The sequence below is a fragment of the Ornithodoros turicata genome, unplaced genomic scaffold (genome assembly GCF_037126465.1).
Source record: "Ornithodoros turicata isolate Travis unplaced genomic scaffold, ASM3712646v1 Chromosome12, whole genome shotgun sequence".
Classification (NCBI taxonomy): domain Eukaryota; kingdom Metazoa; phylum Arthropoda; class Arachnida; order Ixodida; family Argasidae; genus Ornithodoros; species Ornithodoros turicata.
The window spans coordinates 1261134-1333222 of NW_026999301.1; the positions used below are offsets into that span (position 1 = coordinate 1261134).

Here is a 72089-nt window from a genome sequence, read left to right on the forward strand (position 1 = left end):
TACTTCTAAGTGAACTAAGTGAAGCGGTTCCCCGTTACATAGTGTCGGTAACAGGCACAAACCTCGATATAAGACGTATGCGTCTGGCGAAATTGACTAAATTAAGCCTGACTTGGGGAGAGGAGAATTACTTTATTTTACCGTTATTGGGACGGAATGAGACATCACGGTTAAGGAGTGAGAGTTCCAAATCGGAAAGTGAGTAGGACACTAACTCGGCACTTTCTGTGACATGGCTCTTGTGGTGCTGTCATAAACGGGACAAGTTGTATTAGGGCGAATACCTGTTTGGACTGGGACAAGCTCTGGGTGTGGAGAAGACGTGGTTTGGTTAAATAATGGCAGTCGATGAAAAAGTACAGGTAGGGAGATTCATACCCGCACCACCCTTTTCCGTTCAGACAACCTACCAGTTCTACCATACTAGCTACCCCCACATCAACACACAAAGTCACGCAGAGACACGCACTCAACCTCAACGCCTTCTCCCTTACATTGTTGCCAGTGACACTCACACACAAAGGAACAAACTCGTGCATCTCTCTCGTGTAGTTCGACGGACATTAAAATTAAATATTGGCAGTTAATGGCAAGGCATTAGCTGTAGGATTTGTATCCTATTTCTGGTCGTTGAGGCTCAAGTGCTGTGAAAGAATGCTTAAAAGGCAGGCGAACTGGTGGCATAAATCAATAACGAGGATCACAAAATTAAAAGAACAATGCATAGGAATAATCGCCCGTGTGCTGTTTTGTTTTTTCTTTTGTAGTCGTCTCTAGTTTCGGGCGTTTTCGTAAAATATTGCGTTCGTCCTTCGATATTTCATTGTCTCAGCTACTATTACTACGTTGATTGACGAAAGTGCCTGCGGTTCCGGAAGTATCTTTGCAGCACATTTCAGAAATATCGCGCTATTTCGCGCGACACATTCAGGAACGTTGTCACTGGCCCGCATTCCGCACTTCGCGTTACTCCTGACTTGTTATCTGACTTTGGTGAAATGCGCCACGACCAGTGATGTGGATCAGACGACGCACATCGGATTCAAGTCTATTGTCCCCATTTTACCGATGACCGCGTCCAATCCGTAAATCCAATCCAAATCAAGTCTGGATTTTGATTTATGACGGTAAATCGAATTGTTTTGAATCGGGATTTATATTTTTTGTGACAAATAAAATCCAGTTTAAAATTTCTAAATTTCGTTCTAATTTAAATCATGGTTTAAATTCTCTCATTGGGTCGTGAAATCCGGTCCCAGAAATACCTAAACTGAAAAGCTTTCAAATGGCTTCGATGGGCAAAAATGACTGGGGATCGGCAACTATTAAAAATATCTCGGGTGATATGGGTAAAAGGCATCATGAACGATTAACATTTGCGTGACTGGTCGACACAGAATGAAGGAGAGCATATCTGGAATCTTATTAATACCGAAATGTTGTGTGTGCTATCTTATTTAGAAAGCGTAAATAACATAGAGGAAAGTGTCGGTTGGTAATTCAGTGTTCTCGTCCCGCTTCGGGGAACGTCTGCCCCATTATCACTTTAATACTGGTATTCATGGTCTTCCTTTCATCCAATACGGATTCTTGTAAAAATCAATTACAGTAGCCGCAGGATGCCGTTTTTGCAAGTGTGTTATGGGTTCAGGCGGACACTCTTTGCAAGGGTGTATGCAATTTTGATTTATATAAAGTGTGCCTTAAAAAGATGCATTCCTGGCTTTTCCCTAGGGTCACGAAATCCAAACGAAACAGGTTAATACTACCGGAAAAGTTTACAGTGTTCTCGCCCTTTCCGGAAACAGCAAATAACAGCCAAAGTTGGAAATACACTCGGTGTGTACACTCGTATATATATATATAAAGAGGGGGAAAAAGCCGTTAAAGAAACAAGTAAAGACACTAGACGTGTTTGAAATTGAAACTTACAGATTAAGATGGCTTCTATGGCTGTACGCAGAGAAACGGATACTCATGGAACGATGCGACAGCACCAGAGGACACGTGTTTCGCCCTGTTTGCGGCTCCTCAGCAATTAACTTATTAATTAGTGGAAATTAACTTTCCTTCTAATTACGAAGATTACAACTAAGATGTCAATTGTGAAGTTGTAGGCGCTGCCGTAAGAAAACGAATCCAGTTGGTGTTCATCTCTCTAGCTCTGCCGACTTGTTTCTCCCGGTCTCCAGAAATGCGCCCGGACTTCCGAAACTTGGACGGAGCATCTTTCCGTCGCGTCAAAAGAGCGCTCCATCGCAGAGCCCTCTCATGTCCACTTGACGAACAAGGAGATATGCGACCCATTCCATCTACACTGTTATCTATTGCCCTTGCTGGTGCCGTATCTGCTGGACGATCAGAGGACACAGTGACGATGACAACGCGGCACTTTGTATTTTCACTGTTTTTTTTCTATTTCCTACTCCTTTTTTCTTCTTTGGCCGTGAAGCAACTGAAAGCACGCGACAGGGAAGGGTTATCGTTCAACCGAAGCACCTTGATTATTTGTTCGCTTTCGTCTCGGTACACGCACTCCTTGTTGGGTGCTCTGCGGGTCAAATAATGCCCTATTTCAACGAAGAAAGAGCTGACATGGTGCTTGCCCTAGGTGCTGCACAGATTAATAAGAAAAAGGCAGTGAAGATTTTTTAGATGTGGCATCCCGGCAGGAGACCAAGCGCTGCGACAATTGTTCGTCAGTACGAGACGCTAAAAGAATTTGGCAAGTTTTCCCGAAAGCGTCGTAGATCATCCACACCTTCAGACGACGTTCGAACCAATATCCTGACGTTTTTTGAGGCACACCCTCTAGCCAGCATCCGCAAGGCCAGTAGTAAGAGTGGCGTTCCGTTATCGACGGTGTGGAGGGTAGCAAAAGAGGCCTGCCTCCATCCTTACCACGTTCAACTGCATGAACAGTTGCAGTGAGGAGACCTCGGAAACCGGTTGCATTATGCCAACTAGCTTTTGCGCTCGGAGAACAAGGAGCAGTCAAAAACAGGGACAACGACACAAGAAGACACACAAACAGAGGCTCCACTATCAACAAGTTTTTACTGAACTACACAAGCTCATTTATAACCAATGGTGTAGAGGGGAAAAAAAGGGGGCAAAAACGGAACACACGTGGGGGCCATAAAAAGACGAGGAACAACCGGATCTAACTACTCAACTCCAGCTTTTAGTCTGCATTCCAAGAACCCAAACTCTTCCCTTGTTAGCGATATCGACGGCTCACTAACACATTTATCAGTCCCATACTTCATTATCAAAAAGGCCTCGAAAATTTCCCTTTCATTCTTGGATTTGAATCGTCCTCTAATCTTTGTTCTCGGAAACTCTGGAACGCAACCGCAGACCCTAACGTGTTCATGCAAGGTACCCCCACCCGTTTTATTTACACAATTCTTATGTTCCATTAAACGTTCATTTAGGCACCGGCCAGATTGGCCGACATAAACCTTATCACACGAAAGTGGGATTTCATAAACAATAGACCTTTTACATTCCACAAGAGGACACCTATGCTTCTTCTCGCACTCTAGTGATACCTGTTCTTGATTCGTTAACCTAACGAGAGAAGATGGCCTAGAAAAAGACTTAAAAACTACAGGTACACCGAACCTTCCTGCCAATTTTTTTAAATGATGCCAATTTTTTTAGCTTTTGCGCACTGTCGGTCAGAACCCGCAATTTTTGAGTAACGTCATCTGGACGGACGAGGTAAACTTCTCTCGGGACGCGCAGGTGAACCTGAACAACGCTCATTATTGGAGTGCCACCAATCCTCATTGGCTTCGCAAGTCCCATCATCAATAAAAATGGTCCCTCAAAGTCTGGTGCGGCATTTGCGACGGGCCCTCATTGGACCCGTCTTCCTTGATGGGACATTGACCGCGGACAGATACCTAAACGAGGTTCTTCAGGGCCCTGTGGAAGAACTCTACGCAAACCTCCCACTCGCGCGATATGGCCAGCTGTGGTTTCAGCACGATCGCGCTCTCGCACAGAGCTCCAGCCCAGCTCGCGCCTATCGCGACCACGCATTTCCTAACCAGTGGGTGGGAAGGTTCGGACCAGTGTCATGACCTGCCACGTACACGGACCTTACGCCTCTGGATTTCTTCTTATGGGGATGTGTGAAGGACCGCGTGTACGTCGAGGACACGACACTCAAGTTTGCCGTGAAATCCCCGAGGACATGTTGCGGAGGGCGACCGAGAATACAATCAGGAGATGCCGATTTTGTGTGATGACGGACGGCGACCTCTTCGAGCACCTGCTCTGAATGTCCATACTACTGTTTCTGTTATGTTGGAATACATGTGCGAAATGCAGACTCACGTTGTTCTGTCTTAAAATAAGTTGTCATTAAAATAAGTGACACTAAAAAGAGGCAATTACTTTGATATTGCTCTTTTCTGTTTTCCCTGTGCAGCACTTAGGGGAAGCATCATACGGGCTGGCTCTTCGCTGGAATCAAGCATTGCTTGTGCCACAAACCATTCTACAAAGAGTGGCCGTAAATGAGTAAATACGTAAACGTTAAAAGATAATCTGAACAAATGCTGCCCGCGACAGCTCCTCCTTATGTTCTCTGGTTTGCTTGCTTTTTATTTTTATTTTGCAAACACATGGTCGAGGTTCAAGGTACTTCCATTGAAAGATAACCTTCGCTGCCGCGTGCTTTCAGTTGCTTCACGGCGAACGAAGAAAAAAGGAGGAGGAAATAAAAAAAAAACAATAAAAAGACAAAGTGCCGCGTTGCCATCGTCACTGTGCCCTCTGATCGTCTAGCAGATACGGCACCATGCAAGGGCGATAGATAACAGTGTAGATGGAATGGATCGCATATCTCCTTGTTCGTCAAGTGGACATGAGAGGGCTCTGCGATGGAGCGCTCTTTTGACGCGACGGAAAGATGCTCCGTCCAAGTTTCGGAAGTCCAGGCGCATTTCTGGAGACCCGGGAGAAACAAGTCGGTAGAGCTAGAGAGATGAAAACCAACTGGATTTGTTTTCTTACAGCAGCCCCTACAACTTCACAGTTGACATCTTCGTTGTAATCCTCGTAATTAGCAAGTTAGAAAAGTAATTTCCACTAATTAGTTAGTTAATTGCGGTACAAAAATACTCTGAAACACTTTGGGCTACTAGTAGTACTATGCAGTTGGTTTCGTTGTATTGCAATGAGCCGTTATTTTTTTAAGGTGGGGTTCGAATTAAATGAAACACCCTGTATATATATATAATTTGAACTAAGGTTGTTATTTTTACGCTAGAAGTTCAATAGAACTAGACGACGCACATGTGTCTGTGAACAACGAAACTCGCATCCTATAACCAGTATACCCAAACAAAACTGAGCAGTCTATGACTGCTCTGGAATTACCACTTATCTATCTCACTTTAGTTAATAACGTCACCGGATATTTTCGCTACCTCACTTTTTATTTTCGAACTCTCGTGCGACGATAACTCCCCTCCTTCTGTTTTTCACTCCGTTGCCCCTCCCTTTCTTTAGTCGTCCTTGTTTATAGCTTAATTTTGAGGGCTAAGCTTTAAGCGTCATGGAGTACACGAATCCACAGTTGTAGAACCGCAATCTTCAATTTATCCATGCCATTCAATTTCTTCTGTGCCTCACTAGTCATATGACACTAAAGCGATGCACCATCAATTAAACTGATGACACCAGAACGTAAGACTATATATACATAGTTAACCAGTGAGATGAATGCTCACATGAAAAGTACTAACCTTCCAAATGGAGAACTACGTGGAACGCAATAGAAAATGACCGGCTTTTCAAAAAAACAAAAACAACATCGCAGACTGAAATTTAGAATTAACTTGTTTGAGCCATAGGCCGAACGGAACAAAACTTCCCGTGGCGCTCCTGGGGATATCCTCTCCCGGATATTCGGATCTCCCTGGGAGGCAGACATTTTTCCGACGGACGTGCCCCACACCTCCCAGTGGCCACGGTTTGGACTTCCCACAAATATCCGCTGTTTGTCCTCCCAGGAAGTTACACGGAGATTACCGGGAGTTACCCGGATGTCGCACGGGCTTACTTGCGTACGTGCTCAGGGCCCTGCATTTTCTCATTATTATTGATACTGTTTTATTGAGTTGCTGCGTAAGTGGACAGATTGTTACTAGACCTGTAGGCGGTTTTTTTTCGCCATTTTGGTTCAGGTTCGGCCTCTGCATCTTTCTTTCTGTGTTGCTCGTTTTTGTTTGTTTCTCGTATTTCCGTTACGGACAATGAGCATGAAGTTCTAAAAAGCAAAAATAAAGACTTAGTTATACAAGCTCTTAGAACCATGAAGACCACTTTAAAAAGCAGTGCCATACCTTTCCAAAGCGAAAACAGGTACTATCCGCCGAATTCATGAACAAGCCTCGACTGGCCGCTCCGCCTCTTCTCCAACGAGTGCAGGAAAGTGCTGCTCCTCCACTCGAAGAGCCCATGCGTTTCATGAACCCGTTTCAGGGATTCCTCCGCCAAGGCACTCCTCGAGAAACCCTCCTCGAATAAAGCTGTAGTCTCGTCCCCAGCCGTCTTTCGGGACACATCGGAAATGTTGATTTTTGTGCTTAAAACACTCATATTGCATGAAAAATTTATATATTTCTCTACTTTATTTCGACCAACGTGCATTACAAATACAAACACAAAAGACTGCAAGTGTTTGAAGAAGGGTGCAGGTATTTCGAACAGGGAAACAGACAGATAGGTTTTCTTGTCTGGCAAGTACAACCACAACGGCAGCACCTCGCTTAATGGCATGGTCACCTCGTATCAAATAATATGAAAGATGGTGTCACTGCTTCTCACTATTCTATGTTACCATATGTAGTTCCCGTATGTACCATGAATACTCTTTTGTTAACAGATTGCTACGTTTACCCAACGCCTAGAGGGCAGGTATAAACAAGCAAACAAACAAAAATATTTTACAACAACGTCCCGAGAGTAACAGACAGCTCGAAAAAATCGGGGAGACCATTCTTGGGGAGGCAGCGCGAGCATGTCGTACGAACTTTTATGGCCCCATTCGCGTTCTTCCTAAACGGTGGAGCATGTCATCCCACCCAACAAAAGGAATTGGTACTATTGGGACATCTCCCAATTACACTAAAAGGGGGAATATATGCGACAGAATTCTCGGGACCGTTTGTGCACTCTTTTCCTTCGATTACAAAAAAAATAATAATAACAAAGAAAGAAAAAAAGAATAAAGGAAGGAAAGAAACATGAATGAAAGATTGATAGCTGGAGGGGGGTTGGTATACAGTGTAAAGTTCGCAGAGCAACACAAGCATTGAGCGGGCAGAGCAGATGTTTATTTTTTAGATGTCCCATAAATTCAAAGGTTTCTTTTTTCTTTTTTTTTTTTTTGCGCCACTTTTTTCGTGAAAACATCGTTCAAACATGAATAGCACGACAGAAGGAAAATTTACTGCACCTTGTTTTGAAAAGTGTGCTTACGAGAAAGTATGTGATTTTTTCCACAACGCGGCGCACCGTCTAGTCGCATTAAGTTTAATGCGATTGCGTACAGTGGACAGAAGAACTGCTTGGAGTATTAACTCACTATGACGTAACATCTCTGTTTCTGACTACTTTTATTGTGAGGCATTCAGTTGGTTCATTGAAAATTGAACTCACTCCACGACACACTCCTACGATAATGATCCATGTAACATCCCGTCAGGGACCCTATTCAGAAAATTCTACAAACGGCCGTTACGGCACATCCTGCGGATGTACGCTTATGGACGTCCATTCATGTAGCTTCCAGAGATGCCCACCTGACATTCATTTCAGGACATGGACGTTGGGATCTGTTTCGGACGTCCACAGGAGATATTGTTCTGTCTGGGAGCAGAACGTAAGTCTCCCGCGAGTGCAAGTTCGAAAACAAATGTAATTGCAGTCTCAGTTTTGGAAGTATTTTGGTCCAGTAATTTTTTTCTGTAGCAGTAATTAATTAGAGTAACTTATTTAGCTGTAGCTTTTACATCACAGGCTTTGTTCGTGATACAGCTGTATTCCATATCTGTCGGACGAGGATGAATACTAACCCGCCTGTCCTTCTTGGTGTCCTCTCTCCAACTGTCCGCATCTGCACGCCGCTCATTGCCACAGTTGCTTCACGGCGCTAACACGAAATAATAAATGCATCTCGTATATGATGATAAGGCCGAGTAGATTATGCAAACTTCGGACTTTCATTGTGACCATGTGGTTTAAATAGAACGATGGGAAGTGAATCACGTCAAATCGAATTCCGTTCCTCAGTATATGGATTCAATCGAACTCCAGAGCTCTCCGCAGAGAAGCGTTACATCCAAATGAGAATCCCTGTTCCGAAAACGGATTCCATCCGAACCGAAATCCTTCTTCAAAAACGTGATACCTTATAAATTCTAAACAATGAATACGCCTTCAACCAAATCAAGAAGAAATCCACGTACCTCTTATGTGAATTTAAATCTGGATTTAAATCAAATTGATTAAATCGAATTCCCTGCACTGATCCTGACTATCGATAACCAATTTAGACGACTGTATTGTGACAACTTTTTGCTTTTTGGCACATCGGACCAATTTCAGCGTTCAAACAGTGAGCGTTTCAGTCAAGGGCGTGCAATGCGGCCTCACTTGGGAACGTATTTGAGCTCGAGCCAATTTTTCGTTCGCCGACAAAGATTACGGACTCCTGCACACCGCCATAAAATGACGGCGTGAAAATTATTAACATTTTTATTCGCCACGAGAGATTCAGCGCGTGAATAAACAAATAGAGCAAGATAAAGGGGAACAGCAACGTCAACTAGGTCGCGGTGCTGCTTGAGGCAGGATAATGGGCATCGCTAGATGGGCAGTGAAAATTTCGCTGGCGATGCCTTTGAGTCCGGTCAGCGAAATCGAAAGCATATTATACTTCCGCTCGTGGAAAACGAGCGATCTCCCCTCAAATGAGAGCAGCCACACCCGCTTTCTTTCCAGCCCTTTCCATTGGACAACTTTCTGCCCCGTAAACTCGCAAGATTCATATAAAAGGGACCAGCAGTGCTTTGCAGTGCAAGTGAAGAGCTCCAGACAGCTTGGATACAACATGAACGCTCTCGTGAGTATCTCATGCTTCGCAATGCGGCAGACGTGCACAAGAAATGTGGGCGCCGGCCGTTCGCTTCATGGTTTAGTCGTTCGCCTTAGATTATGTAAAAAACAAAAACAAAGCAAAAAAACATTAGGCAATGGTGTTTCGTTTAAGACTCGTGCTATGTAATATGTCGCTGGTGAATGAAACACTTGCGCGGCGGCACCAGCAATGCGGGTTTCATGCCATATCGATACCAATAGACGATCGGATCCCGTACGTCATTGATTACGTCACACCGCCGCGCAAAGCATGCTTGTGAGAACTATCAGGTTTATCAGCCTATCAGCCGGCGCATTTTTTCCGCTTGCCCACCACAGCAAAATGTAACCTCGAACCAGTATTTATAAACAGGTGGTTACAACCTGTTTACAAACATATGACGTCACGAAAAGACCGGATCGAAATTATATTTTTCTGTGGTGGGCAGGAAGCAGGGAAACGCGTCTGCTGATAGGCTGATAAAGCCGATAGCGTCCACCAGTATGTCTTACGCGGCGGAAAACGCAATCGATGACGTATATGCGCAGGTCGTCTATAGACGATCTGAGTACCTACGTCATTGTTTACGTTTCGCCGCCGCGCAAAGCATGCTGGTGGGCATCTATCAGTCTTGTCAGACTTTTCCGTCTATCAGTCGACGCGTTCATCTAGCTTCTTGTCTACCACAGCAAAATATAACCTCGAACTGGTGTTTCCGTGACGTCACTGGTTTATAAACAGAGGGTCGTCTATAACGATAAAACAAGGCCGCACTGGTGATAACGGAAAATGACTGATGAACGCAGGGAGGCACGAATTTTTCACATAAAGCGTAAAATTTTACCGTGACGAAACTCAACAGCACACATCGGAATCCACAAGAACTTCCAAATTCCCGAAATTACTTTTTCCACGCTGCGAAGAGAAGACGAACAAATAAACCGCACTGGTTTCCAGTGTGGTATGTTAATGCTTTCTGCGCACCGTAACAGGAGTACAGTGTGTAGATCAGAATGTAACATGTACCACCTATACGATACCGATGAAGGCATGCATCAGGCCATTGAGTTATCTTTTCCATCACATGGTATTGTCAGAAATATCAATCACGTTCGAATAATTCCAAAGGGAGCCGCACCGGCCGACTAACGCTAAACATATCACTTTCTCTTCCTCCCTGCTTGGTTGAAGTGAAGTGAGGTGAGGTTGATTGGAGGTGACTGGCGCGAAATCATCTCGTTCAACCCTCCGCCCGATGGGGGGGAATCACGTTAGATGTTATAGACCTGAAAGTATCTCACGATCGGTCCATGTAAATGATGCTGTAAGGTGCCTTTTTCTTTTTTATTGTTGTTATTGTTCAGCTTCGAAACTTCACTCCTCCTTGTAAAATTATCACGTTTGTCACTGCCCGATGTCTTACCAGTGGTTCAAATAGAAAGTCAGTGCTGTCTTCAGACAGAAACTGTCGTGACAAAAATTTGTGTATTTCCGTTTCAGGTGGTCTTCGCCGGTCTTATTGCCTGTGCTTACGCCGGTGGCTTTGGAGGCGGCTACGGCGGGGGATATGGCGGAGGTTTTGGACATGGCGGTGGCTTTGGGGGATATGGTGGTGGACTCGGTGGTGGACTCGGTGGATTCGGCGGTGGCTACGGCCACGGTGGTGGCCATGCTGTAGCTGTTCCAGTTACCAAGGTGTCCTACGTCAAGAAGCCCATTGTCAGCGTTGGCTATGTCACCAAGCCAGTAGTCAGCTTCGTCAAGCAGCCGGTCACTACCGTATCTCACGTTGTTAAGCCCGTCGTTTCTGTCGGGACTGCACTTGTTTCTGGAGGCCACGGCGGAGGATTTGGAGGTGGATTCGGTGGAGGTTTCGGAGGTGGCTACGGAGGTGGCTACGGAGGCGGCTATGGTGGTGGATTTGGAGGCCACGGCGGCGGACTTGGCGGTTTCGGAGGTGGATACGGAAAAGGCTGGTAGAGAAGAAGAAGAATATCGCGAGGTAAACGTCCTGTTAGTCACGTGGCTGGAGATTGACATTTTAATTAATATGGCTTGAGGAGCAGCACGCTCATAGTGACGAGCAAGGTCTTAGCCTAACTACTCCGAACTAGGACTTCTCAAGACAATACAGGTCGATTTACTGCAGTTAATATGTAACGAAAACTGACATGATTGAAAGCCAACCACCCCATTTTTATATCTCTCAATATCATCATCATCGTTATCATATGATAGAAAAAGAAATCACGGGGCTACAGAAGCTCCTGCGTACATCGCTAACAGTGGTAGTGAGGATGACTGAACAATTGCTGAAAAGCGGTTAGCTCCCGCGTTCATCTGGCAACCCAAGTCTTGCGCTCCTGTTGGTGTTCCTCACTACGTGCGATTTACCTTCGTACCGCGCTGCTCGGTTATTCCTTGCCGTAATGCTTGCTGTGATTCCTTGCTGTAACTGTAATGTTACAAACGTCCACCAAGGCTCAGTGAGCGTTGGGACATTAGAGTATGTGGCTATAAATAACACTACCAGATCTGCTAGGATATTGATGTTGATGTTTTTCTGTTTCATGGAGCAAAAGTTACACTGGCTATGATGAGCCAAACACAGGTAATCAGTGCAATAAGGTAAAACTTGAACAGAAGTGAAAGAGCACAGAAAGCTGGTTCATACGGGAGGCTGGAACCGGAGACAATTTCTATTGTTCTTCCGTGTCTCCGGTACCTGCCCACAAGATAAAACTTCATGGTGAAGGTCATGGTGCTTCGACGGCTTAACGGCTTTCTATTCCAGTCACCGTTGATGTGCTACTGCACCTCATTACACATATCCGATAAATCATAATAATCTTATATCACGTAGAAGCGTTTTCATGGGACATCCCAGTGCGGACGAAATATTATGTCAAACTGACGCGGAACCATATGTTTGGAATAACAGCGACAACAACGAATTGATTGTGAGGATGATGATTGGGATGTTTCGGTGGAGTAGTCCGAAGAACCAGCCACGTTGTTTCCCTGCTGTTCGCTACTTACCATTCCCTATTTCAGGCGTGAAGCTGCCCCCTGGCTACGTGAATGTCAACTGAACAAGAGCGCTCTACAACACTGCGAGCATGTAAAAAGTGTACAGAGTATTTATATGGCTTTGTGGCCTGCGCACAATAAAGCTCAGGTGTTTCACAACCAGTCATCCGTCGGCTATGACAATGATTGCTTTGCATTATGCGTTGTGTGCATTTCAACGGTGTCTCATGACGGCTGAGTGTCTCTCTACGCATAGAACACCATATCTGGTCCCTGCATTGCCCCTGCGGATAATCTCGTTGCGGTGGGAAGTAGCATTACGGGTGTTGTAAGTTCGGAGAGGTCCTCACCGAACTCTTCGTTGCTCGTACACCCTCGCTTCTCTTCAAAAAGGGTCGGTTAAATTCCCCGAACTGCACTGTCTGCACGGGTGGGCAGTGCTGTGCGCCAGACATGCGGTTTAAAAGACGATAGTCTCGGCACCCACGCCAATGGTGCATTCCACATGGAGAGGCCCACATTCGGGGCGCCCATAACATCGGGTCAGAGTGCACCTCCGCTGTCGGGATGGACTCTCACCTCGCTTGGCAGTCGGTTTCCTCCGAGCATCGGAGCCACTCGCTCGTACTCGACATGTAGCCTTATTGATCAGTATTAAATGTGTTATGTTGCTATAACTCACTCGGATACACTTCAACTGGCGACGAGGATGGGATACTGGTGACGCAGCGGCAGTACGCGACCACACGTCAGTCACCGCACGTCTAAAAACATCTCATCCGACGAGATTGCGTTTCCTTTTGTTCTCCGGAGCGAGGAAGCAAGATGGCTACTTTCGGAACCGCCCCAGCCTTCGACGCAGACGTGGAACCATGGAGTCACTACGTTGAAAGGTTAGAACAGTACTTCGTCGGAAACAAGATTACAGACGGGAATCAGCGCACCGGTATTTTTCTCTCGGTTGTGGGACCGAAAACCTACGGGCTACTTCGGAGTCTCCTGGCCCCGGCCAAGCCGAGCACAAAGACCTTCGTGGAACTAGTAGCAACACTCAGCAGTCACTTCGCCCCGAAGCCGTCTGAAATTGTGGAACGTTTCCGTTTCAACTCTCGTGTCCAGCACGAGAACGAAACTGTATCTACATTTATCGCTGAATTGAGAAAACTATCTGAGTTCTGCGAATTCGGAACCACTCTGGATACGATGATACGGGACAGGCTGGTATGTGGTGTCAGGGACATTGGCATACAAAAGCGATTGCTTGCTGAGCGGGAGTTGACCCTGGAGAAAGCTACTACACTTGCGTGCACCGTAGAAATGGCAACCAAGAATGCCATGGAACTGAGTCAGCCTCCGGACAACTCAGTGAACCGGATCATCAACCGAAAGGGTCAACAACGTCCGGTTGGTCAAGAGCCTAAAGGAACCCCACCAAGACAGGCAAGTCGGAAATTTAAGTGCATACGTTGCGGAAGAAGCGATCACGGAGCACCAGCATGTCCATTTAAGACTACTGAGTGCCACCGCTGTAAAAAGAAGGGACACCTTGCAAAGATGTGCTTGTCAGACTCACAACAACCAAGACCACGAGCACATGGTCGGACGAATGCTATTTCAACAGAAGGGGCGACCTCAGAGGCAAGCCTTAACCTGCATGGAATCCATAGCGTCGACACCCAGGCAACCCCGCGTCCGTGGATAATCACCACTCGTTGGATGGGCATCCCGGTCGACATGGAAGTTGACACAGGTTCGTCTGTTACGTTGATACCTGCTAGCACGTACAGGAAACATCAAACCTCCTGGCCAACGTTATTGCCATGCCAACGCAAGTTATCATGCTACATGGGTCAGCTACCAGTGCTAGACGTTCTGAAAATGGAAGTCACTTACGGACACCGGACGGCAACAGCTTCGCTTTACGTCGTTGACCGTGAGGGCCCAAACCTATGTGGTCGTGATGTAATTGCAGCGCTGGATCTGCTTACCGTCAACGTGAATGCTGTTGACAGCGAAGGCAAGGTGACCAATCTGAAGCAGGAATTCAAATCCTTGTTTGAGCCAGGCATCGGTCTCATGGTAGGTCCACCTGCTCATCTACATTTGAAGCAAGGCATAACGCCCAAGTTCTGCAAAGCAAGATCTCTTCCGTATGTAATGCGCGACAAAGTGTCTGCGGAACTTGATCGGCTGTGCGAAGCGGGAGTGCTCACACCGGTGACCCATTCCGAATGGGCGACACCTATCGTGCCCGTCATGAAGAAAGATGGCACAGTGAGAATATGCGGCGATTTCAAGGTTACGCTGAACCAAGTCTGTGACGTTGAACAATATCCTCTTCCGAAGATTGAGGACATGTTTGCGTCGCTTAGTGGAGCGGAGGTGCACTCTGACCCGATGTTATGGGCGCCCCGAATGTGGGCCTCTCCATGTGGAATGCACCATTGGCGTGGGTGCCGAGACTATCGTCTTTTAAACCGCATGTCTGCCACACAGCACTCCTCCCTGACTCCGGTTCGTCCACCTAGAAGATCAGGACGATGCAGGAGGTCACCACTACGCTACGGACAACCGGTGACATACTAAAGGGGGAGGAGTGCTGTGTGCCAGACATGCGGTTTAAAAGACGATAGTCTCGGCACCCACGCCAATGGTGCATTCCACATGGAGAGGCCCACATTCGGGGCGCCCATAACATCGGGTCAGAGTGCACCTCCGCTGTCGGGATGGACTCTCACCTCGCTTGGCAGTCGGTTTCCTCCGAGCATCGGAGCCACTCGCTCGTACTCGACATGTAGCCTTATTGATCGGTATTAAATGTGTTATGTTGCTGTAACCCACCCGGATACACTTCAACTGGCGACGAGGATGGGATACTGGTGACGCAGCGGCAGTACACGACGACACGTCAGTCACCGCACGTCTGAAAATATCTCATCCGACGACACAGCAGGCAGTAATACTATTTTTTCGTATTATAATACTAATACATAATACTGCACAAGAACGCGTATTATAACACTAATACAAATACTTTTTGAAAATGTGTGTTATAATACATTATGGTAATAAGGGAATACATAACTTTTTGAAAAGCCCAGGGCGTACAGAAAATTTATTTCCCATTTTACAGTGTCTGTTGTATGGAACAAAAGATGCATTACTGATTATTTGGCTTTAATAAGATTTTCTCAACAATTCAATCTTTGAGTCAGTGGTGGATCAAGGAGGGGGCGGTCCGGCGATCGCCTCCGAAAAGTCAGTTTATACATTGGATTTCCATCTCTCCGCTCCCCCACTACGCTCCCCGACGAAGAAACCGCCCCCACCCCCAGATATTTACATACTGAATATGCTACAAGGCGTTGTAAGAGTGGTGGCGGAAAATTGTCCGCCCGCGTGCCAGAAGGAGAAGCCGGCCCTCGTGCGTGCACTAAGACAGAACTAGAAACACTTCTCATTGCTCCTTTCTGTCCCAGGAATTTTAAGACCACAGGGTACACTAACTAATCCTTAGAGGAGTATGTGTTCAAAGAGAGGATGACTTAAAACGTAAGGTGTGCTGACCCGCCTGAACGGATTATCACCATGCTGATAGGGCATAGGGGGTGAACGAACACGTCAACACGTGTTACTGGAGTATTATAATACTTGTAATATGCGTTTCTGCGTATTATGACATGTAATACAGATGCTTTTCTCAAACCTGTATTATAATACCTAATACAAATACAAAATCTATTACAGTAATACTATTATAATACAAGGCATTGTAATACATGCCCAGCCCTGGGAGAGGATATACTCGTACTTCGGCTCAGGGCGCAAATCATTCCTAGTAGAATCTAATATGTACCGCAAACCGTGGAGGCTCACGCAGTCATTTTGTTTCTCAACAAAGAATGAGCAATTGAGGAATTTGAAAAATACACTGTACTCTTTGGTGCACTGTCAAACGCGTACGAAATGCGGCGGCATTGCAGCAGACGAAGGGTGGTCCTTGCGCTGTGACCGTACATGATTAGCGCAACTGCAAACGCGGTGTCATGGGCCTCGAGCTGAACGCGGGTCTCGCCTGTACACGCGTTCACTTCCTTTTGAAGTTACTGTACTCTTTGCTGAGCATTTCTGAAAATGTGAGCCAGTGGAATGGCGGCGCGCTTTGTCGCATGAGCCTTCCTGCGATTATTGGCCGCAGTCCGCTTACGCTCCTCATTTTCGGTCACCGCGTCTGCATTTCCCTCAGCAGCATCCCCGGCAGATCTGCGAACTTTATTCGCCGCGCGATCGAACAGCATCGCAACTGAGCGGATACTCCATGAACTGCACTTAGTGTGCATGCGCGGCTGCTGCCGTGCTTTCACTGTGGCTCTCGTGCAGGAGAACGTGCGTGAAAGGCTATGTTTGGACATTGAGTTTTTAAAATCCATTCAAGACCAGCGAAAATAACTTAGTGGAAGGGTTTTTGAAACTTGTCAAGTTCCGTGCACCAGGCTCCTCAGCAGGGAAGAAAATTACAGAACGTGCATTTCTTTCAGTAAATAAACTCGTCCATTCATGTTTTTCACTGCGGTTCTGTGTGTCAAGCAAGTTGTGTCGAGATCTGAAGCTGATGTTGTAACGTGTTCTTTTTCTTTTTTTAGTCGAAGTAGAACCATGTTCCTCGAATCCTCTCACCGGCTGTGCCATCTGAGGTTTTCCCTGGGTTTTCCGAACACTTTCCAGACGAATGTCGGCACAGTTTTCCCTGAAGTCGACCCAGAACGCATACTAACCCCCCGGTCCCCACTTCTTCCTGCTGTCCTCTCTCCATCTGTTCACGTCTGCACGCCGTTCATAGCTACAGTTGCTTCGCGGCGCTAACATGGAATTTAAAACAGGAACCGTGTTCCAGGCATTTATAGAATGATTTCTGTTTAAGCCTGGCTCCAATCGCAAACCGAGTCGCGGGCAGCAACCTTAGACCGCATCATGGAGGGGAAATGACGGTAACTGCCGTATAATAACTTCATGCACCATGCAGTAACAATATACACATAAACAAAAGCGGTGTAGATATGTGAAGCCGGACGGTGTCTGCAGAAATCCTTACTGAAAAACTCCACTGGACACCCACCAGGGGAAACAACACACTGCCTTTCCAAATACGGCTCTCAAAATATTAAAAACGATCTTCTATTGGCAATAATTTCTGAGGTTACCTCAGAGTTTGAGGTCTTGAGGTATTATGGGAAATCTGAGGTATTGAAGTTGCCTCAGAGCTTGAGGTTCTGGGATTACCTCAGAGCTTGGGCTCCTGGGGTTGCCTCAGAGATTGAGGACCTGTGGTTACCCCAAGGCCTGAGGTTTCCACAGAGTGAACCTCGAGACATGAACAACACCGAGGGCATGTAGTACCACTTCGTGTTCAAATATTTCCTATTGTTATCGAGGTCACCAGTCTCTAAATGCTTTTTCAGACACTTTAATTTGTCGTTCAGTGTCGCACGGGCTCTCTTCGTTTTCTTTTTGGTTTCGTCACCTTGTCCCACTCTACTCTTGAAACACTGGAGGTATGCACATCGAAATAAAATTCAGTTCAGGTACGATAACCAAAGAAATAATACTAAATAATACACGAAATACCGAATAATGATTACCAAATTGAGTGAGCATGTCTGCATCTACAAAAGTAATTTGCTCCCCGCGGTGACAAAACTATAAAAGTCCATTGCGGTAAATTGCAATACTCAAAACGCAGACGATTGTAACCACTGGCATACGTATACACTTAGGAACTCAATGCAGACCAAGAATAATATGCGTATACGCAAGATATGTAAACATTCACTTTATCCCGCGTTTGTTACGGTTCCTGCTCACGCGTTGAAGGTTTTCCTATCCGCTTTCGTTCGCTGCCGGCCTTGGCGGCATCCTCAGTGCCTGTCACGCGACATGCAACCTAACTGAAAAAGTAATTTGAAAATACGGTATCACAAATATTAGAAATTCAAAGTTGCATTGACTTCTAAAGTGCCACTTTCCATTCACAAAGATATTCAAGCGATTTTTCTTCTATACACACACACGCACACACACAATAGCCAATCACCAAAGTGCTTTCAGCGGTCGTGGCCATGGAAAAGAACCCCCGTCGTCTGCGAATTGTGATTGAACGTCCCCGCATTACGTTACGCCCCCGTTTACGTTACGGGAAATGCAAGCTCCCTTGATAGGATGTTCGCCCGAAGGGCACACGTAGCGCAGGGTCACTTCAGGGCAAAGTTACGGGTAGTTTGGGAATACAGTCCTAGATTTACATGAAGTTTGCAAGCCAAACGCAAGCAGAACAGGCGATACCAAAGTAGCAGACGACAGCCGTCGGAAGCAGGAAATGACGGGCGGTCCCGCGCATGCACTTCTGCTTCATTGTGCGAGGAATCGGGTCAAATCTCCTTCGAGCCTCCAGACGCACAGCCCTTGGCTGACGGCATGCACGTGTACGTTTGAGAAAAGGCAAGCTCCCATGAGGGGATGTCCGCCCTCAGCGCGCACGTAGCCCAGGGTCCCTTGAAGGTGGAGTTGCGGGTGGCTTGGGACTACGGCCCTAAAACTTCCTACCGGGGAAATGGATCGTTCCACTCGAAATCAAGTAGACATCATCGTATCATCTGTCCCGTATGTTGCTGTCTACGTGCAGGGGTATTTTACACTTTTTTTAATTGCACTTGTGTATTTTACAACTGTATATTCGGAGTTAAACATCAGATCGCGTGCATACGCTCTGTGTCTCATGCTCACTCATTCCACTGTCAGCTCTCTGAATGCTCGCTCATGCTCACTCACTCCCCAACTGCAAAAACTTGTTCGGGCCGAACACGGCCTGAGGTACCTGGCCAAGTATGCGAACCTCGGCCTGTGCTTAGACACCATAGTTGGGCCAGGATTGGGGATTGGCACCGACCTAAGATTGCCCAACCGTCGGCCACTATTCTTGGCCCAACCTCACTCGCCAACTTGGCCAATATCTGCCATATGTGGCCATTTTTTGCACCAGGTGTAGTTATGCTTGGCCGTGATATGACTGGATACGATTGGCTGACATCCATAAAGACCTCATGCAGTGGTATTCTGCGCTTGCTGAAACCTCGCCTATTGCTCGAGGCAATTATTGCACGTATTTGACAGGACGATGATAATCATTTTTAACGTCACTGCGAAAATAGGTAATTCGGTCCTGGTACCGTTCTTCTAAATGCTTGCACACTTGCAAAGAAACAAATTCTGACTTTGATGACTCTAGGCTTTATTATGAAAAAATGACACATGACCACATGGCCGTGAAATGGACTTTCACAAACCGCATATAGGTATAGCTCTCATAGTTTGGCTTTAAAAATTGAATAATGATATGCACACATACACTAATAAGGAGTACAACAGTATCATGTTTGACATATTAATCGGACGGCTGCTCTCCAGCGCTGTCGCTATGTCCTCCTTCCAGGTCTTGAGCTCAGCAAAGCCCCTGCTGTACAACTTTACTTGTCACATGCATGGATGAACTGTCACGATAGTGTGTTCTTAGGCACGCTGCAAAATAGGGAACGAAATGGGCAACAAACCTGCTGAAATAAGGGTTGGAAATCCACTCTCAATTTTATATGACACACTCCTTAAGCTTTTATAAGAACTTGGCACTGAATTACCATGTGCCAATGATACGAGAAGAAATACCCAGTATCGTTCAGTGGAAAAAGAGTTTGAGTGCAGGCGAGGTGGTACACAGCGAACGAATAAAAACGCCCCAGGGAGCGTGCACAACGACAGAATGCAGCACGGTATCAGACGGTTTCAAGGACTAGTGGAAACTATGGCATTGCTTTCTTCATGGTGAAGTATTGATCAGGTAGCATTATTTTCTGTGACCAGTTGACAGCAAGAGTGAAATGTTAGGGTGTGCCTTCACAGCATCCCCGACAAAACCAAACATCCCCATGAGCAACAACTTTATTTTAATGATGACTTGAAAGTTGCAGATACGAGTGACTAAAGTTGGAAAATAAAGTGTCTGCGTCTTATGCTGTCCTTTAAGTGTTTCCTTGCAATGGGATTTTTACCATTTTTAATGATTGGAGAGTTTTAATGCCAGGGGTGATGTCCTACCCCTTTGTTGCAGTGTGGTGAAATTCAATAATGAATCACCTCAGAGTAAGGGCTGACGTACTACGGTGTCCAAGGAGTTTAGAAGTGCTTTTAGCACAGAGCGTTGTGGGCTTGATTTGGCCATGGACCAAGCAGTTCTGACAAAGTGAAACTGCATGAGTCCAGCTGACTGAGAGATGCAGATTTGCATGCAGCAGCAGCCGAACTATTCAAAAAATACTACATACTATTCAAACAAGACATACTTCCCATTTTACGTATGCCTTGAAGTCTCTATATGCTCATATATTTGTGTGTTCTGTTGCAAAGAAGACTTATGACTACTGAACGGAATTAATTACAAATTTTATTTTGTTATCTTTGTTATTTGACAGTTATGGAAATACCTTCCTGCTATAAAAGCATACCTTGATTAAAAGGGAAAAAGTCTCTAACAGCAGCCTTGTTGTAGTCCCACGTACACCAGAACAGCTTCACTGGCTGCAGATGGCGAGTTTGACACTGCTAAAGGCAAAGGAACATGCATTAAATTGAAGACATAAGGGCTTCAGATGAGGCAAAGACGAAACTGTTCACCTGAGAAGTGCATATCCTTGGTCCCCGCAGCCTTATCAAGGCTGCAAAGTCTTGGCAGCACAGTAGTGTTGTTAACAACAGTCTTGATGTTCTGGGTGACGCACTACAGTTGAGCTCATGCGACCTCCTTGCGCTCTGTTGCGGGAGATGTCGCACGCAGCTGTTGCCATGGTAACGAACGCCCGCGCCCGCACGCACGCATTGAAACGCAGCAGTGTGAACCCTGCTTAACACTTTTGTATAACCATTCTATTGATGTAGGCAAGTATTCTGATACGTGTACTAAACAAAGGCCAAGGTTGTTCCCATATATAAGAGTGGCGACCGAAATGATTATCATAATTACAGGCCCATGTCTGTACTATCCGTAATTAACACAGTCTTTGAAAAACTTGTTAGTGTCAGAGTCAATTCTTTTTCAGAAATGTTTCAGCTTTTTTCTTCCGAGCAACATGGCTTTCGAGAAAAACAATCCACTTCTTCCGCTATACTAATTGCCACAAAATTTATTAATAACGTGTTAAAAGATATCCTTGTAACCTTCCCTGCTGGCATCTTTCTATACAAAAAAAAAAAAAAAACATTTGACATGATAAACCACAAGATCGTGTTGACAAAAATGGCTTCCATGGTCATGCCTTCATTTTTTTTTTTTTTCAGAGTTTTGCAGCAGTTACCTGTCTTCGCAAACACAAGCAGCTGTACGTAACAATGTTCCCTCCCAGCCTCTGTGTACCTCTATAGGAGTCCCACAGAGCTCAGGTTTGAGACCAATATTAATTTCCTTTATACAGTTATGATCTTCAGAGGGGGCTCAACAATTCCAAATGTGTAATGTACGCTGATGACATCAATTTCTTTATGCCGGACACAAGTGTCGCACAAATTCGATGGCATGCTGAAGATAATTCAGAATACACTGATTAGTGGTTTAGACAAAACAAAATTATGTTAAACATATATTAAATATGTGCAATTGTTTTTCGTAGCACATTATCTAAATTACGCAGGATTACACTTAATCTTGCTATTCATGGTAAACTTATACTGCAGGCTGATGAAGTCACCTCAGTGTAATTATGGACAAACATCTTCAGGGGGGACATCACATTCAGCACATTTGTCAAAACCTTTTGAAAGCCTGCTCCCTGCTCTTACTTAGAACTGTTTCCAATTAGTGTACTACGCTCTATTTCTTTCACGCTAGGTCATTCATACCTCGCTTACTGTTCAGAACCATTGGGCCACGGTGTACAGCCCTATGATGAACCTATTCTTAGGTTACAGAAAAGATGTCTATGAATCATGGCATGTAAGAACTACTACAGCCCCTCATTGACCTAATTTTTAAACCAAATAGTTCCAGATTTGATTACGTTGTTAAACAATGTACAGTTTTACTCACGCATAGTATTGTTAATTGTAATTTTCCATTTTCAGTTCACTTGTTACATCCCAAACTGAGATTGACCAGGGAGAAGGATTTAGACAACTCCAATCTTAGGAAGATCGGTAATGTATATGGTCATAGGTCTGCAGCATTTCAAGGAGAATATATGGGATTCTGTACACACAAATAGAGTGGATAATATTAAACCTGCCCTCACTAGGCTCTGTGTTTTGAGTGGCTCCGTTAGATTTGTCCAAATCAGGTAACGCACAAGGGTGTATACGTGTTTTAGTGCCATTGTTGTTTTCTAGCTGTTTCATTGTTCTGGAGTTCTTCTTTTCACGTTGTTGCAAGCAGATTTGCACCAGGATTTTTCGGGGGGAGGTCTTGCCTTGGATAGCTTGCTGCTACACTGACAAGGCCAATTGAAGCTTTATGTAGCAATGAAAATTGAGGAGGTGGACTGGACATCCGCCCCCCCCCTTTCTAGATCCTAGAGACTGTTTATGTAAATTATAGTATCAGTCCCATTACCTGCATATTGGTATAGGTCTGCAGGTGTTTGTTAATTATACATGTTCTTTATTATTCGTAAACCTTGGGTAACGAAGGAACTGAGACAAATGTCAAATATTAGAAATAAGCTTTATAGAAAGTTCATAAAAAATAGGTCACCCGAAGATCTAATTATTTTTTAAAATACCGAAACAATGTAAACTCCAAGTTACGTAGCGCAAAAAAGCTATATTACAGTACAGTTTTCGAGAATGTTTCAGCTAAGCCAAATATTGCATGCAAGAGTCTTAAATCGATTTACAGTCGGGAAAACAGCCCTGTCGAGGAGTTGGCCGTAGGCGGAGCGGTTCTACTGGTGCACGGTTAGCTGGAGAGTTTCACACTTTTTTGCAAACTTAAAATCAAACTTAAAGTCAAACTTACACAATTCCACTGGTACAAGTTCACATTCTCCTGGCATACACTCCGTTCCACGCCAAGACCCGGTTTCTTTCTGTTTCCAACAGACTCACAGGAGGTCATTTCAATTTTTAAAAACCTCAAGAATAGTAGTAGTTGTGATAAAGACGGGTTTCAGATCCGTCAAATTAAATTCGTTCTCGATATAATTGCTCCTGTATTAGCTTTTATTTTTAACAAAATAATTTATTCCGGTGTGTTTCCGAAGGACATGCAAATTGCAAAAGTGGTCATTTTACATAAAGGTGGGGACCCTAGTGTTCTCAGTAACTATAGGCCCATATCAATCCTACCAGTATTTTCAAAGGGTTTAGAGAAATTAATCCATAGCCGTCTTTTATCATTTTTAACAAAGAATTCCGTGCTTTCCGATTCTCAGTTTGGATTTGGAAAGCAACGGTCGGCAGAACTAGCTCTTCTGTCCCAGAAACAATATATCCTTTCCGGGTTCAAAGAAAAACTCATTAGTCTCGGTCTGTTCATCGATTTCACCAAGGCTTTCGATTTACTGAATCACGGTGTTCTCTTCTGAAAGCTTGAGCACTACGGTACCCGCGGTGTTCCATTAAATTTAATACGCACTTATCTTCCGCACCGCAAACAGTTTGTTGATATTCAGGGGCAATGTTCGGGAATACACCACATCACATCCGGTGTACCACAAGGGAGCATTCTTGGGCCACTGCTTTTCATTATCTATGTGAATGACATGTTTGCCTTATCGAACCACATTAAGATATCCCAAGCAGCAAAATGTACTGAAAGTCGGGTGCAATAGGGGTGGACGGGTATGTGGAAGGCCTTGAACAGACTCGTGAAACTAAGGAACATTGATAAGACACATACCGCACACCCCCATTGCACTCGACTTTCAGTACATTGTGCTGCTTGGGTAGTAGCTTATGCTGATGACACCGCCCTATTCCTGCAAGGAAAGTGTCTCACAGATTTAACAACAAAGATGAGCAACTTCTTATCAATCTTCTACACGTGGTCTACAAAAAGAAAATTTGATAATTAACCCCCTTAAAACCAAGGCTGTTGTTTTCCACCCACTGCATAAGGCTATTTCCTGCTCCGAATTTTGTTAATTAATCCTAATATTATATTCCTCCTAATTATTGTTATCGGTACAATCACGATATCTTTTGTCAAGGAGGTGAAGTCACTGGGCATCTGGTTCACTGATACGATGTCGTGGGATAAACACGTCGGTTACATCACTAACAAAATATTGCGCGTGATCGGCATTTTAGGTCGACAGAGAAACATCCTTCCAGCTACGGCAAAAGTTATGACCTATAACGCACTGGTTTACCCTCACCTCACATACTGTCACCTAGTTTGGGGAACCACAACGCAAACAAATCTTGAAAGGTTACTTTTGTGTCAGAAGAAGGTACTTCGTCACATAGCAAACGTTCCCTTTTTGCATCCCAACAGGATCCCTCTTCGCGAAATTTAGCATAATCAGAATTATGGATCTCTATAAGTACCGTATGTCCATTACATATGCAAGTTCAGTAAAGCAAAATAATCACATCTCTCTAGCCCTAGCCAATTTAACCATGAGATTAACCCCTTATTCACTACGCTACAATGAGCCCTGCTTCACACCGTGTGCACGAACTAATTATGGCTCACAGTTGGTTTCATATAGTCTTCCACGACATATCAATTGCCATATCCAAAACAACATTAACATCAGCTGTCTTTCAATTCGCTCTATAAAGGCCATGTATGTTCACTAGGATAGTCATATTATTTCGTGTGTTCTCATAGCTTTTTTGTCTTATGCATTGCGTTCATTACCATTGTCTCACTCCGTAATTCGTCTGGTTTGCTATTTTGTCATTGCTGTTCGCTTTGCATTGTGTGGTTTGCCATTTGTCATTACTTTGTTGTATCTGTCGAGTGTACAAAGGGGGGTCAGACCTCGTCAAGCTGCGGTTTTTGCTGCTTTTTGTCAGTATCCGCTCACCAAGTGTCATTGGTGAAACAAATTATTATTATTATTTTATTTGAAAAAGCAGGCAATTTAATTCACGTAGAAAGTAACGAAGAAAGATGAAAGTCACTGAAAAGGTTAGCCAGCTGTAGGACTCGAACCGACATCTTCTGGATTATCTTCTCTTCTCTCATGTTCTCTCAATTTAATTCAACTCATAGGGAGGGCGCATGGGTAGGACACAGTCGGCCATTTGAAAGAAAAAAGAAGAAGAAAACAGCAGTTTGCCTGCTTCCCCGCATAGGAGGCCATCCTTGACATGCTCCTGTGCGAGGTTCGCTACAGACACAGCCGCAATAAAGATAAAACAGAGATTTGTGGCATGCGTGCAGTTCAGAAATTAACTATAGGGTCATATGTGCAATACCTATATTGTAACATAGACGGGTGGGGGCAGGTTACAATTTTACATATTACGCTTTCCCACCTTGCTGCGAGAGTATAGAGAAGGATTCGGGATACTTGAAGGGACGAATGACAGGTGTAAAAAGAAACGAAGACACGAAGTGTAATAGTTCTACACACAGCTAAACGCCGTACAAGCGATCTGTGATACACGAAAAGGGAAAATTTGGCAGTGTTATGTGTCAAGATCAACCGCATGAGAAACGGATACATATGCGGAAATTCGCTATGTTTTTATTTGCTCCAACTCGCCTTATTAAGTTGAACAAACACAACCAGATACAACTACCATTAGTTCAAACAACTCGGAGAAAAGAGGTGCTCACGCCACTCACGCCAGCAATCGCTTCATTCCTGACATCAACACCTCTTTTCCTTGAGTCGTTTGAATTCGTTAATTTTAGGGGGTTTGAGGCTCACATGTCTGTGTCGTCCCAAATTGTGGTCTACCTCGGCAATTCTCGTTGTTTACGTCCTAACTTCTCGCTTCGTACAGACAATGATAGCCTCCGATAGCCTCCTGCCAGTTGCTTTCCGGTGAAAGACCTGTACATTGGTGTATTCATACGCGACATTTCATTTTGCCAATATTTCGATAATACCAGCTATAAATTTGAAGAAACACGATAAATGCGAAGCAGAACATCGCAAAATGCCCTAATCTTTTGTTGCCGCCCACATAAAACACTGCGTTGCCCTCCCAATGTAGCACGGCATAGTGTACACATAAGCCTAACTATGATTTATTTTGAAAGTGTGGATTTCAAAGGGATGAGATTTTCGGCGGTTTGTTTCAGCGGATGGATTTTGGTGACTGGAATTTTAAGCATGTGTTTTTCAATTACTTATTTTTAATGGTGTAAGACAGCGTACACCCGGTGAGCCCGATAAGCAAACTCGATAAGCAAAACGGACTCACCGTCAACACTCGATGTTCCCACGTCGATATTCCCACGCCGATGCCTTCTCCGGATCGCTGGTGAATCCAAATGTGACGTTTTGGGCACTGAACTTTACATTTCACACTAACACTCAGCTGGTGATGAGCCTCTCACTTAGATGTCGCCGCTCACCGCTGCCTCCCAGGTGTGGTCTCCGTTGCTGACCGCGTAGGACTCCGACTTCCCACGTAGATAATGCCGGCGCGTCTCCGTTCCAGCGAAGCAAGCGTCACACGTTGATGTTGCCGCTAGTCAAGAATACCAGGCCGGTTTAGTATGGTGGTCAACGGTTTATTGTCCGTAGGCTCCCAGCCTGGAGCTCTTGTTCGTCGGTGCCACGCACTCAGTCTGTCATCCTTGAGGCTCGCGGGCGCTTTTCTTAGCTTGGTCAGCTGACCGCCCCATCGTCGAAACCTTTCATGGTCTTCAATTCCTGACTCCGCTCTTCGCCTTCACCTCTGAATCTTCTTGGTAACCGCTAAGGTTCCCGGCCTCTCGCGTAGATAACGCCAGTCTCATAACAGACAACCCTGACGAAACGGCTTCTCGCGTAGATATGGTCCTCCTGTTCGTCGCTGTTTCTGCTGTCCACGAAGCCTCCCTCCAAGGTACCGCTCCGTGACTCCGCTGCTGCCTTGACTCAGCGTCGGCGACACTGGCTTCTCACGTAGATGTTGCCTCCTCTGTTCGTCAACGTCCTGCTGATCAAAGAAAGTGTTGTACCAAAGGCTGGTTTCGGCTCATCTCGCTGCTGTTAATCCCATCCTGTGGACTTCGCCAGTCAACTTCTTCCTCGGATTCAGGGGAAAAGTTGTCGTGAAAGGTGGAGGTGGGACAACGCGAGTCCCGTCCGCGGAGTAGCCAGTCCAATCCAGGTCGCAGTGGAATAAGTTTATTTACATCTATGTACAGTAAGACGACTTCCGACGAGGAAGTCCGAAAAAGATCATATCAAATCTCCACATGGACGACGATCCTTTTTGTTTAAGATCAGGGTGCCACCCACAAATTACACAAACAAAATCATCGATGCAAATTTCTCATTTCTCAGCCCCAGGATTGGTCCGTTACCGAAGTTCTCCGAAATGCTCTAATCCTGAAGCCTGCAAATTACAAAAGACAGTTCCCGGAATTAGATAATTGTCACAAATAAACAATGTTAGGAGTCCAAAACCCATTGGTGGCACGAAACGAGATGCATACATTTATGGGAGAGGGCTCACAGGAAACGAGACCCCCACGGTGTCTTCCCAATCTGCCGAATCCCAACTCACCGAATGCACTGAACGTCGGGAGACAGCCTTAATAATTTGAACTCCAAATGTGTTGCACCAACCAGCTGAATGACCGAGATGTCCATTCCCAATTCGCCGAATTTACCTTGCTACCGTGGCTCATTCGCTCGGATCATCAAAACTGGGAGATGACCCGTGTGCCTTGGGTGTTTACGCTGGATTCTCCTCAGCTGTCGGTAAGGTTCTCTATGAAGTTAGCCCAGGAGGCAAGGTCCTCCCAGGCCGACGTGCCTTCCACAACACCGGAAGGTAGATCGCTCGGCCAAGAAAGCAGTTCGTCGATTATTCGTGGAATAGTGTGCTTCCTATACGGAGTTGACGCCGGCAGTGCTGTATGGGTGTTTTCGCTGGGTTTTTCTCAGACGCTTTAAGACAAATGTTGCCAGAGTTCGCTGTGAAGTCTGCACAGGACGCACAATCCCCCCTGATGTTAACGTGACGTTGCCCGACTCCGGCAAGCAATTCCGTCGCCGCAACCAGCACCTACGTTCCTCTCACATGGACTGCTTTCATTACCTTGATACGCAATAATATACATTTTCATTGGTTAATAATTGGCCTCGAAATCATACTCATCCCAAGCAACAACGTTGCGACAGGACCTCTCACGATAATGACGCAGAGCTCACAGCTTCTAAGTGCATGGACCAATAGGAGCCGTAATCAAATATCTGGTCTAAAAAACAACATTTAAAACTCAGTGGTTTTAAGTGTATCGCAATAAAATATACACTTTCTTTTCTTATTCTAAATTATCAAATTACGAAACAACGCACGTATTGTTAATGAAAGAATGGTAAGAAACATGCGAGATGGTGGTATGGATACAGTACGAAAAACCTGAAACCAGAAAACGTTAAGCTATCACAAAAACAAGCAACACATCTGAGAAATTTGATACGGAGACGACCCCTACTCTTGCTGTGGATAAATTTGTCGTCTCTCTATTCAACACATCTACACCTAATTATTTATCATTTTCCTAGTTTCCTAGTAGCTACGTTTCCCAGTCTCGGGGGATATTGTAATTTAATATATACAACGGCAATATTTTGTTGCATCGTTTTATAGTCAGCTAGCTGCAGTGTGCCATGTGCCTGTGTCATTTTGTTTTCAACACCATTTATACTTCTCCGGCTATAGTTTACTGAGTGGTGGTTGATTAATTGATTGATTGGTAAAAGAAAAACCGAGATGATCCAGCAGGAATCATTGGACATTTCCTGACCTTGCAAGATGTCCGCTCTCGCCCCTTTCCTATTTAGATAATTTTCCGCCATACCCAACCTGCCGAAAAGCTCATGTATCCTTTCCCAGTTGGCCGAAAGGGGCTGACCTTCCCCTCACAGATAATACGCTTCACTGCATTCGGCGAACTGGTTCTGGGCTTTCGGTTGATCTGGGCTTGCGGGTGGCAGTGACCCACATCCCCCATATGCTCTCTACATCCTAGCGCCCAGAACCACCGAAAGCGGAGTACTTGAAAGAACACGCTTCCCCGGTGTTTCAGGGAGAGGGCGAAGGGTGAACGGTTCCAAAATCCAAAGTGTGCGGGAATTCAATGTACAGCTCGAGACATAGTTAACTGGAACGCCACAACTGGAACGGCGGAGCGGGAAGAGAGTCACCCTAGTGGCGCTTACGAGAAATAAAGGGAAAGAGTGTTTCGACTGTCCCACTTCTGCTGCGGGGGTGTCCGCCTTACCCATGAGCTGTTGACTCGGCATTGCCTTCAGCTGTGGTTATCATCGTAATGTTCGTTTGTGTTTGCGGCGGTTATGTAAAGGCATATGCCGATATCGCACTGATGCGATGCCTTTATCTCATTGATGCACGCCACGGTGGTCGCGTTCGCTCAGTGGGGCATTTTCAGAATCGTGGTAAAACAAATGAGGATGCACGGAGTCTAGTGGCAAATTTATTGGATTTGCTGTCCACCCTTGCGTGTATCAATGAGATAACAGCACCGCATCCGTGTGACATCGGCCAGCCCAAAGAAATGTTTGGAAACAGTCAAATCCACAAGCTTGCTTGCCTTATGCACCTCTGTTCAGAGAAAATTAAACAGCAGAAAAGTGTAGCATCCAGTTTTGTGGTTCGGCAACGATATGGATCACGATGTCGACATATTTTTGTGGTGCACGGATGCTGCACGGGTGCATCAAACAACACGGATGGCTGAACACACATCATCCGCCAGGTCCCATTTTTTTAGATATTTTGAAACCTTTTGTTATTAGTGATAGATTATTCAGCGATTTATTTTTAATGTCAGCTTTATCAGCTATATAATTTGAAATTGTGTTTTACACGCAGGTTATTTCTACGCGAGTTATCCGTGAAAGTTTATTTTAAAACGCATATTTTTAACGGTAGTTCTAAAAGTCACCCTCGGGGCAGGACTACTCAAAGGTAACAAAAAATTGCGTGAAAATCTCATTTTGTTCCAAAATCGTCATTGTTATTTTCTCGTTTGGGACTGTACCATCCTTCTGCTTCGTGGTTAAGAGCCGTCGGACCACAGAATAGCGGCCCGCGAGCCGCGTGTTTGAGACTCCTAGAAGCAGTTCAATCTGACTTGAGAAAGACCAGCTACGATGTTCTCCGCACGATAGATACAACTTATATTGAACGTATGAATATATCGAACGCGTGGAATATACGAATGAATGTAGGTACTAAATGCGTGTTTTTAAATGTTAGAATTAGAATCTCTTCATCGAGTTTCATCTGAGAGTATGACAGGATTGACTTTTGGCTTATATGACATATGTGACGATTTGAACTCAAATGGAAAAGATAAAACATATATATTGTGGGTATTTTGAAGTACGATTTCAACCCGATGTTTGTCATTATACTTGCTCCTTAACTACAGCACAGCCGCAGGAACCAAAACCGCTGTTTATATAGTCACTATCTGGCAAGTAATGCCTCACATAAAGTGTGTTCACTTCATACATGTGGTCATATCGTAACGTATATTAGTACCGTAGCATGAATGCCTGGTTTAGCACACCTATTTGTGCCTATGTCAAATCAACCTCCAACCTCTTGAAAAAATTAAAAAACCCACCACTGTTAGACGATGCAAGAATAGACATATACTCAAAAAACGTCACCGTGGCGTAGTCATGATGTTGGTAGACATACTGCAACCAAATAAACGCGGATGGAGAACACCGCTGTTTCATTAAGCCATATTTTTGTTTGTTTGTTTGTTTGTTTGTTTGTTTGTTTGTTTGTTTGTTTGTTTGTTTGTTTGTTTGTTTGTTTGTTTGTTTGTTTGTTTGTTTGTTTGTTTGTTTGTTTGTTTGTTTGTTTGTTTGTTTGTTTGTTTGTTTGTTTGTTTGTTTGTTTGTTTGTTTGTTTGTTTGTTTGTTTGTTTGTTTGTTTGTTTGTTTGTTTGTTTGTTTGTTTGTTTGTTTGTTTGTTTGTTTGTTTGTTTGTTTGTTTGTTTGTTTGTTTGTTTGTTTGTTTGTTTGTTTGTTTGGTTTGGTTTGGTTTGGTTTGGTTTGGTTTGGTTTGGTTTGGTTTGGTTTGGTTTGGTTTGGTTTGGTTTGGTTTGGTTTGGTTTGGTTTGGTTTGGTTTGGTTTGGTTTGGTTTGGTTTGGTTTGGTTTGGTTTGTTTGTTTGTTTGTAAGGGAAAAAAACGATGGTCACAGGTCACTTGCTTGTATTACTGGTACGCGCAAATGACGTAACGTTTTGAGTGGCTTCGGTATCATCGCAAGCATGTGCTTCGCGTTCCCTGTCCACCGCGCAAAGAAATGAAAGATCCGCCCGAGGGCTGCTTGCATCGTCTGGAAAGTCAATGACGTAACCCTATGCGTCATGTGGTTTGTTCGTACGACTAAGTTCGCGTTTGCTTTGTAGAAAATCACCACGTGTACTCCGAGAGAAACCCGTACTCCTCAGGCTCCACAACATGGAAGAGACTGGATCTTTAGAAAGAGCTACCGAAAAAATAGGGCCACGGGTAGCCTGGAGCAGAACAAGGCATGTGACTAATAATGAAGAAGAAAGTATATAAAATTCTTAGGATATCAAATGCTTTAATGTGGGTTTCTTGTTACGTACTGATTTTTTACTGCAGTAGTTCCAGTCTACGAAGTCGGCGGCGCTGCTGTACCATCTGACGTCAATTGCTTGTAAATAGTGAGAGGTCCCTTAGAGCGCAGTTCACCTATTTCTGTGCGTGTGTTGTGTTCTTGCACACTCGCACATTTAGATTCACGGACACGCAGATTATATGGAAACACGAACTTTAGGGATGGTACGCCAGTCTTTTTTTCTCTTGTCTCGTTGTATGATAACAAGCTCGAGGGAGAGATCACGCAGGCGACTTATAAAACAGCCGAGCACGAGCAGCACAAACAAAAAACAAAATATCCCTTGCAACGAAGGAAGTACATGGCGGGGCTTTCCGAATGCCCTTCAAATGCACAGTTACTTCAGTTTCTGTTCTCTCTCTCCTTTGTCGACAATTTTATTTCGTGAAGCGCTCGTTGACGTCTACTGTACACAGGAGATTTTCTGTTCACAATTTCGTGATTCCAGTGTTTCCCAGTCGAGCACTGGTGGACTTTCACATGTTTTTCACTGTCGTAAGTAGCGCATTTCTTCGTGCGACAAAATTTACAAACAATGTGTGAAGCACTGACATCTAAAATGCATCGAGAAACACTGCGAAACTTAAAGCTGACTGCGTAGAAAAGCGTGCGCCTGCTGCGCTGGACCATGCCGAATCAACCGTATGGCTCCGCTGAAGCTCCACCTGTCGTAGTTCGATCTCCTCGCGAATAGTTGCGCGAATGCTCCGTAGCACACTGCCTACGCTGTAATTCCGCGGCGTCCGTGTAGCCAGACGATATGGATGACGTCACGTGAGACGCGCTGTGCAGACACTGACCGACAACGGTCGCGATTCGCTGCGGCCCTGTGATTTGTATTAAGCGGCTTTTCCGAGGAATTTACATCCGACACCCCGCGGAAACAGCTATACACCGCATGATGTTTCCATCTCAACGTGGAGCCGATGTTCCGTCCCGTGTTCGCCGTACGCTCGTCAACTCCAAGGTCAAGACGTTCTTCTCGAGTTTGGATCTCGCTTTTACCACTGCGCGCCTGGCTTCGCAACAAAGGTTTCTTGGTGCCATGGGTCAACTAGAACTGTAGCTAGAAGAAATAAACTATTGAGGTCCCCTTAACGGGCCGAACCGCCTAGGTCGCAAAGGGCGCCGCCGAGAACGACCTTTGAACGCCGAACAGCGTAAGAATCCAGAGGACAACTGAATGTGAAACACCTGAGCTTTATTGCGCGCAAGGCGCAAAAGCAATATAAATACCCTGTACAATCTAATTACATGACCACGATGTCGTAGAACGTGTTTCTTCTGTTGACATTCAAGTTCAACGAGGGCACCTTCAGTCCTGAAACGAGAGAGGGCCAGGTAAAGAACACTAAAATGACATATATTGGCTCCTCCTGCTTATTTTCCAGTGAACTGGCATTTCGTCCAATTCATTAATTTTGACGTCGACGAGGCTTGGCTATCGGTGTCCCACACAAGACACCTCTAATCTGGAGTTGTTCTTATCATTATTTATAGATGTATAATGAAATCGAGTAGCAGCACTATGACCACTAGAACGCAAAGTAGGCGGAAAAAGAAATAAATATCACAACAGACTTCATTTAAACAACATCAATTGCCCTATAAGACCTGATAATCGCACCAAGAACTTCTAATGATGCGACGTTCATACGGGTCAAGCGGGAGCAGCTATAGGTACGGCATCATTTCCTTGAGCTTGAGGAGGTGCAGGGACAAAGACATAATGGAGTCTGATCAAGCTCAAGGAAATAGATGCCGTCCACATCGGTAAACCAGCTTGCTTGCATTTTAATGCTCCGCTCACGGCTATGTACATTCTAGATTGGAGGGAACAAAGGAGTAATACGTGGGGGCTATGGAATGCTACCACGGAAAAAGTAGCATGCAGCCAGGAATAGCACCGGAGGGCACGAGCCTAATGGTACGCGCTGAACTCGGTTCCTGACTGGTTACCAGCAATAGAGACAATCACTGCGGATCAGTATTGCTAACAACATTGTTCCTAAAGAAATACCTTTCTTAAATCGTTGCAGAAAGAGTGAACTTTTCTTCGCTGATATTTTGTTTTGTGTAAATTCGTATAACATAGCATATCGCATGTCTTATACATCTTGTAAAATATTTGCGCAACCTTGTGAGCTGCATTTCTTACGTTGGTGAATGTTTCAAAGTCATGGTTCATTCAGCCAAATGCCGTAGCAAACATTCTGGAAGCGGTTTGCTACAGCGTTTCCACGTGAACCCTAAGGTATGACGTTGTTAGACACCATCTGTGTGCCAGTCGTCAGGTGTCATCGTTAACGTGATGAACTACTGTAACATGGCTAACAGGGCACTTACCTCGCTATATTTGGCTTCTTTTCTACCAGCCTTTGCCATAACCACCTCCAAAGCCGCCAAGTCCACCGCCGTAACCGCCATAGCCACCGCCATAGCCGCCACCGTAGCCACCACCGTAGCCACCTCCGTAGCCACCTCCAAAACCTCCACCAAAACCACCTCCAAATCCTCCGCCATGGCCTCCGGAAACAAAAGCGGTTCCGACAGAAACGACAGGCCTAACCACGTGAGATACGGTAGTGACTGGCTGCTTGACGAAGCTGACTACTGGCTTGGTGACATAGCCAACGCTCACAACGGGCTTCTTGACGTAGGACACCTTAGTAACTGGAACAGCTACAGCATGGCCACCGCCGTGGCCGTAGCCACCGCCGAATCCACCCAGTCCACCACCATATCCCCCAAAGCCGCCGCCATGGCCGAAACCTCCGCCATATCCGCCGCCGTAGCCGCCTCCAAAGCCACCGGCGTAAGCGCAGGCAATAACAGCTGCAAAGACCACCTGAAATGGAAATACATTTTTGGTATAAGGGTTCGTATGTGAACACACTGTTGACGTTTTATTAAACGAGAAAGGCTCTATCGGTAGCAGGAGACACAAGAGGGAGAGGAAGTAAGCCGGGTGTAAGGGAGGAAAGGAGTTTTGAAGTAATGTTTTCATTTTGTGCTTTGACGTCACATCGTGATGATTAATTTTTCGACAGTCTTTTCTGTCCTAACATCTAACATCACAGCAACAGCATGAGGTCAACGTAACCGCGACCTTACGTTGGTTTACCTTTACCACAACCTCATGGTGGGGAAGACGTACTGGTTTGCTCCATCTCGGGAATTCCGTGGTATCGTTCCTTTCTACCTGTTTCCCACTAGTGCCGTGCCCTTCGCTCCCTTTCAGTTTTCGTGCAAGCTACTGGCCTCCTCGAAGAGCTCTAAACAGAACTCCAACCCGTCGTCGCTTCGCGGTCACCATATCTCGATCCTCTAATATTAACCGCAGTGAAGTGGGATAGGGTCCTATGGCTACCACGGGGAAACATCCCATGTCAACATCACTTCTCCTTCATTTATTGTTGTTGTTGTTGCCAGTTTACAACGTGAAAAGCGACTGGCAAATTACAATAAAAATCAAATGCGACTTCGAAGATAATTGAATAATAATCCTAACAATCAAAGGCACTCTAGTATGGGGCATATCTACTCGTGTCACTCTTTCTCAGAGTAAGGAAGCACACAGGGAACGTCGGTAACCGCTGTGAAGATTTCGGGAGCTTCTAATTTTAGCATGTTATGGATCTAATGCTCAGTATCGGTGCCACCGTGCGGGAGCTCCATGCGCTTGCCACATGTTACATAGCTTCAGCTTCACACGAAACACCGTTGCCCTCACTGTTCTAAAAGTCATGTCTGAGAACAAACAGTGGAACATGAAACGTACGGACTGCGCCGAACACTTCTTGTGCATGTTTGCCTCATTCTGAAGTATGAGATACTCACGAGAGCGTTCATGTTGTATCCAAGCTGCACGGGCTGGTTACTGGTGATGGCCGCAAAAGACTTCTGGTCCTTTTATATGAATTGTGCGGGGTTACGGGGCACAAAGTGGTCCAATGGGAGGGCTACAAAGAAAGCGGGTGTGGCTCCCCCATTTGAGGAGAGATTGCTCGTTTTCCGTGAGCGGAAGTATAATATGCTTTCGATTTCGCCAACCTGACTCAAACACATCGACAGTGAAATTTTCGCTGCCCACCTGGCGATGCCCATTACCGTGCCCGAAGCGGCGCGCGACCTAATTGGCGCTGCTGCACCTCTTTTTCTTGCTCTATTTGTTTATTCACGCGCAGAATCTTTGGTGGCGAAGCTAAGCAGTGAAAGAGATTTTAATCATTTTCACGCAATCATTCCATGGCCCAGGAAGTCTGTAATTTCGTCACCGTACAAAAAGACGTTCCGGGGTTATTACGCTTAATTCTCCGTTCTCGTTGCCATTTACACGGCATATAGTTATCGCAATGTGGAGATTATGTCATTAAATAAACATCCTGACACAAAAGCAAGCGAGGTGCGGTGGTAGGCTGTTTGAAATGTTGGTCACTTCACTAATGACTGCATATCTCTACAGAGGAATAATGTGGCGTCTTTTCAAGTACACCTATCTCCCCTGCATTCTACTGAAGGTTTTTAACGAAAGCAATGTTTTGTGTGGAGGGCGGGAGGGGAGTCATTCAACCCCTCTGTAAGGGCCAGACATTCATTTCTCTTTTAAATTCAATTATTAATTGAAGAGATAAAATACTCTTGCGTATACAAAACCGCATCACACAGGGTTAAGTCGACAAGAAAATAGGAATTACGGTGTATAATGTAAAACGCGGAGACTAGGGAACACGAAGGAACAGACATAATACAAAGGCTCAAGTTGCAGACATTCAGGAATTAAAGTGTTTATTAACTATCTTCCGAAGGCGAATTTCCCCATTCCTCGTATCATTATATTTGTTATTTCTGTTGTCTGTTTCCACGTGCGACCATGTTTTTTTCTCACTCTCTCGTGTGCACCAGATACACATAAGTTATACGTTTATTTTTCGCAGATTCCGCGTCATTTCTACGTAGAAAGCGCTGCTTCAATATGAGGACAAGGCTGGCATTGACTTATTCTCTCAAGATCGTCTTAATTCTCTCCTGTTGCGCGCTCAGCAGACGCACACATAGCGTGATCAGTAGTGCTAGAAAAATCACAAAAATGGAACACTCTATAGTAAACAACGGGAATAATTGGTCGTGTGCCGAATTCAGTTTCTCCATATTTAAAAAAAAATGCTTATCAACTTATCAATTGGAATAAGCTGAGGCAGCCTACATTAAGGACCGCTCCATAGGTAAGATTTGCCCGGCTGTACGTTGATTCTTACAGGTATTTCAGCTGATACCTGGGGCTGCCTTTATGAACGGAAAAGCAGCATCATTTTTTACTACTCTATGAGGAGACTTAATTGTTGCCAACAGTGCATCAAAACGTGTGGTCTACAATAAAGAACACGGAAGAATTCGCTGCTGCACGACGTCATAAGGTCCTTGGGCAATGCCGTAATCTACAGTTTCCCAAACTGTGGTTCGCGACCTCCAGGGGCGTCGGGACAGATTCAGCGGGCTTCGCGTACCGGCTAGGAAATTCGAAAAAAAAGAGAGAAAAGGATAACAAAGGATGTCCTTTGAGCACTACTCCTGGCCACCTCCTTGGACCACTACCTGGGTCACAAAAAAAGCTCGTTGTAGCTGACCCCGACGTCTAAAAACATGCTCACTTGACTTTCGTAAGTACCCCAGTAGCACGAGACGCGTGTAAACGCCTCAAGAAGGGTGTTGGCAAGACTGGTTTTTTGTTTAGAAGTCGTCATCTGTCCAGTCTACATGACATCTTCTACATTTGGCTAATGTAACGCTAGTCTTGAATACGTCGTTGAGTAGGTCTTCAAGATGTCTATTATATGTTTAAAAGACACATGTTGTGCGCGTTCTTAGCATGTCTATTATATGTTTCTATATTGTTCCAGGACGTTAGCGCAGTGCACCGGTTACTCTGCCCAGACGAAAAATTCTGTTTGTTTCTTTTTAAAATTGGCGCTCCCGGAGTCCGTCGAAAGCCTGATTGGCTGTCTGGGCGCGCCAAATACACAGCATAAAGCTCCGACATCGCAAGGTTAAAAGGAATATGGTTTTTCCTTTGTTTCTTAGTCTTACCGAAAGAATTCAGACTCGAGAGTTTATGTAATTCCTGTAGTCGATACATGTTAAATATATTACATATGAGAAGAAATATACGAGAAGAAACATGAGAAGAAATATATTACATATAAGAAGTAGTGTATGTGTATGTTTTCTCTTCAAAGTGAACTACTGTTTAATTTGTTATTCAGTAAACAAAGATATCAAATTCTGCTTCACAACACCTTTCAGAAGCCAAGTATTTTTTACCCTGTCTTTCGAAACGGTTTCTTAAAGAAAGAATGATTCGAGATTCGTAAGATTCACGGTTTATTCATGGTTTCACAGAACCTTTCTTGGATTCGAATTTGAAAATTTCTGGGTTCGTCCCATCTCAAAAAAAGAAAAAAGAAGAGCAACATAATAAAACACACAAGTGAAATATATCGTCCACAGGTATACTGTAACTTTATAGCTGCTTGTACAACTAAACACCAACCCCGTTGTTCATACTGCTCACTGTCACATACTGCTATGCGTTTCGCAAAACGTCAAAAAGTACACAGATGCACGCAAGGAAAATGGATGGGTTCAAGACGCTAGGGGGTAATAGAAGGATATGTCTGCCTAAATGTCAAGAAAATGAAATAACTAGGAAGTAAAACATTTATGTCGGCTTACCGCTCCGCCCCCCGGGTGTGTTACGCGTTTTCCATTTTGTTGAAAGTAGCGGTAACCGAGAAAGGGTTCGCCGCTGCACCAAGTTGTAGCGCAAATAGCCATCCCACTAAAAATTTAGAATCGAGCGGAGTCGATTCTCCGGTACCGAAAAACAAAAAGTAGCGAATATTTTAGGCACAAGACTGGCCAGTGGTGATTTTGTTTATTGCCAACTTCCGCAAACTTGCTGAGCCAACCGTGAAGAAATAGCGCGGTCTATGCAAGGTCATCCGCACTGCCAAGAGGTGGAGGGAAGATGAAGGACCCACAACCGCATCCCCTCGAACCCCTGTCTGAAACCACGAATCGTTGAACGCTGCACAGTAGGGCTCGTTTGTCCCGGATATAAACTCGATCACCGGTGGGTGTGGCCCACTCTTCCTTTGCAGTCCTTTGACAAGTGACGTGGAGTAATTCATAATGCACCCATAGATATAAGATACACACATTAGAGAAGGTTACATTTCAGGTAACAATACCTCTGTGACGTACGTGAGGTTGTCATAAGTACCGTCGGTGTATCACAAAGGATGTACTTCCGGCACATGCACAGGTAGTCCAATACAACTTTTTTTAGTTGCTTCGCGGTGCTAAGACGGAACAAAAAAAAATTCTCTTTTTCTTTCTTGTTTTTACATATACAGCTCTCTGTAAAAATGTGTTATACACGAATGATGTTGGCATCGACGGAAGAGACTCAGTGCGTTGTGTATCAAGGATCTATGACAGAACCGTTTCGATGGTAGAGAGCGAGAGGGGCAGCCGCCACGGGCGCCTTTGCCAGAGGGGGCACTGGACTGCAGGTTCCGGGAGCTAGGCTTTACAATATAAAACGAGAATCAAGATAATTTGATTCTCGGAAGTGCCTATGAGCTTTTTCATCTTTTTAGTTTGCTTAGCGTTTTGTGCGAGGGGGGAGGGGACGTTTCGCTATAACCGCGGCCCGGACGGGAACTCGCCTCGGGACGACCCCGACATATGAGGACGAATAGGTTGCAACGATGTTTCTTCGTTTGACTGTGAGAATGAAGTCCAGGTCACTTAAACACTCTCTTGTAACCGCAGTATCGGCATCTTTAAAGGAATTCCAGTATCAGTACCCCACTGAAGAAGTCAACAGATGACAGTCCACTACACCGTGCATGCGTCACGGCTTCATTAAATTGCCCAGTAAATGTTTAACGGCCTAAAAAGGCCCTGTTCCCGCTGAATAAACAACATGCGTTATGTGAGCCTCGCAATCAAACATATCGATAGAAATTGTTCCGATTCACAAAAGGGACGCCTGAAGACCCATGCAGTGTAATGTAGTGTAATTCAATCTGCTGATTCATTTCGCTACGGTTTATTGCATTAATCGCAAAATCATTTTCCGTCTTAGTCAGGCTTCTTAGCATAGTGCCGAGAATGATTATCCTATAGGGAAGTATGTTTTCCTATGCTGCATGGAGTGTTCACAGAGGCTGATTATGCAGAGCGGATGCCGAGCATTGTGGTCACGTTCGTTTTAGTCACGGTTCGTCATGGTATTGTCATTTCGGGTTGAGAGTCGTGACATAATTTGAGAGCGCCTGGAGAGTGCAACTCAAGGAAGTATGGAGAATGAACGCGTTAGAGCGAGAAGAACGGTACTTTTGCATATTCCGATCTGAAACGGCGAATTTGTGCTGTGTCATAAAGGAAGTAGTTGGGGGGAAACATTTGGCAGTCTACGCTTCGCTTCATGTCAGTTATCTGCGTCGAAACAACCGCTCACTCCCAATACCCAGAGGAACAGTGAATGTCGTCTGAAATCGCTCATGGAAGTGTAATGCCGCTCTCCCATCAGAGCGCAAGCCCTATTAAGGGACTGATGTGGCCGTCCCTACAAAGAACAAAGGTGTGGAGGGAACAGATGCGTTCTGTTCATAAAGTACAAGGTACCAAAAGACTCACGACACTGCATGATTCTTAACGAGGAAGCACGCAACTAGGAATAGAAGATAAATTAAGAGCGGGTCCTGAACGTATGTTTGTTGCTTTACACTCTCAGGTTTTCCGTTATGAATAGAAGAAAATGAAGGTCAGCGTATTATATGGTCTTTGTAACCGTAGCGTATTGTTTTCAAATACGTAGCTATCTCTAAATCAGCCGTCACGCATCGCGAAAGCACGCAGTTTTGTAACACCACGGGGAGATCGCCACATTCGTTTCTTTGTTTTTTGTTTTCTTTGTGAAACCTCACAATATACGGATAAGCACAGGAATTCCTCGCATGTTTTACGTTCTCCTTTCACCGTGAGAGTCCTTGCGCTAATTCGCTAACAAGTCTGTAAGACGATTATCAAATTCTGTGATAGAATTCTCCTTGCTTTTAACACAATGCAAGTAGTGCATGCGGTTCTCAGTTTCGCTCGAAAGGTCGTTGAAAACGAAGTGGCGGAAGGAAACCGGGATCGACTTCTTGGTGCACGAGAAATTTGGGTTGACGCTTATACGGACAAGATGAAGCGATTGATGTTCTGAGGCTGGAACACAGAAGAAAGGATGACATAACATCCTCAAGTGCCTAAGGACAATGAAAGAAGGAAGTCACTGAAAAGGTTAGCCAGCTGGAGGACTCGAACCGACATCTTCTGGATTGCCGATCCACGGTTCTACCAGTTAAGCTAAGATGTTGAGAAAATAAGTGCAGATGGCCAAAAGGCCATGCATGTTGAGTGGACGCTCCCTTTCAAGGGACCCCACTGTGAGCTACGGCGACGCTCGTCCTCGGCTGTAACCTGAGCCAACCCAGAGCAATGTCTTTTCTCTTCTCACGCTCTCCCGCTTTTTCCCGGTTTCTCTGTAAATAAAGTTAGTTGTGCTTTTGTTCTCGAACTAACTGCCTCGTCGCCTTCTTTCTTCGAGTTTTCAGCCGAACCCATCTAACGTTTTAATTGTAGAGAGGGAGATCTTCAATTTGTGCTACTTTCTCCTAATCTCTACTACATTTTGGTGCCGAAACCCGTGAAGCTGGAACTCTTAACTGTGAACTGCGTCGACAGCCCTACGTGAACGCAAACGAATATGGATCGCCTGAAAGTGAAACGTGCCAGCCGTCGTACACAAACAACGAAGCTCATCAACGACGCGACGGCTGCGCTGAACGATGGGTCTACCAGATTGGATGTGATCAACAGTCTACTAGAACGACTCAGAGTAAGTCACAGTGACTTGACTACTCTCAACAAAGCGATAGAACCGCATGTGCGAGAGGAGGAGCTCGAAAGCGAGTACGCCACTGTGATGGATGATGAAGACAGGGCGACGGAAACGATTGCCAACCTGCGTTGGAAACTGTCGCAATCTGAGACGTCGCCGTCCCCACCGAAACTTTCTAACGTACGTATAGACAGACTTGTCACGACCGCCGCATGCACCGCGCCGTGGAGTGAAACTTCCTAAGCTCAGCCTACAGCAATTTCGTGGAGACCTCTCTGATTGGCAAGGGTTCTGGGAACAGTTCAGAACAACTGTTCTGAACTGTTCCCCCTGTTCCCTGATCTGAACCAACCTTTTCCAACTGTTCCCTGATCTGCACGATCTTGCTTAGCCCCTCGTTGTCGTGAACAACTGTTCACGACAACGAGGGGCTAAGCAAGATCGAAAAGTTCCAGTATCTCCGTTCGCTACTCCATGGTCAAGCAGCTGGAGCCATCGCCGGCATGCAGACGTCGGAGGCATCTTACGACGACGCGGTGGAAATCCTTTCACAGCGTTTTGGTGATCGCGGGTGGATAGAAAAACAATACCTCTCTAAGCTCCGCAACCTCTCGGCCGTTACATCAGCGGATGATATATATGGACTGCGTACGCTATACTAATACGTACAGATGAACATCCGTGGTCTCCGATCCCTGTGAGTTTCCAGCGCGCACTATTCTGCTATGCTGTCTGAAATCCTATTGTCGTCACTCCCTACGGACATTGTAGTGGAATACCACCGCTCTGCAAATCGTAAACAGCAGAAAGAGGACAGTTCCGAATCGACCTCACACACGGTGGTTCGGACACATCGACGGACGCCACATCCGAGGCAACGAGGGAACTAAACAATATACTTTGGCCCTTTCGGATCGAGGTTGGAAGTCGAGAACGCAGCGGATTGGCTCCAGATAGAAAGAAACCTTCTGTGATGTTCCCGGCAGGAAGGAGGAGACACCAGCCAAGCAGGTCCCAAACCAACAACAACCTTTATTTGAAAATCCACTGTTTATATAGCTTCCCAAGCAGCACAATGTACTGAAAGTCGAGTGCAATAGGGGTGGACGGGTAGGTGGAAGGCCTTGAACAGGCTCGTGCAACTAAAGAACATTGATAAGACACATACCGTCCACCCCTATTGCACTCGACTTTCAGTACATTGTGCTGCTTGGGTTATCTCAAGAACGCCGCCTTGCCGCATGAACTAAACAAGATAACACAAACGTGTATTAAGATAACCAGATAAGGAACGAGGAAAGCAGATGCGTGATAATAAAGATATCCTACGACACAAAATCTCTTCCCCCTTAACGTAACTGTTAGGATGTGTTAAACCAGTTAATTTAGTTAGAACCACAGAACGCAACCATAGTCCGTCCCAAAATTCCACGCATTTCGAACATTCTTACTTCTAATCCAAAACATAATCACGGAGATACGCTGGGGGTCGTCGCACTCTCCGAGGTCGACTTGCGTGCTGTCCCTCGGGTACAGTTCCCTGCACACTTGAATCCTCATCCCGCTCCTTGGTAGAAGAAGTTGGAGGCACTGGCTCTGGGGTCTGGACATCACTCCCTGCGTCTATGTCGGTTGGTCCTTCAGGTTCTTGAGCCGCTTGCACATCACCACACAATACATCTTGCACCCCACTGTAGATGGCAGGCGACAACAGCTCAGACGAACAGGCTGCATCCGTAGAGACAGGCCGAGAGTATAGTGCTAACTTTGATGCATTCCACACCCGACGACCCTGAAGCAGAAACGAGTTTTTCCCGCATCTCTTCAATACCTTCAATGGCCTTGAAAACCGAGGCATTGCCTTCCCCTTTTCCTTCAATTTTATGCGAACGAAATCCCCGGGATTAAACTGTGGTGTCTTTGCACCTCGACGCGCGTTCGTGTATCTTTTCATATACTCTTGTCGCCGCTCACCTTCCGACGAAGATCAACTCCAGGAGGGGTTGAAGGCACTGCTATGCCAACCACGTGCAACTTCGTCCGAGGCATTCGGCCGTGTAAGAGCACTGCTGGAGCACATCCCGTTGTAGCATGCGGCGTGCACCGAAATGCCAGCAGACCCTGCCTGAGGAGGTGAAAAGCATCGTCGATTCGACGAAGAGGATAAGGAGCTCAGCTGGAATGGAACTGAAAAAATGGGCATCGAACTTGACTGAAGTACAAAGCTGCTTCGATGACGACTTTTCGGAGGCTCCAGAAACACACGACGACGACGACGACATGACGACAGAAGAGGTAACAAGAGTGCTGGGAATTACCTGGGACAAACTGGGCGACCTGACCCGTACCCTTACCTGATTGAAACATACTTTGAAAGGAGTTAAAGAATTATTTTCTTTCGGGGGGAGGGGGATGTTGAGAAAATAAGTGCAGATGGCCGAAAGGCCATGCATGTTGAGTGGACGCTCCCTTTCAAGGAACCCCACTGTGAGCTACGGCGACGCTCGTTCTCGGCTGTAACCTGAGCCGACCCAGAGCAATGTCTTTTCTCCTCTCGCGCTTTCCCGCTTTTTCTCGATTTCTCTGTAAATAAAGTTAGTTGCACTTTTGTTCTCGAACTGACTGCCTCGGCGCTTTCTTTCTTCGAGTTTTCAGCCGAACCCATCAAACGTTTTATCTGTAGATAGGGAGATCTTCAATTTGTGCTACTTTCTCCTAATTTCTACTACAAAGCTAATGCGCCTCCCCAACGACTTCTAAGGGCGAATGAAGAGAAAACGGGAGACCAAACTACATGCTAACACAAATCAGCACTTCCTTGAAAGAAGTCCAACAATTTCCATGCAATGCTCCCTGTGCGATGCATACAACAAGTGCAGCAACAGGCACCGGAGGTATACGTTACCAGAATGAGTGTGCATGCTCACGAGAGCATATGATCACCGGTAAGGGCGTCCTCATCTTCATCTCACGGGCCTTCAGGGGAGGTGAGGCGAGGAAAATTTGCACATAATATACTCAGGAGCTGTGATTAGTTTATTATATGATAGAGACTGTTAGAGGCAAAGATGGATACGCTTACCTTAATGAATTAAATATATTAACTTTTTAATTGACAGAAATAAGCTGAAAGTGAATTTGGCAATGCGTAATCAGAATTATAGCTATGAGACATCAAGAAACATAATCTTCAAATATTCCAAATTTTCTTCCACTTGACGGATTCCATTCGGTGTGCTTTTCCTCAGCAGATGAGACTAGCAAGTTATTTCCGGTTACTACAACAGTTAATTAATGTATCTTTGTTAATTAAGATACACGTATACCGCCAACTGTTTTTGTAATGTACCCCGTAACCCCAGAAGCATTTTACAGGCTGTTGTGACTTGATACTCATTTGTACACTTTTGTCAAAACCTTTCCTCCCCCATGTGTTGATACGTACCAGAAAGGATACCCTTCAAAAACAAGGAAAATGATTGAAGTGAGGGAATATTCAAGAAAAATATTGGGGTGGGGTAGGGTGAGGTGAGGTGAGGGAAATTCTTAGAAATCAATCCAAGGTGAGGTGTTCTGTTTTCTCTGCTGGCAAAAACAGAAGTGAGGGGAAAGACTGTATGGGCGTTTGCACATCTCTGCATGTTACACACATTCTCATTCTTTATCCAGCGGAACATGTTGCTTCCGCAGCGCATGACAGATGACATATGTTCAGACGCGCGGACTTGTTTCAGTAAGAAAAATATACCGACATGTCCCTTTCGCGTGTTGCAATATTACTGTTACCAAATATTTTAAATGACCTCAGTTGTCTCGCGACGTAAACACCCAATTATTATTATAAATATTTTAAACGCTTTGTACGAGAACACAACGACATAACGCAACACACAACAATATTGAAGACAATGATGATTGGGTTGACCTTTGGGCACCTGACGTGAAGTTGATATAAGCGTTTTTGCCTTTCGTGCGGGTATAAGAAAATAAACGGGGTGTGTCATCACGCAAACTATGAAGTGGAATAGGACGTTTCCAGCCATTGTATTTGCAGGCATGTTCTATTTCCACTTCAGAGTAATTAAAGTAATTTATTCTGATGGTCTGTGTCATGGCGGGGACTGTTTCAAGGCGAAACCTTTACCGTCAAACATTAAACGTGTGCGATTTAACTATCCACATCGCACTGTACCAGCTCCATCTGCATGTGGTATTGCTTACACTTTCCTGCCTTCGCCGCCAGGACAGGAAAACCGACATGTGACACTTTACCGCATCTAGGACGAATGCAGGCTGTTTATTATTTGTAGCCTTGTGGATAATTAGGCGGCTCAGCAAAAAAGAAAGAAAAAGATAATCACTTCCGCAAAGGCTGCGGCGGTTCCTACAGCGACATGCGCAGGAATTTCAATCAATGGGAGACTCCGGTGGATTCCCACAACAGTGTTCACATGCAACTTCCCGTGTACTTATATATGTCCCCCTTCAGCTATTGCAAGAATTTTCGATGTCTCCAGCGCAAGAGCACGGTACACTACGCGGCAGAGCCACTGGCATGACAGGGCGGGTGGGTTGCAGCGTGGGCTCCCTTTCCCGCTGTAGATGTGCGGAAGTTGCCTCTGCTCGTTTGTGAGCGAAACGAGTCTATTAGCATGCATAATGATGATCGCGACAAGAAACCCCATTTTACCCTATAGTTATGCAGATGTAATTACTGGGTGCATATGTGTTTTCGGCCAGTGGTGTTATGCACTCAGCCAGGATGTTGCGTAATGTCGATTCTCATATCGTTTGGTTGTCGGTAGTTTCTTCTCTCGGCGACTCTTTCACTGAAAGGTTGAATGGGAGCTCGTTGATATGTCGCGTGTATTGCTGTTCCATCCTCACGACAAACACAGGGCGTCTGTTGGTTGTGAAAACAGCTATAGGGACAGAAAGCTTGGAATGAAGATGTGACTCTCGTGTGCTGCAAGTTGCAAAGAACGACGAATGACGAATAATAGTGACGTATATATATATATAATGCAGGGAAAAAAGCCATTAAATAAACAAGTAGATGACACTAGACGTGTTTGTTATTCAAAATCACATATTAAGATGGCTTCTATGGCTGCACACAGTGAAACAGATACTCATGGAACGATGCGACAGCACCAGAGGACACGTGTTTCGCCGTGTTTGCGGCTCGTCAGCTCTGGGTCGCTGCACGGAATTGGCAAACCAGGGGTCACTCAGCGAGCGATCTACACCTGGGAGGGTGACTGAGCACTCCTCAATGCCACAGTGCAAGCCAGTATATATATATATATATATATATATATATATATATATATATATATAGAAGTTCAAAAAAAGACGCGGAAACAGATTTTAGGGAAGTTAAAAACACTAGTTTATTACATGGGGAGACGTTAAAAAGAACCTGATACCTCATACGATCCTTGTGTCCTATGCACATTTCTCAATCTTATTCTGAAAAATAACAACTTCGAATTTGACGGTAAGCACTACTTGCAAGTTCATGGCACGGCTATGGGTACAAAAATGGCACCTAACTATGCAAATATATTTATGGGAGCTCTAGAGGAAGAATTTCTGTCTCAGCGCCTGAAGAAGCCCACGCTTTACAAACGGTTCCTCGACGACATCTTCATGGTGTGGCCACACTCAGAAGATGACCTAATCACATTTATCAGCGACTTTAACAAAGCACATCCGGCCATCAAGTTCACCCATTCTTATTCCCCTTTAACTGTTAACTTTCTCGATGTCCAAGTAAAGTTAACCAACGGGGCCTTGTCCACAAACCTGTTCCGTAAACCTACGGACTCTCAACAGTATCTAGCATTTAACAGTTGTCACCCGCGTCATACTAAACTTGCCATCCCTTACAGCCAAGCACTTCGATACAGGCGAATCTGTTCCAGTGACGATGACTTGGACAGAAATCTAGCTCAACTTAGGGAAACATTCATCGGTCGTCAATTTCCACCTAGCTTAGTTGACGACGCTCTAAACAAAGCCCGCAAAGCAGATCGCAAATCCCTGTTCGAAAACCACAAACGCGTGTTAGATAATGGTTCCGTAAACCTCATCTTAACATTTAGCAGCAATATTCCAAGCGTTAACAATATACTAAACCGTCATCATAGTATCCTTCTCCAATCAGAGCGCATGGGACAAATTTTCCCTCAGCCACCGCGGGTAACCTACAGGCGCGCGCGCAACCTGCACGATAATCTAGTTAGCTCTAAAGTTAGCAAAGCAGCGCATCCAGGAAACGGCTGTCACCCGTGCGATGGTCGAAGGTGTCAAATATGCAAATTAATGCAAAGCACCCAAGTACTTAAAAGTACTAATTCCAATTTTTCCGTCAAAATTAATGGTGACTTCGACTGTAATTCATCTAACGTCATTTATGTCATTCAGTGCGGCATGTGCCAAGCACAATACGTAGGTCAGACTAAAACATCATTTCGGATTAGGTTCAACAACCACCGATCTGACGTTACCAAAAAGCCAAACCTCCCGGTCTCTCGCCATTTCAAACAACCAGGTCATTCACTAAATAACGTGTCACTTTTTATTCTCCAGTCAAATTTTAGCTCAGATCGGTGCAGGGAACAACGCGAATCTTATCTCATTTACAAATTCCAATCAACCATTAACGAAGATCTGGGAGCACTTTCAACGGTAAGAAATTTGGCCGCCTAGATGAGCTACACATTCCTCCTTTTCGTTTCCCTTCTGTTTTTCTTTCTTTCTTTCTTTTTTCTTTTTTTTTTTTTCAGCAAAGTTTGAAGCAGCGCTCACCCTGCCCGGAATTTTCCCCAAAGCGGACAGTGACCTACGGCGAATGACATCACCACCCGGACTTGACCTTCTGGAATATTCCCGAATCTGACTCACTGACAAACGCCTGTGGCGTGCCCGTACCGATTATGACGTCATGTAGCAAACCTATTTAAGAAATGTGTAATCAGCTACGCATCTTTTGTCCTGACGAAGACAGTGCCACTGTCGAAACGTCGACCCCTTGCCCATTTTTCTTTTTAACGTCTCCCCATGTAATAAACTAGTGTTTTTAACTTCCCTAAAATCTGTTTCCGCGTCTTTTTTTGAACTTCTGTAAAACTTCGTGGCCGTTTGATAATCCTTTTACCTCACCCTATATATATATATATATATATATATATATATATATATAGTTGAAATAAATGGGAGACAGAAGACAAAAGTAGGGGAAGTAACAAAAAAAGGGTTTATTAAAACTTAAAAATCATGAAAGTTAGGGAGAATGTCTACGTTACGGCGGAAGCTCCGCCTTCTTCGGGACAAAAAATATATATATATATATATATAATTCATATATATAATAATTCACTGGCTTGCACTGTGGCATTCAGGAGTGCTCAGTCACCCTCCCAGGTGTATATCGCTCGCTGAGCGACCCCTGGTTTGCCAATTCCGAACGATGCGCAGCTACCCAGAGCTGACGAGACGCAAACACGGCGAAACACGTGTCCTCTGGTGCTGTCGCATATATATATGTATATATATATATACAATTTGACCGTGCACTCCCAGCCGAGTACTCGACTGGGAGTGCACGATCAAATTGTAAACATATGCTCAACGTGCAGCCACAGAGCTTTGGCTATATTTCCTCTGTATATGTACTTGCTGGCTTGCACTGCGGCCTCCACAGGTGGCGCCGTCACCGTGGAACATTGACGTCTTGCACGAGACGCACTGTCAGCGCCGACCCAAGATCGTGTCACTCCCCTGCGCCGGGCTGACGAGTCCCAAGTAGGACGAAGCAGCTGTACTCGGCTGGGAGTGCACGATTAAATTTTATTTTTTTGCTCAACGTGCAGCCACAGAGCTTTGGCTATTTTTCCTTTGTATATATATATATATATATATAAGTTGAAATAAACGATTGCGGTTGACCACGAAAAATAAAGGTATTCAATAAAGATCAGAAGTAGAGACGGTGCTTCTACAGGACAAGGAATAAAAGGGGAACTTTATTAAAAACTAAGAGGGAGTATTCGACGTTTCGACAGCAGCGCTGTCTTCAACAGGAATGGGATATTATGGTGACGCAAGACAATTGCAAAGAATGAGAGTGGAATATGTACAAGGGGAGAGGGCACACACGTGCTTTGTCAAACATAGGTAAAAGGGTACAATGAATCACAAGCAGTCATGTTCTTCGCCGGAGGGCAATGATTTCCTGGGGTGACCAACCGGGGAGTCTGAAAGAGATACGAAAGAGTGTATGTATTCTGAGAGAATTAGGAATTTAGGTTGCGAACTGTTGAGAGGACGCCGGGGTCCTCGTTAATCTGGCTTTTAAATTTGTAGATCAGGAACGATTCTCTTTGTTCTCTAAGGCGTTGGGATGGAAAACCCAATTGCAGAACGAAAATGGCTATGTCGTTAATTGAGTGGCCGGGTTTACTAAAATGTCGAGACACTGGCAGATTAGGTTTCTTTGATACGTCGGACCTGTGGTTGTTGAATCGGATTCTGAAGGATGTAGCTGTTTGACCGATATATTGGGCCTTGCACTCATTACATTGAAGGAGATAAAGGACGTTGGAAGAGTTACAGTAAGAGTTACATATATATATATATATATATATGTTTACAAGTCAAGCGTGCCACAACCCCAGCTATATATATCGCCGGCGTGCAGCCAAAGAGCTCCGGCCAATTTTTTCCCGTATATACTTCACTGGCTTTACACTGGGCTTTCAGTAGTGTGTTAGTGCGGGGATGCCAGGGCTGGAGAGGCATGAGATGCGGCATGGGAAGAACAATGAGGGCAGCGAACTACCCGCTTAATGGCGAAAGGCGAAAGCAATACAATACAAGTGACGGGCGAACCGTCAAGTAAACGGGCGATCCACGACTGGCTAGTGGCAACTGGCATGGGAGTCTCCGGTCTTACAAAGGCGACGAGCGCGTGCCACAGCTCTGGCGTGAGCAAGGGGCGACCTCTGTTGCAGTCCAGGGGAAGTGCGGCGCGAATGAGGAGGAGAGGGAAGGAGGACCCTCACATCCCACCCTCTTCCTAAAGACCAAAGTCCCATTGGAAGAATTTGAGCATTCGCAAAAATATATCACAATACAAACTAAAATAAGCTAAGCAACATGACACTGCACAAGACAAGTGTTCCTTAGTGCACAAAAAAGTTTCACAGTTCGACTTCATCGTCACTTTGGTAGGACGGCGTTGTATGCTGTATTTACGGCGAATGCTGCTTCTGCTGAATCTGAATCCCAGTGTGGTTGATTTTGTAGTCTGATTTTCCGTAGGACTGTGACGAGTGAGCCGTTGCTGCGTTCTATCATTCCGTTTCCCTTCGCTCGGTAGGCAGTGGAGTAGTGTACTTGCACTCCGTGAAGGCGCATGAAACGTACAAACTGGACAGACTCGAAAGCTGCTCCGAGGTCGGAGAGACGATGGTCTGGGGCTCCAACACGGTAGAATATTGAATGGAGATGGGTTATTACGTCCGCGGTGTTTGTAGAACGTACTGCGGCAGGGATGATGAAACCTGTTGTGAAGATAATCACGTTAAAGATGTAGCGGGCACTCTCTGATGGTGGCATCATTATGTGGTCAAATGCGATGATTGAAAATGGAATTTCAGAGACAGGCATGTGTCCCACAAGGCCAACATTTTTTGAGGTAGGACGATTGTAGAGCTGGCAGGTTCGGCATGATGTAACATAGTTCTGTACTGATGTCGTTATTCCGGGCCACCAGTAACGGTCGTGAAGCTTGCGTAGTTTGGGTTCTGAACCCACATGGCCTGCACAATCGTGCATAGCATGGAGGTTGGCTGATCGCATTTTTGTGGGGACGACCAAGGTTGGATGCCCAGAGTCTGACTGTTTGTAGAGAATTCCGTCGATATCCAAGAAGTCGCTGCACGATGGGTTGTTTTGCATTCTTTGCCGGGCGACTGCACATTGGAGATCATCTTGTTGTAGTTCGGCGAGTGAACTGTTATGTGGTGAGATGGCAAGTGACAAGCGAGAAAGGTGATCGGCGACAACGTTTTGGCGACCTGGGCGGTGTTCCACGCTAAAGCCAAATTCAATTAAGTCCATAAGCATGCCTGTGAAGCGACGTGACGGGCGAACGTTGGTCGTGAGGCAAACAACAGTCCAATTGTCGGTAACGGGTTTAGGAGAACTCGTCACAAGCCCGGTCGTCACAGGCCAACTGGTCATAGGTGAACTCGTCAAGGAGGCCAACTCGTCACAGGGCATCTCGCACGAGGAACTGCCGTCACGCCGGAATAATCGTCACAGTGAACCTGCTCACCGCAGCGTACTTCCCAACGTGTGAAATACGTAAAAGGCTCTCCTGACCTAACCTTGGTCAGTCTCCACGGGTGCATATTCTACATGAACTGACCCACTCCCCAACGTGTGGAATACGTAAAAGGCTCTCCTGACCTAACCTTGGTCAGTCTCTCAACTTTTCTCCGCGCCCCAGCAACGGAGCCCCACGCTGAGTTTTCGTCACTTCCATATGCTCTCCGTGCCCTTAGCAAAGACGTGAAATTTGTACGGACAGCCGTCTTCGGAATCCGGGTTCGCGAAAGCGCGGGTCGGGCACTGGACTAATCCCTTTGGTAAAACACGGTGAAACGCATCCCCTTGGAACGGGGTCAACCTTGCAACCAGTGATCCGGTGACAACCGCCCCCCTCGACAAGTGTTCCGGTGACAAAAGGACCTCGTTACAGAGGGCCGGTGTGACCAATTATCCTGTGACGAGTCTTCCGGTGACGAGTGGGATTGTGACGAGAGGAAAGGTTCCCGTCGGTAACGAGGCGAAACTTTCGGCCTAAGACGTAGTGGCGGAACCTTAAGGTAATGGCCCAATGGACAGCGATACATTCCCAAACATTACTGTGCAGTTTTTGTTCGTCATGCATAAGCTTACGACTGGCACACTCGATGACGGTGTCATAGCCATTCTGAAGTTGAGTAAGTATGCACCGATAGCTAATGCGGATGCGTCTGTAGTTACAGTAGTTGAAACCTCAAGAAAATGTCCCAGAAGTGGCGCTTCAGTAAGGGCTTTGCTACAGTCTGAAAAGCTTGTTCACACGTAGTGTTCCAATACCACTCGGGGGCTTTGTCGAGGGCATACAGTGGGGCGACAATCCTTGAGAAGTTTTTCATAAAGCGGCGGTAAAAATTTGCAGGTTGTACCCAGGAGAGAACTTGCTTCCGTGGTGTTGGTCTTGGGATGTTTAACATGGCGGTCAATTTGGTTGGATCGAGGAGTTTCCCGTCGCTGCAGAGGATGAATCCTAGAAAACGGATTTTAGAGAGCCCGTAACGACACTTATCAAGTGGTGGAGCACCATTTGGAACACTTCGACGAAGTCGGGAACAAACAACAACTTTATTTTAGATTTGGAGAGTGAGGAGGTTCATCGCCATTTCGGGATGCGGGAAACCACGAAAACCACGAACTCGGGAAAACACGATGCGAAAACCAGAATGTCATCTAAATAGATGCGAATTCCTGACTTTTGTGGGGCTTTGAAGTTGCTGAACACAAGTTGCGTGGCACGTTGAAAAGTAGATGGGGCGTCCTTGAAGCCAAAAGGCATACGTGTCCACATATAAGTGCCACTGTGTGTGATAAAGGCAGTCTTTGCATAGTCCTCTTGTCGAATGCTGACTTGCCAGTAGGCAAACTTTAAATCGAGACAGGCAAAGTAGGATGTTCCTGCTACATCGTGAATGATGTCGTCTGCATGCAGCAGTGGGCTGTGATTGTAAATTTGTCTTTTGTAAAAGTATTTTCTTTCGTCCTCTGGTGACGACGATAGCTGGGAAAGTCCATGGCCCTGTATAGCTGGAAGGAGGATGCCTTGCTTTAGACGTTTATTCGTTTGTTCATCCAAAAACTGACGGTCATCCGGGGAGTATCAATGTGGACTCCTGCATGCTGTCTGGCACTGCGTTGGGCACTAATTCGATGTGATGCTCAAGTCCTATTAGATGGCCGATGTCATCTTCATGACGAGCAAAAACACTGTGATGAGTTGACAAACTGAGTTCAGACAGTTGTGCCTGCGACAGTTCCTTGCCTACAACTGCTGGTGGCAAGTCGTCATGAACAGGTATTGTAGCGATTTCATCAGATGCGGAACGAGTGTAGTGTGATGGTGCCGTGCTTTTGCAAAGGGACTCTCATGGAGGTTTTGTATCTGGTAGCGAGGAGTCCTGAAGACCCAGAGTAGGTTGGGCTTCTCGTGTGTCTTGCGCCAGGGACGACTGGCGAAGAACAACTGCGCAAGATGAATGAGGATAGAGTTTGCGATGTGCTTGTACTACTGCACCTGAAGCAGTGTAGTGCACTTCTGCTGGGTTAGGTGGCTCAAAGACAAGGTGGGTGCCTGTTACGCGGAACCAGTACTCACCCAAAATCAAGGGCAACACGTTATTGTGGAGGACAACAGCCTCTACGACTCCAGAAATAGGTCCAATTGTTATCTTCAGACAGATCGTTCCTTCTAGTAGAACGGTCGATCCACCGACAACTTCCAGTGGTGGCTAGGCCCAAGGAAGTAGTTGTGCACTGGTCACAAGGGACTGGTGCATAATGATCATTTTTGACCTAGAGTCAGGAAATGCGTCGCATGGTCCGATGCTGGCGATAGTAACTCTAAAGAATGAGCACTCCAGTTCAGATACATCAAACGTTTCTGATGTGCTGGTATGTAGAGCATGAGACACTGGTGGCGCTGGTATGGCAGTAGCCTGTGTTAGAGTCTTTAGTCATGAGGAACTGTGGTTTTGTCGGCCTTGTTTTGTAGGGAACTTGGAGGAAAAGTGGCCTTTCTCCCGACACGAGAAGCAGACAGCTTCGCTTAGTGGGTGCACCAGGGCGGAAGGCTGCACTCTTAACTCCGTACCCCTTAGTAAAGGGTAAAAAATCGCAATATTTTACCCTCTATTTCAGAAGCTACCAGGTACCCTCTGAGTGACACCTTTTATAAAAGTTACAAGGAAACCCACTAATTAGAGGTTACGGCCTTCAATCCAGCACCTGCCCGTAAAGGCGCCAACGTGCGGCTTTTTATACAGGATGTTCATTTTTATTCGCAACAGAGTAGCGCTCATTTGGCAGGTGGGTTATGTGAATCTTTGCTAATTAGTCGATCCGTAGTTACAAACACATGCGTCAGGAAATGTCGGAAATGTTTGTAACTACTGGTGGGTTAATTTGCGAAAATTAACATAACCCACCTGTCAAATGAGCGCTGGTGTGATGCGAATAAAAACAAACACCCTGTGCGTGGGATATGGACAGACATTTACAGAACACACCAAGGTACCAAAATGAACCAGCAGAAAAGGAGATCTTGAACATATGTATATTACAAAAACAGAAGTCTGTCGAGAGGTGACACATTGTGCACAAGTGCGATTCTGGTGTGAGGAGAAACCATGGTCGCTTTACCATGTATGTGGAAAAAAGAACTATCTTCTAAGTGAGAAGCAATGCATAAAAGTGCGAGGAAGCTAGCGAGTCAGAACAACTGACCTATGTTTGCTAAGCTGAACACACCCAACGAAATGGAGAACTGCAGCAGAAAAAAATTTATTCCACATTCGTGTTGCAGAGGCGAGCGCAAATGGCAATACAGTATTACATAAAACGCACACAACCTTGAGGAATATGAGTGTACAGTAACGCAGGAGACACTACATTACTGCGTTATCAGCGTTGGAGGCGCTCTGGGACAAGTTTGTGAGGTACTGCATTGCGCTGGTGACGGTATGTGAACCTGCATGTGGGATCCTGGGAACAAAAGTTTGGGCAATGAGAGTAACATTTACGGAACCATTCAAATCCGTACAAAGCACAAGGTACAAAGCTCCGCGATTGAGTCTTAGAATATCGTAAGAATACAACAAGTAGGAAGCTGCGAAATATATATCTCGATGCATATATCCGCAGCTCGCAAAATGCACGCCGGTGTATTGACTTGGCGACCAAGTAAGAGCAGAAAAGTAGCAAGCGTAAGTGGCGTTCATATGCAGGACCGCAAAACGCTTGCCATAACCACAACAAACCTGCGCTAAGAGCTCTTGCTATCAAAATAACGCGCGTACCTAGCACAAAATGTACACTTACCCAGTGTATGAAGTGTGTGAATTAGGGCTGCGGTGGTGACGTTCGTTTTCGGTTATATATTCTTTGCAATCTTCGCACTCACTACACTTTCCCCTGAGAACACCGAAAATATACTTGTTTGCTAGCGACATCTAGCTTTTCCGTTGTTCCTGACGATACTATGATAAACGCGAGGAAAACCACTGATTAAAACAGATTACACTTGTTAACGGACGGACGACGAGCGCTAAGCGTTTCAAGGAAACCGCTCTCAGTGTGGATAGACCTAGACCAGGCTCGGCTACGCAGCGAAATCGGAAATCTTGGTGGTTGCGGCATTGACAATTGTTTTCCACCTTTTAGAAAGAAACATACTATCAGTATTTCAGACTGCGAACTTATAATCTGTGTTCATACAGCATTGATAACATGTAGTTGACGTATAGGTGACGCTGAAACAGATAAAAAATAACAGCGTAGATTCGCAACTGTCGTCTCGAATGGGAGGCTGAAACGCGGCATTATGCTGAAAAACAAAAGGAAAACAAACGATAAGAAACTAACAAAGAGATTATCGTTGGAGATTTCGCTTAGAAGTTACAGTGTCGGAGTAGAGGGTACATTTATAAGTTACAACAAGCTGTTTTTGTTTTTTCCGAGATGTAACTTCTATTCGTGTTTTAAAGACATGACCTTGGTCGCTTTTAACCTCTAAATATACGTTACAGTGGTGTAACCTATAAGAAATCTCGAAATCTACGTCTATACAGAAGTTACATGTTTCTAAAAGTTACAATAAAAGGTACGGGTTTAAGAGTGTGGTGCACCGTAGCGCTGAGACAGAGCTTCGGACTGGACTTCTTTTTGTTCCGGGGTTAAGTCCGCAATTCGAACACGGTGTTGTAGAGTATGGGAGCGCGGAGGACCTTCTGGATAAGACTTGAGATTTGCAGTATGGGGACTTGCGGGTTGTTGTTTAGGTGATCCAGTGTTGGGGGGGGGGGGGGGGGATACCGATGATGTACTGGGAAGACTGTAAGGGCGTTTGTAATCGTCCTGACTGTGACTTGGGGGTACACAGGTTGCTTGTTGCAGATGCTGGAGTGCGCGATCTACGTCATCGCACATCTCAAGAAACGCTGCCACTGACGCCGGACGCTGTCCGGCGATGCTTGTAGCAGTGGGCTGAGTTGATATACCCTGCAGTAGATACTCTACTTTTCCAGCATCTGTCAGGGGAGCAGGGCATTTGTTGATATCACGGAGTTTTTCGTAGGCGTAGTCAGCGGGGGCTGGGAACTGTGTTGCTCGGTAGCCATAACCTGCTGTTGCCACTGCATCAGTGACGTTTCATGTGCGAATGTGTCGAGGAAGGCAGTCTTCCATGACTCCCACGTGGGGTACTCACGACCCGAAGTCAGATGCCAGTTCTTGTCTGTGCCGCGCAGTTTACTGGCCGCGATTAAGCATACAGTTTCTGGTGATCATGATGCTAGTTCTTGCGTTCCTTGAAGACCTCCAATCCATAGGCGTGCTGTTTGCGCCATCCTCAAAGGCAGGTATGCTAGACGAAACGTCGGACATGGTGGTGACGTTTATTTGAGGAACGTAAGACATCTGGTAGGGCTGAAGTACAGGAGGCAAAGCTTAGTGAGGTGCGGTATGGGGGTGGGACGGTTGTTGCGTTGGAATGGCGCTGGCCCCGTGTTCCGGTGTCGACACTTGGGAGAGGTTGCTTGAGTGGAGCATGGTTTCACACAATGGAGGAGACACAGGAAGAGTTCACGTAGCTATCTTCGAATGCACACTCATAGTCATTGGTAGAGATGGCGGGAGTTGTTGGGCTTGCTGCAGAATATGTGTAAGTGTGTTCATGCACGCTGTAAGCAGTTGTAAAATTCGGGGGTCAAAAGGCACACGCGCTTGAGGGCTATCGGGCGTAAGGGCGCGCTGCACCCAAGGGGGGGCGGAGCTGGGAGAGGGGGAGGAGTCACGGGAGGGGGCGTGGTCGCTCCAAAATGAGCCAATGAGAGCGCGCCATGGGAGCGGGCGTTCCGGCGGCGGCTAGAGGAGGAATACGATGTAGTGGGCGAAGTCTCGCGCGGGGCTTTGGACACTTGGCTTCCGGAAGTGTGGTGACGCTGGGGGATGATATGCAATGCCAAGAGAAGTTGCGGGGGCGCTGTAGGCGAGCGTAGTGTTGAAGGAAGGATCGTTGTAGGACTTACCTGTTAAGATCGCGTGCTCCTGCTCAGTGTCGCCATCGGAGAGATCGATCGTTTATCTGGATCGTGTTGACCGTGCGCGTAATTTACTAATTTACGGACTGCTGTGACTCGTGGTGACTTTTCCCCTTTAACTATGATATTCGTGCCTGTAATTCACGGAGGTGCGGTTTCATGAAGTGAAGACTGCTGGCCGTTGTGATTTGTGATTACATTTTTTTTTTCTTTGACCGTGATATCCGCGCGTGTATTTTACGGAAGCACGCGTTCATGAAATCAAGCGTTTGACGACTTTTTCGCGTTGTTCATAGTTACACAAAGAGATGCGATGTCGTTGCGGAACTTGTGCTATTTGCTCGCGCGAAAGTGTAGCAGAGTGCAGTGCAGTAAGAGTAACTATGTCGGCAAGGACAAAGAAACAGGCTGGAAGTGTATCAAACGGTTTATTGGGAGTCAAATACGGAGATTCCGCAAAGTTTGTGTCATCTCTCAAAACACTTTCTTTACTTATAGTCCAGATACAAAGGACCACAATCACATGGCATCCTTTGCTCTTGATATGTATAGTGAGACAGCCAAAAACAGATGAGCGCTGTTGTACGATGATCGCCTGCTGAGTGCTCCTGGAACACTTTTATTTATAAACCCCTCAATACCTCCAGGAAGGGAGTTGCCTCAGGACAGAAGCCGCCGATATTTCGAACAGAGACTGTTCTTCTTCTGGGCACCGTCCTCATCATTGGCATGGTATTTAAAGGGTTAGGTGTGACGTGTTTAACACCTAACCCTTTAAATACCATGCCAATGATGAGGACGGTGCCCAGAAGAAGAACAGTTTCTGTTCGAAATATCGGCGGCTTCTGTCCTGAGGCAACTCCCTTCCTGGAGGTATTGAGGGGTTTATAAATAAAAGTGTCGATCGACGGATGGTCTCCAGCATCGTGGGCTGGAGGGGACGTCGTGGCTGATGACGCAGTCCGTGGAGCGTCCATCGAGACGTCCGGGTCACCAGTTTGTGGGTAGCGTGTTCCAGGAAAGAGACAACGTTCTGGCTAATCCACGGGAACAACTGGCCGAGCGGCCCGTGCGCCGGGCATTTATTAGCGCGACCAATGTGAACGAGCGCTGATGGCGTTGCAGATGGGTCGGCTCGCTACAATATCATAGGTATTATTCCAGGCATCCTCGCACTCACCCTTCAATGAGCTCGATATTCTCATTGTAGCTTTTGTTGTATTAAGTATGCTGTTAAACACCAGCATCACCATCAAAACTACAACAGGATATGCTTCATCCATCAGCTGCGTTCCAACTGGACATAACAAAGTACGACTTCTACGCAACATCACACTTTAGCAGATAGTAGTCAGTCTCAAAAGCGAATTTGTTTCAGAAGCCTGTGCAGGCAACACCCTGCAGCCCCCAGCATCCTCTCTAATATGATTAAGCTCCTACTTGGTTTATTCACATGACATCACTCGCATAGGAGTGCACAGAGTCGTTATTGGATTTGCTGTTATAATCGTCCTGGATGTGAAGACCTACACGTTTAAGTAATTTCCGTGACACCCATGTTGAGTGTTTTCCAAATATCATGTGGCAGCAAACAAAAAGCCAAACCTCTAGGAACCTACACCATTTCACCTTTTTGTAGCTAGCACCCTCTTGGGGGTGAAGTCAGGAAAGAACCTTAATCAAAACTGAGGACTAATTCAGGAGGCTTCGGCCAACTTTCAAAGCGATAGGCTGTTTTCATGGCTAAATTTTGAAAACAGATGAAATCTGGCCCAGTTTGCATAAACTATTATGTACATTAAATTTATTATTTTTGTATTGCCTACACAGTAAATTGTATTACGCCCTTCCCGGTGTGAAAAGGGTGTAGTATGAGGACACACCCGAATTACACTTATACTACACTCAACTAAGCACCCGTATTGGTGTAAAAGGGGTGTAATGTACCAATACACCCCGGTCACACTTATGTTACACACCTGCTAAATTTTGGAACACTCATATCAGTGCAACAGGGGTGTACGCCGCACAACGCTCAAAGCTCCTGTAGTTTTCTTTTTTCATTGGGATAATCTTTGCAATATATATATATATATATATATATATATATGTATATAGAACTTCTTACGTGTGTGTGTATGGATAACTTGGTACATACAGATGGATGCGAAAAGATATAGACCATAAGTAACGGAGAGACTTGGGAAGCCGTATAAGGATTAACAACAATTGCTACTTTTATTGCATAAACAAAATTAAATGGGAATTATGGGAATTACTAGAAACATATTTACAGTCGTATTGCCAACTGTAGGACATCTGTAGTCAAAATTGGGGGTCGACGTTTTGGCAGTCAGCGCTGCCTTCAGCAGGATTAAACTTGAAAATTGGTGACAGGGGCTTGACCCCCTGGCTGGAAGGTTTACTGGCGCGGGTGACATTGAAATTGAAATACATATGTGTATGTAAGTAAAGGGCTAATTACTGTGAGTGATTGTGAAATTCATATACGAAAAGAAAAAGTAGAAGGAACCAAAGATTACGAACAGTTAGGAACAAACAAGGGAAGTTCGACAGCAGCAGCCTTCAACCGGGCTTGCAAATGTCGAAGGCAGGCTACGGTTGAAGTGTCGACTTCGTTAAAGCGGAAGCACTTGGCTTAACTAGCAAAGCCTTTCTAAGCTCTTGGAGTGCACAGCTAGCTAAACTCTTAAGAGACCAGTTCCCGTGGCATAGGGGTTAAGATCATCGCTTTCCACGCCGGTGACACGGGTTCGAATCCTGTCACCGTCTGGGTTTTCCGAAAACTTTCTCAACGAATGTTAGCTCCCCCGCAAGTCGCCCCAGGACGCTCACTAACCCCCCCTGTTCCCCACTCCTTTCTGCTGTCCTCCGTCCACGCCACTCATGGCCACAGTTGCTTCGCGGCGCTAACACGGAAATAAAAAAGCTCTACGTGTCCAGATAGTTAAAATGTTCACACTTGCAAATGCAGGTTGCACTGCATCAGTGGAACTAGTGTTCCGTGAATTTCGTGAGCGAGCCTTTTTTCGTTTTTGGGGTCAATACACCCAATAAACACCCTTCTTTTGGGTGTAACATGTGACACCCCTGTTACACCCATTATTGAGGTGTAGCATTTACACCCATAAGGGTGTGAGTTATCTAACACTCATTTTACACTCATAGGGGCGTAAATAAATTTACTGTGTATATGTCACACCTGGAACATTCATGATTTCATACTTTCCTGTTGCGAGAGGAGCATTGATGCCTACATACATTAGAGATTAAAGGTTATGTCATCTCTAACTCAGTTACTTGGCTCTGGTGGATGCCACCTGGTTGCAAACATGCTGTTCCATCTATATACCTATGAAGTGTACCCAAATTCGCTGGAATGGTGAAAGAGTTTCTTCCAGCATGCATTGCATGCATCACTCTAAATCTACATAGGCATCCTACAGCCAGCCTACAGTACTCAATGAAATCACAAGCACTTAGCTTAAGGACATTTAACCAATTTAAATGCATCAAGCAGAGAAATAGTCAGTCACCCACCACACGTGTACTGTCACAGGCACTCGGTAGTATACAGCAGTCATAGTGAATCTACAGACACATTTTTTTTGGACTATGAACATCATCCCGTGACCCTTCTAGGCTACACTTGCTTTCATAACACAACCAGATGCAAAATGCAACCAGATGCAGACTTGCAAAATGTAAGCGCCACATGTAGGCCAGATATGCGTGCCTCCGATAGTCATGACCTTTTTCGAAGTAAACATCCAAAATGTAAAAGGAGAATGCAATTGATCGTATGTGTAAATCTACTCCATACCATCTAAAATGTAAAAGCATATAAGTGCACCTGTTGAGCTGTCTTGAACACGCATTAGGGCATTATGATATGTCACCAGAGCATTGCTGTACCACACTGCCCCCTCGATGGATGCCACATTGTAATGTCTCGTAAATTGTAACAGGCTTCGCGTATATGCGCAAACTGTGCCAGGCTAGAGCGCAGTCAACAGAAGGTAGCCTGGTGCAACCTTTGGACTGAGTCTGGCGAGGGTATCACCAATGTTCTTCTGGTTAAGCTCCTATATGAGGAATACTAGGCAATATAAATAAGCCTGGTTGCACCTAAAGCGAATCCTCCTCTCGAAGAAGTTGCCAACAGAAAATATAGGCAGATGCCCTCAGTGCTGTGTGTGGCACTATTTAGGAATACAATGTTGACAGTATCAAGATGTACTGTTTACCTACAAGCCCCACTGTCTGTAGGCGTAGCGTAATGGGTTAGCTCACATGTGAAGTCAGTTCTTGTATGCGCCATTTTGTAGCTGCACAAGTAGCACTTCCAGAGTAATTGGAGTCTATTCCTCAATAAGCTCTACTGAAAAAGCCGTAAATCTCAACATGGTGGCCTTCTACATCAGCATGTTGTTGCTGCCAAATGCTGTATGCCTCAGTGGCAGTGAGGTATGGTAAACTTTAGCAAAGCACTGACTGTTTGCAACTCGCTACAGTAATAACCAATCCAGCAACATATGTGGAATATAACTCAGAACAGACATGTCCATGTTCAGACAACGCACAAGCCATAGCTTCTTTATAGGTAGCCCCTGAATTAAGAAACCGATAGACAGTATTCAAGTACTGTAAACAGTTGTGAGCATCCTCATGCACCTATAGACCAGGGTATCCCCTTTGTAGTAATTAGAGATAGAAGCATCACACTTCAATCAAAACTAACACACACAAATGACGTGTTGCTAGTGGTACATTTAGCTGTACATCATCACTAACAACCAACATCACCCCAATTTTTTGCAAAAGCTCCCTGTGCTTGGGACTTTATATAAACCACTGCCCATAATGCATTAAATTTCAATAGAAATCAACTACAATTTGTTCCACAGGTGTTAGCTTTGAAACAAACACAACTTAAAGGGACAGTCCGGGAAAACCGGAAGTTGATTTTTTCCAACTGCCACTGAGGCTTACATGCTGGGTGGAAAGTTTCAGCTCACAAAATGGCGTGGTTTTCGAGATATCGAATAAAAAATACTCCTCTGAAGACATCCGGTTTCGTTTTTCTCCCTCGCATACTCCTTGCCCCAAGGATCCTCTATGTACGTCAGCCGTCACGTGAGCATGACGTCCCCAATGGACAAAGTGGAGCGGAGGACTGCGCCGTTGCTGGAAATGCAGAGAGGTGTTCTTGTCTATGAGTGTACTGAACAGAAGGCTATGTCGTGATACCTGTGTTTACATTGACGCTACTCTGCAATTTAGTCTACATAACGCGTGATTGCTACTCAAAAACATCATAATGGACAAATGCTAGCACGCAACAATCAACTATCGCGCAAACAGGCATGCGCAAGTCACGTGCGGCATTGCTCTTATGCACGTCACGCGAGAGCTCGCTGCGGCCTTTACTCAGGACCAACTGCGGCATAGAAAAAAGTCGATTATAAATCGTGCGATACGATTTCTTCTGAAATATTTTGCACAGTAGTTGTGAGGAGTATTAGAAATCATAAGGCGGTGTTTCCCAGACCTATGTTTTCGACCGGACTGTCACTTTAAGTTAGACAAATGGAAATCTTGCTAAGTTATGTGAGTCTGCATTTAAAGTTTTACAGCAACAAGAGCATAGTAGGTGTGCAGATGAACTGGCTTCGTGGCTTGTGAAGCTTATCCTGCTCGAGCGTTACTGCAACCACATGCCCAACCAGTGAGGTAGCTGGTGGTGCAGTCATATGATTTTGAGACCTAACAGGAATATAGGAAGCTCTCACTTCTGACGTTACGTTGGACATAAAGGTTTTTCACAGGCTTCTGTCTTGCTATCATATGGCACGTTGAAAGCACATGAGCCCGATAGAGAGAATGTGCAACGAAATGAAAGCAAGATATGTAAAGAGGATGGCTGCAGTTTTTCAGATGTAGACTGTGACTTTCATTTGATTCGTTCAGAGTGACCATGTAACGCATGTGACATGCGACTGCTACATTCTTGTCATTTTTACTCCTCAGCCATCCCTTTCTTTAGTTCTCTGGATAGGTAATTGTACTGGAACAGCTGGGTCTATTCATGGAGCGCCGTATTATCCATTTTATTTTCCCCTATACTTTAACAGAAGTGTCATTGGAAGTGTGCGGGCAATTGATCGCGTTCAAAGCGCTGCAACTTTCACAAATGCATGTCTTTTACGGGTCACATGGTGACGTGTTGAGTGAAGCAGCATGTGATGAAACGGCACTCGATGAAACTGTATTCGATGAGATGGACGGACACCAAAGTAATTCGCTCACGTGGACAGGGATCGGAACCGTTATTTTTTCGGTTCGGGTACATTGGTTCGGTTCAGGTTGAGTTCCGCGATAGCGCAAGTTATAGATTCGAATCGATTCAGGAAAGTGCATTTTGAGCACATCGCCAAGGGTAACTTAAAAGGGTATTAAAAAACAGGCCCATCCTACGGTTCTGAAACAACACAAGTGTGCTTTTTTGTTGCCGACACAGCACTCGTTCACCTCAACACTGCGCGTTTCAGATCTGCATTTCAGGTGCAACGTTACGGTAGCATACTGTACTCCCGTTGTTCACTCATCGTATGCACCCTGTTACAACCTGCTCAGGAACTGACCGTTATTTTCAGGTTGCCGGGGCGACAAAATTCGCGTAAATAGTGATGGTGATGATGACGGAACGAAGCCTACAACTGCCAAAAGAAAGACGCAACTAAAGTCACCAACACGTCCTTTTGTCTCAGTGTCGAGTTCAGCCATTTCATTGAACAGTCATTATTTTTTTCTGTCTCATATGCTTTTGGAATTTGGTTTGGTAAAAGTCTGCTAGTCTGTTTAATAAAGCAGTGAAGGAAGAGAGAGAGAGAGGAAAGAAAGAGAGGCCAGATTCATAATCGAGACCCCGCACCTGAAATACGATTTTACTTTGCGGACAATTATATCTAACGTCTGTAGATGCAATTATGAGAGCCGTGAATCTGAGAACACAAATATACATAATAAACATATGACTCTGAGAACATAAATCGAGGCAGTTGCGAGATAAGAAAGTGTATTTCACTTTTTGAATAGTAACTAACTTGGACAAGTGAAAGGGACAGCATGAGTCATTATTTTGTAAGGCCTGCGTCACTGGATATCGAAACCGATACTTCAGCCATTGCGCTCCCCAGACCCATTGCCACTGCTTTCAGGCTGCTCAAGTATTTATTCGATCGGGCCTGTTTCCGCCGGGTGGAGTCTGTCGCTTTTCAGGATGTGTATGAAATGTGCGCCAAGATATATATTCGCAACGGTACAAAGCGGTAGAAAACGTATTGCTTTAAGCCACAAAATTGTTTCCACAAAGTATCAACCACATATGGCTGCTTCCAATCATCATGCCCTGTTTTGCACTGAGTCTGTCGCTTTTCAGTGTATCTAATGTGTGCCAAGATTTATATTCGCAACGGCACACCGCGGTAGACAGCGTATCGCGTTCACTAAAAGCCACAAAATTGTTTCAACAAAGTATCAACCACATATATGGCTGCTTCCAATCCTCATGTCATGTTTTGCACTGAGTCTGTCACGCTTTATAGTGTGTTTATTAAATGCGTGCCAAGATTTATCGCAACGGCACACAGCGGTATAGACAACGTATCGCTTACATCCACAAGGCAGGGTTTTACGCAGGAGCAGAGTGTATATATATACACACAGAAATGAGTAGAATGAAATGAAAGATGACTCCTGATTGGCACTCAACACGATTCATTCATGATTTCCAACAGTGCTTTTGGTTTATTTACAGTTTTGGTTATTGTTGTTATATACAGTGTCGATTTATTGTGCTTGCATTCTTTGCCTTGCCATAAATCATGTTACTTGTACATAAGCAAAAACCCGCAATGACTGACACTTCGTTCTTGCCTACTTATTGTCGAGCGGTCAGAGAGCTCATGAATATTACGATACAAACAAGGCGAAAACGTCGCCACAACACGTCATACGCTTTCTGTGAAAGCGTTCGCCCGTAAAGTAAATTACACGCGCCGATATCGTGGTTAAAAAAAAGAGAGAGAAATCACAACGACCAGCAGTCTTCACTTCATGAAACCGTACATCCGTGAATTACAGGCACGGATATCACGGTCAAAGGGGAAAAGTCATCAAAAGTCACAGCAGTTTTTACTTCATGAAGCCGTACGTCCGTAAATTACACGCACGGTCAAAACGATCGAGAAAAACGATCTCTCCGCCGGCGACACCGAGCAGGCGCACGCGATCTTAACAGGTAAGTCATACCATGATCCTTCGTTCAACACCACGCTCGCCTACAGCGCCACCTAAACTTCTCTTGGCACTGCATATCATCCCCAGCGCCACCACACTTCCGGAAGTCAAGTGTCCAAAGCCCCGCGCGAGACTTCGCCCACTACATCGTATTCCTCCTCTAGCCGCCGCCGGAACGCCCGCTCCCCATGGCGCGCTCTCATTGGCTCATTTTGGAGCTCATGTCAGGGCAGCCCATCTGTATGGCAGCTGAAATCTTTCACCAGGGTAACATGCCAGGACGACTCCAGCAAGTGCTCTGCAGGTCACCTCTAAATTAAAGGAACCTACCTTTGATGCACTATGTCCTCATGAGATTTTTCTCCTGCTACAGCTCTGCGCTTTGTTTCACATTACCAAAAAATCACCCCACCAACCATTATCATACCAGTGGTGTACTGCTGTGTTCAACCAGTTCAACTTGCTCTGGGCATCCTGCAAGGCCGTGCAGCTATTATCAGCCCTTATTTGCTGGTAACACTGGTGCCAATACAGTTGTTAGGTGAGCCGTGTGACAGTGTAAAATAGAACATATCCTGTGTTCTATTAAAAATAAAAATTATGCATGTATAGCATATAATGTGTATATGTAGATGTTAGGTCTTAGTTATTGGACAATTTGAGCTAAACGTCGATATTTCAGCTGTTTGAGCTTGATGCCCTGGTCCTTGATGCACATACAAGTGTGCCCACACCCTCGGAGAAGCCTGCACAGCTGAGGACTCTGTCCCGGTGGCAAATGAAACAGACCTTTCACAAAGAAAGCAGATTTCTGCCAGAAGACCCACAAGCAGTTTACTTGAAATAGTACCAATTACTTGTCGTTTTTTAATGGCAAAATATAGGGCATGCTATGTGACTACTGGGGTTTTTTGCTTCTTTCCAGTTACCTCAACTGATGACTTCAAGCTTATGTAACACACTAATAGAAGATGGCGAACTGATGTCGTGAGATGGTGTCACCCAGTCTTAGGGTTATGGATGTATTACACAGTATTGGAAACCTGGTTGAACAATAAATTTGTTCAACGACAAACAGTTATCAGAAATAAATACGGTGTGCAGAATACTCTTACATAATACGCTGCAGCTGAGTTTCTGGAGGCATGGTGGTTGGCAATGCTAAATGTTCAGGTTTACGACGTGCTCAACATTAAATACAGAATACGTGACGTGCTCATAAATAAATTCTTGCGTGAAACATATTCTTAGGCAAACAACAAGTCATTCGACGGAAGGAAATACAGCCATCTGTAGAACAATAAATGCAGAGTAAATCAGAATCGCCTGAAGGCGGGAAGCTGCTTTGAATAATAACAGTAATGATGTCGAAGAACACGAGTTGAAACAAAGTAAAACAAAACATTAGACCACCCAGTCTTTTAGGATAATTCCTGCAAACAAATCGAGCGACGAAGGGCGCATCTTCCAAATATCACAGTCGCACTTCACAACGCACTTCCTTTGTTGTCAGATTGCCAGCACGTAAACATAACTGCAACTGAGGTAAATATAACTGCAACGCCAAGCAACCACCAGACACGTTCCATTGGTGACGGCGATACAACTAATACATGTTGCGGTGAATCGCTAGAGGCCCACGTAACTCGTCAGCAAAACTCTCAAAGCCACGGAGGTACTTGAGTTCCTTATTGTGAACGGGTGCAGAGGAGAGGACGAATACATTCGATGAAAAAGTACAGCTCACATGTCATACTTGCCAGCTCAACTGTAGCAAACGATTCACACGCAAAAAGCTGTTCATTATAGCGTGTTATCCGAACGCCTCCAACCAAGACAACGTAATGCTTCAACTTCAACCCTCAGACGCGATCAGAGACCTTGTGACCTTCTACGCGCATGTGCGACTGGACGGCGAGAGCCACAGCGGGCTCGCAGCATTACTTGCCTTTGTGCAACAGCGTTGACGTAACGGGGCACAGAAGTGTGGTCCGTACAGTTACACCATCGACGGGAGAATGTGCGCGGGAGAGGAGGAACGCGGAAGAGACATTACGAGCGCGCGCTCCTCATGGAGTGGAGCGATTTCGTCCGGAAAAATTTGTGGCATATTGGTTTCTCGTCGGGAAGAACAGTTTCCAGCGAAAAAAAGTATGGGGGTTATAGAAATTTCACAGTCCCTTTAAAGGTCAGCTACGCCGATTTCCCGATGTGTTAAAACGGTTGTGATATTCAGAACGAGCACATCCAACTGCCTCCGAAACGCACTTGCTGCTGCGTTAGCGTGCTGTTAGCGTGCGTTAGCGTTGCGTGCTGTTAGCAAATCACACAGTACTGTTCTTGAAACAAGAATTCATAGAAGGTACACAGTCATCTTCAGCATTGCACACATCTATGGGACATGTTAATCACTTTATAATGTCACAGATATGTCATGGAGGCCGGCACATGATTAGTTGTGTTGAACAGACAAGTATTTGTCATATTTTAGGCACAAAAAGCAGTTCTGGCACCTGCATGTTGAGACAGATGTATCTCTACATACTTTGCATTACACAAATATATGAAGCAACAAATGTACTCTCTACTTTATTATGGTTATTAGTAAACACTGCCACTTAGTGACTTAGTAAAACAGTACCACGTACTCTTCAAAACGACCTTCACACACGACACATTGTAGGTCAACGAGACTCCACAATGATGTCCTCTCCCTCCCCATTGGCTGAAAACATTTTTCTAGTACTTTGCATAAGGGGAAGTTCGTACAAATTTTAAAAAAATATATACGATACTTCCGGTTTTGCCTAATAACTTCTATTTTTGTGACATATAAAGTTTCATATGAGAGGTACAGCTCGAAGCAGAGTTAACTGGAACGCCGCTTCGACCAGCGGAGCAAGGGGGGAGCCACCCTGGCGGCGTTTAGTAGAAATAAAGGACGAGGATGTTTTGACATAGCCATTCCAGTCGGAGTGGTGTTCGCTGTGGCGTGCCGAAGAGTGCGCAATCAGGCTTGCGTTATCAGCGCTGCGCCTGTTTGTGTTTTGGGCGATTGTGTCTGAGATAATGCGGAGGATAAATGTTATGGCACGCGCCTGCAAACAGGTTGGCGCATAGGCACACGTCATCCGAAACGCTCATTGTGTGATCGAATGAAATGAATAACAACTTATCTCTTTCGAAAAAAAAATTTACCGTGCTCAGAATAGACGATGCAAAGAGGCTTGAAATAATTAACGATGGTAATCGCGAAACCATCCTAATGAGTTTTTAAATAATAAAACAATGCTTCCATGGCGTAACATCTCACGTTTTTCGGGAGTTTCTCGGAAGGACATGTGGCGGCCCGTCGGCGATGACGAAGACGTGCCTCCGCTGGCGCGAGCCACTGCGCCTGCCAGCTAGTCCTACCGGCACCGTCCTAGCGTGAGGCCACGACCATCTGCCCGCAGGTACATTCCATCATCGCCGGTCAGGACTCATGTAGAGGGACACCACCTCCTCCACAGACAGCCAATTAGTACGCACAAATATTTGTGTGCATACTGGTAAACAGTGCAAGGAGTCAGCGTGAAGTTTTGCTATTATTGGTGTTGTGAATGATGATCAGAGCTAGACCGATTCACCATGACCTTTGTCCTCACTTCAGTTTTCGTCCCTACTTGGACTGCATGTTCCCCAAATTTGCCTCTCCCACCTTTCGTAAATCGCATTGTGATTTTTTTTTTCGCCCCACATCTTAATTTTAGTTTTGGAAGGTTTGGGCAGGTGCGAAAGGCATCACCCTCATCAGCCCTCATTGCGCTGATGTCCATAATGCTGATGATGAGGACATCCGAGGTCGCGGTCCCTCTTCGGGACAGGGATTTCGTAGCGGACTTGCTGGTGCACTGACGTTCAGAGTGACAACATGTGGATTTCGGGAAAAGCAGTGCTGAATAAATCTACTGGTCATTGGCCGTTAGCTGTTGTGTTTCCTTGTCTGTCTTGACAGCCGTCTGAAACAGGGCAAGAGGCACATACCACACCTCACCTGTAACGCTGATAATGATGTGCTGTATTGATAAGACAGTGGTACAGACGACGTTGCGTCGAGAGATAGTGTGATAAATCGCTCAGACCTGCATATCAGCGAGGACATACGTCAAGCTTTTTCTACTTAGATCCTTTTTGGCTCTGTAAGCGATGCCTCCGCGCGTCAGCTACGAAAACAGAGTTAAAATAATTGGGCTTTCAGAAACTGGACCTTCCCAGCGACAGATTGCCTCTCGGATAGGCTGTGCATTGGCGACAGTCAACCGCGTTATACAGGCATTTAGAGAGGAAAGCCGAATCAAGGATGCTCCCCGTGGGCCACCATCAGCAGCTACCACACGTGAAGAAGACGAACAAATTATTGCTATTAGCGCTGCCGATCCGTTCATGACTGCCGCAGACATCAAGAGAGAATTAGGTCTGCAGGCGTCAGTCTTCACCGTCAGGACGAGGCTGGCTACATCAAGACTAAAAAGCTCTGCGGCCGCCCAAAAGACAGGTCTCAGCGATGAGCACAGAGTCGCAAGGGTTCTCTTTGCACAACAACGTCAACGCTGGACTGTGCAAGAGTGGGCCAACGTCATCTTCACAGATGGTGGTGGTGGTGGTGACGAATCAGATGAATCTACATTCTCCTCTCGTTTCAACTAGTGGCGTCGCGTCTGGAGGCCCCTCGGCACAGGTAGCAATGTCGCAAGCATTTTTGATATTATGTGATACTCCACGTAAAATTATGTGACCTTTTATAATGTTTTCGGGCTGTTCTAGGTTCATGCCAGCCTATGTCCACAGAATATTCTTTAGTGGGCGACATTCCATCGGTGTGTGGGGTGCTATCTCTATCCACGGGCTGGGGCCCCTTGTTCGAGTGCAGGGACGCTTCAACGCAGCCGTTTGCAGGGACATCATAGAACACGTTCTGCTGCCCTATGCACTTGACGGGCCCTTCCCGGATGGCTGCTTCATCCTTCAACAAGATAGGAGCACGGCACACATGGCAAGAACCGTGCAAAGGAGTCTCGACGGCCTTGGGGTTACGCAGCTTCAGTGGCCTGCAAGGAGCCCTGACCTAAATATCATCGAAAACATCTGGGGACTGTTGAAGAAAAAAATGAGCGCCAGATGCAGGACATTTAGGAGCGCAGATGAGCTATGGACGGCAGTGGAGAACCAGTGGACTGAACTCCGGCAGAACGCTCAGTTTCTGGATAATTTGTATGCTTTATTACCGCGCCGAATAGAACAGTCGTCGCAGTAAATGGAGAGCCTATTGGCTACTGAGCTTGCTAATTCGGAAAACCGTGCTGCCACTGCTCTCCTCAACAGAACCA

The 72089-nt window shown here is 45.4% G+C and overlaps 3 protein-coding genes across 3 annotated transcripts; 2 read left to right on the forward strand and 1 right to left on the reverse strand.

The window, feature by feature from the left end:
- The first annotated feature begins 9133 nt into the window (after positions 1-9133).
- On the forward strand, positions 9134-11140 carry LOC135371702 (ctenidin-3-like). The gene is made up of 2 exons (XM_064605676.1): positions 9134-9145; positions 10661-11140. Exons 1-2 carry the CDS (start codon positions 9134-9136, stop codon positions 11138-11140), a joined length of 492 nt encoding a protein of 163 aa, XP_064461746.1.
- Positions 11141-13015: 1875 nt separating this feature from the next.
- On the forward strand, positions 13016-14776 carry LOC135371703 (uncharacterized protein K02A2.6-like). The gene has a single exon (XM_064605677.1). The coding sequence runs from the start codon at positions 13016-13018 to the stop codon at positions 14774-14776; it is 1761 nt and encodes a 586-aa protein (XP_064461747.1).
- Positions 14777-34405: 19629 nt separating this feature from the next.
- Positions 34406-44041, reverse strand: LOC135371705 (uncharacterized). The gene is made up of 5 exons (XM_064605678.1): positions 43967-44041; positions 43541-43784; positions 42345-42403; positions 35878-35946; positions 34406-34885 (listed from the first exon to the last, which is right to left on the reverse strand). The coding sequence occupies exons 1-5, from the start codon at positions 44039-44041 to the stop codon at positions 34406-34408; spliced, it is 927 nt and encodes a 308-aa protein (XP_064461748.1).
- Positions 44042-72089: the final 28048 nt, after the last annotated feature.

Bases quoted from the DNA above. Each gene is read 5' to 3' on its own strand.
- LOC135371703 (XM_064605677.1), top strand. From the start codon at position 13,016: ATGGCTACTTTCGGAACCGCCCCAGCCTTCGACGCAGACGTGGAACCA.
- LOC135371705 (XM_064605678.1), bottom strand. From the start codon at position 44,041: ATGCCTCGGACGAAGTTGCACGTGGTTGGCATAGCAGTGCCTTCAACC. The intron at 43,785-43,966 runs GTGAGCGGCGAC...TTTCTGCTTCAG, and splicing joins GAGTTGATCTTCGTCGGAAG to GGTCGTCGGGTGTGGAATGC. The intron at 42,404-43,540 runs GTGTGCAGGGAA...TGTCGTGAACAG, and splicing joins GGAGCGGGATGAGGATTCAA to TTGTTCACGACAACGAGGGG.